The following is a 72,089-nucleotide window of genomic DNA, read 5'->3' on the forward strand; positions in this document are numbered from 1 at the left end:
TCTCCGATTTGGGTTCGAGCTTATCAAGTTGAAGCTTTTTCACATAAGCATCGCAACCCCAAACTTTCAGAAACGACAACTTTGGTTTCTTGCCAAACCATAGTTCATAAGGCGTCGTCTCAACGGATTTTGATGGTGCCCTATTTAACGTGAATGCGGCCGTCTCTAGAGCATATCCCCAAAACGATAGCGGTAAATCAGTAAGAGACATCATAGATCGTACCATATCTAGTAAATTACGATTACGACGTTCGGACACACCATTACGCTGTGGTGTTCCGGGTGGCGTGAGTTGCGAAACCATTCCACATTGCTTCAAATGTACACCAAACTCGTAACTCAAATATTCTCCTCCACGATCAGATCGTAGGAATTTTATTTTCTTGTTACGATGATTTTCAACTTCACTCTGAAATTCTTTGAACTTTTCAAATGTTTCAGACTTATGTTTCATTAAGTAGATATACCCATATCTGCTTAAGTCATCTGTGAAGGTGAGAAAATAACGATATCCGCCACGAGCCACAACATTCATCGGACCACATACATCTGTATGTATGATTTCCAACAAATCTGTTGCTCTCTCCATAGTACCGGAGAACGGTGTTTTTGTCATCTTACCCATAAGGCATGGTTCGCAAGTACCAAGTGATTCATAATCAAGTGGATCCAAAAGCCCATCAGTATGGAGTTTCTTCATGCGCTTTACACCGATATGACCCAAACGGCAGTGCCACAAATAAGTTGCACTATCATTATCAACTCTACATCTTTTGGCTTCAACATTATGAATATGTGTGTCACTACTATCGAGATTTAATAAGAATAGACCACTCCTTAAGGGTGCATGACCATAAAAGATATTACTCATATAAATAGAACAACCATTATTCTCTGATTTAAATGAATAACCGTCTCTCATCAAACAAGATTCAGATATGATGTTCATGCTTAACGCTGGTACCAAATAACAATTATTTAGGTCTAATACTAATCCTGAAGGTAGATGCAGAGGTAGCGTGCCGACTGCGATCACATCGACTTTGGAACCATTTCCCACGCGCATCGTCACCTCATCCTTAGCCAATCTTCGCTTAATCCGTAGTCCCTGTTTCAAGTTGCAAATATTAGCAACAGAACCAGTATCAAATAACCAGGTGCTACTGCGAGCATTAGTAAGGTACACATCAATAACATGCATATCACATATACCTTTGTTCACCTTGCCATCCTTCTTATCCGCCAAATACTTGGGGCAGTTCCGCTTCCAGTGACCAGTCTGCTTGCAGTAGAAGCACTCAGTTTCAGGCTTAGGTCCAGGTTTGGGTTTCTTCTCTTGAGTAGCAACTTGCTTGCTGTTCTTTTTGAAGTTCCCCTTCTTCTTCCCTTTGCCCTTTTTCTTGAAACTAGTGGTCTTGTTGACCATCAACACTTGATGCTCCTTGTAGACATGACCGAGACACGTCTCTGGCCAATAACCAATAGCGGAACCTGGATGCTCATATTGGCTCCTACATATTCTACGAAGATCTTTATCGGTCAGACCGCATAACAACATACGTTGTTCCCTTTGTCATCGTATGTTACTTGCCTGAGATTCGATCGTCGGTATCTCAATACCTAGTTCAATCTCGTTACCGGCAAGTCTCTTTACTCGTTTCGTAATACATCATCTTGCAACTAACTCATTAGTTGTAATTCTTGCAAGGCTTATGTGATGTGCATTACCGAGATGGCCCAGAGATACCTCTCCGACAATCGGAGTGACAAATCCTAATCTCGAAATACGCCAACTCAACATGTACCTTTGGAGACACCTGTAGAGCTCCTTTATAATCACCCAGTTACGTTGTGATGTTTGGTAGCACACAAAGTGTTCCTCCGGTAAACGGGAGTTGCATAATCTCATAGTCATAGGAACATGTATAAGTCATGAAGAAAGCAATAGCAACATACTAAACGGTCGGGTGCTAAGCTAATGGAATGGGTCATGTCAATCACATCATTCTCCTAATGATGTGATCCCATTAATCAAATGACAACACATGTCTATGGTTAGGAAACATAACCATCTTCGATTAACGAGCTAGTCAAGTAGAGGCATACTAGTGACGTTTGGTTTGTCTATGTATTCACACAAGTATTATGTTTCCGGATAATACAATTCTAGCATGAATAATAAACATTTATCATGATATAAGGAAATAAAATAATAACATTATTATTGCCTCTAGGGCATATTTCCTTCAAGTGTATCCATGACAGATGTGAGATTGTTAATTAAAGGTTTATCTAAGGTGGCAACCTAAACACACATCTGGGTGGATTGAGGCACCTGGGTATTCCAGCGATTGCCTGTTTTCTTTTGGACCGCCACCCAGGCTCAAAGGGATAATGAGAATATTCATACTAGAAACTTCCGTGTGCAGCCACAAGCTATTATGGGCTCTAGCATAGTTGACTAAGTCGTGCGAACTCTTACAATGGTAGACTAGCAGATGTAGGGGATGTAGGTTGGTACAGTCTACCCATTCGTAAGGTGCTAGCGCTTCTGAAAGACTATGTCTCGGTCATCCGTCTCTCAAACACCGTGTAGTGCGAGAATCCCAACGGAGGAGATCGAGTCTTGTGGGGAAAAGTGCGCAAACCTCTGCAGAGTGTATAAACTAATCATGATTAGCCGTGTCCCCGGTTATGGACATCTTGAGTATCTAGTACCTGGATTATCATTTGAATCTCATCATGTTACTCTAAAATTAATTTTGTTGGGGTTTGTTTAATGATGATACTTAATTGGGATTGAGAATGATGTCAACCATTCTCAATGTTTAACAACTACCATGATAGTTAAATAAAATTTATTCCTTTGCAGTAGGGAAAAATTGGCTTTACGCAAAACAGTAACCATAGAGCTTTCCACCAGCCATATATGCATATAGAACAGCTTATTTCATTACATTACTCTCTATGTGTTACTTTGCCAGCATATTCCATGTGCTGACCCGTTTTGGGTTGCAACGTTAATGTTGCAGACTTTTCAGATGACGATTAAGGTGCCTTTAGGTCGTGGTTCTATACTCAGTGATGCCGTTGGAGTTGATGGACTCACTTATCTTCCAAGCTTTCCGTTGTTATCGTTATTAGATGGCCATAAGCCATATTTATTGTAATAAGTTCTCTTTTGAGACACTCGATGTAATAAGTGTGTGATTGCTACTCTATTATAAATCCTTCAAGTACTGTGTGGTGTTAGCATTACTGATCCAGGGATGACACCTGAGCACAGAGATTGGACCGTTTGAGGTCTGGTCGCTACAAGATGGTATCAGAGCACACGCTGACTGTAGGACACGGCCACTAATGCTAAAGCCCTAGTACTCTTCTCCTTCTAACCTCTCATCTTTTCTACTCTTTTAGGATGGCGGATGCAAGGAACAAGTTCATGCAACCAGATGAAGATACACCCTTTGGACGTCACTTGAAGGAAGTCACTAGATACCTGAACATAGGAGTACCAAGCTTCACCGAAACCTACAACGCCACATTACCTGAAGAAGAGCGCTGGATGATTCAAGTTCAAGTCCAGTAAGGACGTTCATGCCAGTCACTGAGCCCATAAAGTTTTCTTTTGATGCACCAACTTGGAGTCTAGGAAAGAGCATGGCAGCTCACATCGCCATGGGACGTATTGGAGAAGTTTACCGCAATGATCTCAAGGATTCTATCTACCAGATTTGTGGACACCGAGATGAGCACTGGCAGATGATCAGCACCAGGAAGGATAGATCAGTTGCAGCTTTAATCCAGGAGTTAAACCAACACATTCGACGTCAGGAGAACCAGATGTGCGCCGATATGATAGATCTGAAGAAGGCGAGGACAACAATCAAGGAACTGGAGGAAGAACTCAAGGCTACACGTGAAGATTATGAAGAGGAAATCGAAGTATTAGTAGAGAAGAATGACGATCTGATCAAGAAGATCGGAATATTTATGGGAGGCCCTACACCAATAGAAGAAGATGAAGAACCCAAGGAGATTCGCCCGGAATACTACATCATCATCGACGACACCGACTCGGACCCAGATGATAGCGATGATGACTATGTTGATGAAGCTGGAGCAGATATCATGGAGTATGCAACCGAAGAGTATTTCTAGTAGACCACCTCAACAGTAGTAGTAGTAGTCCACCATGTAAATATAGTAGTCCGAGCACTTTTGCGATAGTTAGATCGATTGTATGCCCTTGTTTGATTGAATGAAGTGAATTGTTTGCTTTTACCTCATGTGCATATGGGTAGTGTTTTCTCTTTAGACCCTTCTCTATTCTTAAATCTCATCTTTTCCAAAACCTTAGATGCCTCCGAGACGTGACCCCGGATTTACCTTCCCACCGGAGCTCACTCAGTTGATCCAGCAGTAGAACACATTGATGTAGTTGCTAGTCCAGAACCAGAATCAGGGGAACAAAAACAACAACAACCCACCACCACCACCACCTGTTGATCACTTAGCCCGTTTTCTTAGGCTGAATCCCCCGGTGTTTTCCAATAGCACCGAGCCAATAGTAGCAGATGATTGGCTCTGCAAGACAGCAATAGAGTTGACCACGGCAGGATGCACAGATGCGGAAAAGGTGAAGTTTGCCGCACATCAGCTGGAAGGACCCGCAGCATCATGGTGGGAGAATTTCACAGCCACTTTCCCTATCAACACTGTCACATGGGACTAGTTTCAGCAAGCTTTCCGTACTACCCATGTTTCAGCAGGAGCTATGTCCATGAAGAAGCATGAGTTTCGCAGCTTGCGCCAAGGAGGACAGACAGTTGGCCAGTATGTGGAGGACTTTAGTAAGCTAGCACGTTATGCCCCAGATGACGTTGCTACGGATGCAGCTAAGCAGGAGAAGTTTCTGGAAGGACTGAATGATGAGTTGAGCATGTGGTTGATGGTAGCAACCTTCAACAGCTACCAGGAGTTGGTAGATCGTGCTCTCATGATTGAAGGGAAGCAGCAGCAGATCGAGAACCGCAAGAGGAAGTATGGACAAGGGAAGTACAATTATGGAGCTCAGCAGAAGCCACGTTTTATCCCTAGACCGGGAGGACATTTCCAGCATACCCATGGAGGAGGTAGCTCGCACAATCACAATGGCCCCAAGAATGGTAATGGGAATGGAGGAAGTAACGGCCAGAACCGCACCAACCCATCAACCCTAGCCAAGAAATACCTGAGCCAAGTCACTTGTTTTAAGTGCCAGAAGACCGGACATTATGCCAACGAATGTCCTAAATCCCAGAATGAAAATGGCAATGGAAGCTCTGGGAAGAAGCCGAACCCTTTCAACAGGAGACAGGTGAACCACGTTAACGTGGAAGAGGTTGAAGAGCAGCTGGATGCAGTAATCAGTAATTTTTTGGTTAAGTCATTTACTGCACTCGTTCTTTTTGATACTGGTGCATCGCATTCATACATATCAAGGGGATTTGTGGATAAGTATAAACTACCAACCCAAGCCCTTAGGTCACCCATGTTAGTAACCTCGCCTGGAGCAGAGTATATGGCTAGCCTATGGTGTGATCGGTTACCATTAAGGATTGGTAACTACGTATTTCCCTCAGACCTAATAGTGTTGGAATCTCAAGGATTGGATGTGATATTAGGCATGGATTGGTTGTCAAAGTATGAAGGGAATATTGAATGTGCCAGTAAGTCAATTTTGCTTACCACCCCAGAAGGAAGAAGGATCAAGTATGTATCACGGCATGTGCCAAAAAGGACTCAAGTAAATTGCCTAACAGGAGTTGTGAAGGAGTAAGTACCAATAGTGAAGGATTTCCCTGATGTATTTCCAGAGGAATTGCCAGGCATGCCACCGGATAGAGATATTGAGTTTTTTATTGAGCTTTTGCCAGGCAGAGGGCCAATATCAAAGAGACCATATAGGATGCCCGCAAAGGATTTGGTGGAGATTAAGAAGCAGATTAAGGAGTTACTAGATAAAGGTTATATTCGCCCAAGTTCTTTGCCTTGGGGATCGCCAGTACTTCTAGTAGAAAAGAAGGATGGATCGTTAAGGATGGTTGTTGATTATCGAGGATTGAATGAAGTAACCATCAAGAACAAGTACCCACTACCGATGATCAATGATCTGTTTGATCGATTGCAAGGAGCTAAGGTATTTTCCAAGATCGATCTGCGATCAGGATACCACCAGTTGAAGATTCGAGAACAGGATATACCTAAGACGGCACCACCAGGTATGGGCTGTACGAGTATACCGTTATGTCATTTGGTCTGACTAACGCACTTGCATATTTCATGAACATGATGAACAAGGTGTTTATGGAGTTTCTGGATAAGTTCGTGGTAGTGTTCATTGATGATATCCTGGTTTACTCAAAGAACGAAGAGGAGCATAAGGAGCATTTGCGTTTGGTTCTTGGAAAGCTCAGAGAACATCAATTATATGCCAAGTTTAGCAAATGTGAGTTTTGGTTGAAGGAAGTTGGATTTCTCGGACACGTTATATCTGGAGAAGGTATAGTAGTAGATCCCACTAAGGTTGACACCGTGACAAATTGGGAAGCCCCAACAACAGTTGGAGAGATCCGGAGTTTTCTTGGACTCGTAGGATACTACCGGAGATTCCTTGAGAATTTCTCAAAGATTGCGAAGCCTATGACGGAGTTGTTGAATAAGGATACCAAGTTCATATGGACTAAGGAATGTGAGGCCAGTTTCCAGGAGTTGAAGAAATGTTTGGTTACATCACCTGTGTTAATTTTGCCAGATCAGACCAAGGATTATGAGGTGTATTGCGACGCTTCACGTCGAGGACTTGGAGCAGTGCTTATGCAGGAAGGAAGAGTTGTTTCCTATGCCTCACGACAGCTTAAGCCTCATGAGTTGAATTATGCTACGCATGATTTGGAGTTAGCAGACGTAGTGCATGCACTAAAAACCTGGAGACACTTTCTCATTGGAAATCATTGTGAGGTGTACACGGATCACAAGAGTTTGAAGTATATTTTCACGCAGAAGGAGTTGAATCTCAGACAAAGAAGATGGTTGGAGCTCATCAAGGATTATGATATGAGACTACATTATCACCCCGGAAAGGCTAACATAGTAGCTGACGCGTTGAGCCGTAAAAGTCATGTCAACACCTTAATGACGGGAGATTTACCAAGGGAGTTAGTTGAAAATCTTCGTGAGCTATGTTTGGAGATAGTTGCGAGAGGCTATGTAGCAGCATTGGAGATTCAGTCTACCTTGATGGATAAGATTAGAGAAGCTCAAAGGACTGACAAGGAGATTGCCTCTATTAAGGAGAAAATGAGCAAAGGAAAAGCTAAGGGATTTCGTGAGGATGAGCACGATACCCTATGGTTTGAGGACTGTGTTTATGTGCCAAATGATTCGGAGATCAGGAAGTTAATTCTGCAAGAGGCACATGATTCCCCATATTCGATTCACCCAGGAAATACCAAGATGTATTTGGATTTGAAGGATACTTTCTGGTGGACCAGAATGAAGAAGGATATTGCGGAGTATGTAGCAGTTTGTGATGTATGTCAGAGAGTAAAGACAGAGCATCAGAAGCCAGCAGGATTGCTACAGCCATTGCCGATACCCGAATGGAAGTGGGATAAGTTAGGCATGGATTTTATCACAGGATTACCCAGAACTCGTTCATGCTATGACTCGATATGGGTTGTAGTCGATCGTTTGACAAAGGTAGCTCATTTCATCCCAGTGAAGACTACCTATACCAGTGCAAAGTTGGCAAAGATATACATGACCAGAATCGTATATTTGCATGGAGTCCCAAGGAGCATTGTATCAGATAGAGGAACCCAGTTTACCTCAAAGTTCTGGAATCAGCTGCATGAAACTTCGGGTACCAGACTAAAGTTCAGCACAACTTTTCATCCACAGACAGATGGACAGACCAAGAGGGTCAATCAGATTTTGGAGGATATGTTGAGAGCTTGCGGGCTAGATTACGGATCTAGTTGGGACGAGAATTTGCCATATGCAGAGTTCTCTTACAACAACAGTTATCAATCCAGTTTGAAGATGGCCCCTTTCGAAGCCTTGTACGGAAGGAGGTGCAGGACCCCATTGTCATGGGATGAAGTTGGAGACCGCCAGTTGTTTGGACCGGATTTGATTAAGGAGTCTGAACAGAAAGTGAAATTGATTCGCGATAGGCTCAAGGTAGCCTAGTACAGGCGGAAGAGCTACACAGATTCTAAACGCAAGGAGACAGTTTACGAAGTCAGAGACCGGGTTTATCTTCCAGTATCTCCACTTCGAGGAGTTAAGCGCTTTGGAGTTAAGGGAAAGTTAGCGCCACGTTTTGTAGGCCCATACAAAGTTATAGAGCGTATGGGAGAAGTAGCCTATAAGTTGGAATTGCCTGAAGGATTGTTAGGAGTTCACAACGTATTCCATGTTTCCCAGTTGAAGAAGTGCCGCGCAGATATGGTTGATATACCGCTGAGAGATATAGTGCCGCTGGAAGCGATTCAGTTGGACAGTGATTTGACCTATGAGGAGAAACTAGTCAAGATTCTTGAGTATGCCAGCCGAGTCACCCGCAGCAAGGTTATCAAGTTTTGCAAAGTTCAGTGGAGCCACCACACGAAGAATGAACCCACCTGGGAGCAAGAGGAAAAATTGCTGAAGGACCAACCTCACCTATTTTCTAGCCAACCCAAATCTCGAGGGCGAGATTCATCTTAAGGGGGGTAGGTTTGTAACATCCCAAATTTTCAATTTGGAATGTTATACATTAGATCATCTTTGCATATCATATTTTATTGCTTTTGGTGGATCCTATAAATTCTACGCAACTCAAGGACCCTCGGAGAGAGTTGGGAATTTCGTTATTTTCATATTTGAGTTTTCTCAAATTTTGAAATAGGGATCATTTGATTTTATTTATTTTTTTTTCATTTATTTCTGTTATCAAAATATGAGAGAGGGAATAAAATAACTTTCCCAAAATAAAGAAATTTGAGGATTTAATAAAAAAATCAAATAAGATTTTATTTGCTTTTATTTGCTTTTTTATTCGAATTTAGGAAAAATTGCACGTTTTCAAAATTGCATTTAGAGCCAAAAAATGTTCATCCCGTTCTAAATATTTTATTTAGACAGAGAATTTTTTTTGGTATTTTTAGATTTTTATTTATTTTTCTAGAATTTTTTTAGGCACAGCGAAATTGTTTAAAAAAAACCCGCGCCCGACTGGGCCAAGGGCCCAACCGAGCCAGGCCGGCCCAGCTGCCGCCGCCTTCCCGCCGGACTCGGGGGAGAGTCTGAGCCGGAGCCGCCTCGCCGCCGCCGACCTCCTCCCCAAGTCAGCCCCCTCCCCCTCTTTAATAGCCGCCCCGCCGCCGCCCTCTCCTCACCCCCGCCGCCCCGCACCGCCGCCGCCGCTGCCACACGCCGCCTGCCGCCGCCCCGCGCCGCCCGGAGCCGCCGCCCCGCACCGCCGCCCGCCGCCCTGCCGGAGTCCCGCCGGAGAGCCGTCGCCGCCACCGAGGTAGCCGCCGGCCGGTTTTTGAAAAAAACCGATTCGGTTTTTTTTAAAACCCTAGTTTCATTTTTTTTTAAAATAAATAGATCGTTTTTCCGGTTTATTTATTTAGCGAGCGCCCGCTCGTCCGTTCGTTTTAACGAACGCGTTTTTCGCTTAGTTTCTGTTAACGAACGTTTGTTTGTTAACCTGTTCGTCGTTTTCTTTTTCTCGGATTAAATACGCGGTTTTTCTGATCGCGATCCCTGATCTGATGTTCGTTCTAGTTTAACTTTTCGCTCGTTTATCAGAATCAGGCGATTTAAGCGCCTGGAGTTTTGTCTCGAAACCCTCTTTCCGTTTAACCAACTCAAACAAGTTTTTGCCACTATAAAAATTGCTCTAGATCCAAAATAGTAAACGAAGCTTGTTTCTTTTGCCGTTTGTCTTCGTTGCTTCGTTTGTTTTGATTCTTTTTGCCAACCGGAGTTCTTAAGTTGAACTTTCTGGTTAGATCTTTTATTCGTGTTTTACCTATGCATTAGTTGAGTACTTATTGTATACTTGTTTGTTTGCGATAGAGTACCCGGAGTGCGCCGCTTGCTACTTCGAATCGCTAGGTTTTCCGGATCATCAGCAAGGCAAGTAACACTTTGATCATACTTCCTACTACCCAGTTTTATTGCATTAGATCAATCCTCACACATTGCATGATTAGGATCTAATTAAATTATGGGTTCGGGAAGTAGATGAGGTAGTACCTATTACCTGTTTATTATCAAACCTTTGGGAGTTACTCTTACGTTTGCTTATTATGCCATGCTATGCTAGTAGACGTGGATTGGGTGAGTGTATCCATGACATATGTGAGATTGTTAATTAAAGGTTTATCTAAGGTGGCAACCTAAACACACATCTGGGTGGATTGAGGCACCTGGGTATTCCAGCGATTGCCTGTTTTCTTTTGGACCGCCACCCAGACTCAAAGGGATCATGAGATTATTCATACTAAAAACTTCCGTGTGCAGCCACAAGCTATTATGGGCTCTAGCATAGTTGACTAAGTCGTGCGAACTCTTACAGTGGTAGACTAGCAGATGTAGGGGATGTAGGTTGGTATAGTCTATCCGTTCGTAAGGTGCTAGCGCTTCTGAAAGACTATGTCTCGGTCATCCATCTCTCAAACACCGTGTAGTGCGAGAATCCCAACGGAGGAGATCGAGTCTTGTGGGGAAAAGTGCGCAAACCTCTGCAGGGTGTATAAACTAATCATGATTAGCCGTGTCCCCGGTTATGGACATCTTGAGTATCTAGTACCTGGATTATCATTTGAATCTCATCATGTTACTCTAAAATTAATTTTGTTGGGTTTTGTTTAATGATGATACTTAATTAGGATTAAGAATGTTGTCAACCATTCTCAATGTTTAACAACTACCATGATAGTTAAATAAAAATTATTCCTTTGCAGTAGGGAAAAATTGGCTTTACGCAAAGCAGTAGCCATAGAGCTTTCCACCAGCCATATATGCATATAGAACAGCTTATTTTATTCCATTACTCTCTATGTGTTACTTTGCCAGCATATTCCATGTGCTGACCCGTTTTGGGCTGCAACGTTAATGTTGCAGACTTTTCAGACGACGATTAAGGTGCCTTTAGGTCGTGGTTCTATACTCAGTGATGCCGTTGGAGTTGATGGACTCACTTATCTTCCAAGCTTTTCGTTGTTATCGTTATTAGATGGCCTTAAGCCAATAAGTTCTTTTTTGAGACACTCGATGTAATAAGTGTGTGATTGCTACTCTGTTATAAATCCTTCAAGTACTGTGTGGTGTCAGCATTACTGATCCAGGGATGACACCTGAGCACAGAGATTGGACAGTTTGAGGTCTGGTCGCTACAGAGAGAGGGAGGGAGAGGAAGAGGGAGAGGGAGAGGGAGAGAGAGACGCCTTAGGATTAACCATATTCAACACATGTTTTTTTGTTGTTTTGTGTGAACACCGAGGCCATCACCGGCGAGGGTTAGAAGGAGGATAAGCGACAACACAAATATGGTGCCTCACAAAAATAAAGGAGATGGATCTATTGTGGTCTTGAGTGATGGTTGTTGAGTTAAGAGCGTGTGTTATGTTTTCTCTCCCGTTGCAACACATGGGCTCTTTTGCTAGTCAATGTAAAAAGACATGAAAGAGGTAGTTCAAATTGATCTCGACCATTATCAACCCAATGAGCTAGATTGTTTCGACATTGAGGGCTCAACATGTTTGGCTTGCAATTAATTTATACCTAATATCAAGTTGAACATTAACCATGATCACCGGTGGAGTTGCGTTAGGGCGAAACTGTGACGCGGCCCGCCCAGTCCAAAGCATTTGCATGAGTAAAAGAGTAGTTCGGTGAGTAAAACAGTGCCTATGTACGACTCAAAGCCCAGTCTGGCCCGCCCTGGCATTTTGTTGTATCTCCGTCACTGACCATGATACCATTAACTTTGCGAAATTTAACAAAGGTTTTCTCGCGGAACTTTACCTAAGTTTATATCTCCACATTACCATTGTTTTTTTTTACAAATTTGGTTAAACTTTATAAAATTTGATTCAAAAAAAAATATGTATGCGGAGTAAATAAAAACAAAGGAAGTACGTAGTGTTGTGCAATCCAAAAGTAGTGGGATCTTTAACGGACCGCGAATCAATGAGTCTGCATACATAATTAACAATTGTGTGTCACCTTCCTCCCTGACTTTTCATTTGAGCACGTCAATGCTCTCTGCCTTGATGAACATAATTATATTGCGCATTTTTTTAAAGCTTAGATTGCTTTGTTCTGCCGTGGGAAGGTGGAATGCCACCGCCACCGCCACCGCCACCACCACCTTCCTCGTTGCTTCCCTCGCCATCAGAAAACACACCCAGAGCGATCCCATGGCTGAGCATGGATATACAAGAATCAAGGTAGCAGGCTAAAGGGCAAAATCCCGTTTCGCCGCGCGTGCCACAAACTTTGACCTTGCCAGGGAGAAACTTGGGCACCACACTGCCTGGACGCCTATTTATTTATCCATCCTTGGAACATCTGCAACACCAAAGAGGAATCCCACCAAAGAAACCAAGAACAGAGCTGAAACATGGAGACCACGGTCCCCGCGGCGACAGCCACCACCAGCTCGAGCGTCGGCCACGGAGCCGGCGGCGGTGCTGCGAGAGTCCTGCTCCTCCCGTACCCGGGGGCGCAGGGCCACACCAACCCGATGCTCCAGCTCGGCCGCCGCCTGGCGTACCACGGCCTCCGCCCCACACTCGTCGCCACCCGCTACGTGCTCTCCACCACCCCGCCCCCCGGCGCGCCCTTCGACGTGGCCGCCATCTCCGACGGCTGCGACGCCGGCGGCATGGCCTCGTGCCCGGACATGGCGGAGTACGTCTCGCGGCTGGCGGCCGTGGGCTCCGAGACGCTGCGGGAGCTCCTCCTGTCGGAGGCGCGCGCGGGGCGGCCCGTGCGCGTGCTGGTGTACGACGCTCACCTGGCGTGGGCGCGGCGGGTGGCGCAGGCGTCCGGCGTCGCGGCCGCGGCCTTCTTCTCCCAGCCGTGCGCGGTGGACGTCGTCTACGGGGAGCTGTGGGCGGGGCGGCTGGCGCTGCCGGCGACGGACGGGCGCGCGCTGCTCGCGAGAGGAGCGCTCGGCGTGGAGCTGGGACCGGAGGACATGCCGCCGTTCGCGGCGGTGCCGGAGTCGCAGCCTGTGTTCCTCAAGGTGTCAGTTGGGCAGTTCGAGGGGCTGGAGGACGCCGACGACGTGCTCGTCAACTCATTCCGCGACCTCGAGCCAAAGGTGAGCCATACTTCTCTGCTCTAGTCACTCGATGGGTTCTGTAAAGACGAAATCACGTGAGCGTCTGTAGGACGATAGACTTTCTCTGTATACAAGCTTGAAGAAATCGTCCACAACTAGCCGTGCCCGCGCGGCGGCACGCCGCGCCCCGTCGATACGTCACGTGTATATGTTGGAATTTTTCAATCAAAGAACAATAACACATTATAATTTTTGCTAACATATATTGGCCGAAAAGTTTCTACTATTCAGCTTAGTTAACTACCATCGAATTACCTATATTAATTCAATGCATTATTAAACACTATTGGTTACTGAGAAGAAAAATGAAAGAAGAACTATCCATCAACTCCCAAAAGGTGCAGCAGATCTAATCTGATTTTGTAGGAACCTCTTCTTGCGCAACATCAATTTTCTTGGATACTTGCAACAGAATATTTAGCAAGGAGCAGGCATTACACAACTCTATACATTATGAGCCAGAGGGATGATTGTACGACCCAAAAGGAGAGAAACTTCATTAATCATATTCATCATGCATGGCTGGACATGACAACTGACATATATATATATATATATATATATATATATATATATATATATATATCAGCTATTCAAAATCCAATGAATTTTCCTGGAAGAAAACTTAGGTAAATTGACTATCTATTCTTTAACCAATAGCCACAAAGCAACATATTCCATAACCACATGAAGCAGGAGCCGGCATCCTCAGCCAGAGTTGGGTGTACTTGCGGGCGACCTCACCGTCACCAGCCCATCTGCAGGTATGCTAGCTCCACCTCTTCTCTTCTTTGTTGCGAATGCAAAAAGGAGAAGCTCAGATCTGGAGAGTAGCGAATGAGATACAAAATAAATTTAGTTTTATTTTGACGATGTCAATGAGTTAATAAAACTAATTGATAAATTCATGAAGAAGAAACAATTTATAAAATTAGTTCGGCTGATATAAATATAAGCTCACGTGGCACTTAGATGCATCTCCATGGGGTAAGTTTTCTCAGACATTTACAGTTGGCACCTATATTCTTTCATTATTACTGAAAATAATATTTAGAGCACATGACATCCTACTAAAAAATCAAGACCTCAAGATAACATGCATAGTCACGGCCTAATATCATCCAAGAATTTAGGTGGCACACTGCCATTTCTGTACTACCACAACACTTCTTTGGGTTCCTCACTTAGGTGCCTAGTGCCTACGGACCAGGGCCAACTAATTTATGCACCATATAATACCCTTCTTTTTGAACTGAACTGTAAGATTTTTTAAATATAGGGAAATGGTAAAATTTATCAGATCTTATTGAAATAGTGCCCAGAAGGATCTCAGAACTGACATGTGTTGGGCGATGTCCCTCCCCGCTTGGTGTCCTTGCCCGTCTTGGCACATCTGTGAAAGAAATCATAGAATTGACTTCAAATATCAAAAAGATAGTGCCAAAACCTAAGCTATACAAACTGAATCTAGACCAGCTAAAAAGAAGTCCGATTGTTTGGCTAGTGGTCTTCACAAGGAGTCTTGCCGATTTGACCTTCCACCTCTTATTTAATGACATTCTTCATATGCAATCCAGTGGATTGTGGGGGAGGGAGGGATGAGTAGAATATGTAACAGGCCAATTCTGCATTGTATGATTGTATTCTGATATACTTATAAACTAACATGTCTATCTCTGGCATACTTCCCTCTCTGTACCATCATGAGATTCAGGTTCTGCAGAAAGGTTCAAACACGTACATTCATTCTCACCAAATCTCAAATTTGGGGTTTCCAAACAACTGGTGTAGACTGTAGTGCTCTTACAAAATAGATAAAGTAAAAAAGTTCTTGCACAGACCGAGGCAGGCAGCTCTAATCTTGGTTGCAATTTGAGGGCCAATTCTAATGGTATCAGATTGTCAGCACCTGTAACATCCCAAGGGATCAAAATACCAATTCGTGTAAATCATGTCACACCATTAAACATCAATGTTAAATTTACATATCAGTACCGTCAGTAACGAAGACATTAATGAAACAAACAGAATTTGCCCTATCTAATAAAAGTAGAAAGAGCAACATAGATCCACATTCTTCCTGCAGTATGGCCTATCTAATAGAAGTACAAAGAGCAAAATAAATTTGTGTTCTCCCTGCATTCCATGATGTGTGTTTTGCCTTGTAAGCCACCAGAAAAATATGCAGGCGACCGTGAAAGTAACGCTATGCTTGACAATCAAAATTCCAAGTTTCAAACAGGATATGAAGCAAGATCCCCAAACCTGAATTCATATAGGGTTGGCCATTCATACGAAGAACAAATAAAATATTGATTTTCTATACTAATATCAAGGTGGTGGCGATTGACACACAGAGGCCGCAGTTGTTGCGGTGTCGAGCTCAAACGGCATGAGCTCTGCCAGGGACCGCCATTGTGACGCGCATCACATCCACCGTCATTGTCACATTCTGCCGCCACCTCCTGGTTTGCCACCATTCAGCAATAGAACTCCTATGAAATAAACAATCAGAACAAAGCGGGGAAGGAGGATTTCTAGGCTGATCTCCAGGCCGGAAAAAGAATCATGGGAAAAATCTAGTGTACTCGAGGAGCAAGAATTGAATCCAAGGGGAGGTTAGCTCGAGACTGATCAAATGTCCAGACCACGACGGTGGGCGACCTGTACCTGCACTGCTGCCCCTGCCGTCGTTGCTTCCGCCTTCCAGGACAAACAACGACAACACGACATCGAGCAGTGAAAAGAAGGAAGAGTGGAAGCGGAGGAAGAGTGAGGGAAGGAGAAACCTGAGGTGAGAGCATCGTGCCGCTGCCGTCGTCTTGTGTTGCTTCTGCTCGCTACTCCTTGCGGACCCCCTTATTTGCACACGAACAACAAACACACTGCATTATCGCTGCTCGCCATGCCCGTCGTCGGCCCCACGCACCGTCGTTAGCTCTCACCATCTGAAGAGTCCTCTCCTCCTGTCTCCTCCCCTTTGGCAATCCACAGAATCTTCTGACATGGCTGCATAGCGTGGCGCCCTGCTGAGCCCGCTTCTCGCAGGACACGACTCCACTCTGCCGGGTCCGCCGTTGTTGCGCTGCTGGCATCGCTGCTCGCTGTGGCGTCGTCCGGCTGCTGCTGCTCCTGAACCCCATAGCCGATCGCCGATCGGAGCCAGAGCAGGGTGTCCCTCATCCGCGCGCGTGAAAGCAGGAGGAGTCCCATCTTGGCACGGTTGTGGCGGACGACGGGCATGGTCGAAAGATGAGAATGGCATGGGGAAGAGGGCCTTTTATAGGCGGCACGACGGTTGAGCGGCGACATGTGGGTGGGGCGGTGGATAAGCGGTAGGCGGCACAGATCGAGAAACCACGAAGCTTCTCGTGATCCTTCCATCCACAGAGAGAAGGACACGCGGAGGAAACGGAGAGAAGAGATAGCGATCTATCTGGGACACGCATGCACACTCCGATATATTTGGAAGAGTCCACAGAAACCACGCAAAACCGGCGGGCCCAGTCAAATCACATGCACGAAGCGACAACAAAACCAGAAGAATGTCCCAAATCCACGTTGAAATCGCTGCGATCATCAGGAAACCCCTCCACGTATCAAATTAATGCACGCTTCGGTCTCTGGTTGGGCAAACTTTTCAACGTGAAACCATGCTGGCCCACGTGCACCCAATAATGCTAACCGCACCCAACCGCATCCAAGAATTCAGCACACACGTTAACAAAAATTTGATCGCAAGCCTAGAGCCACCAGGCGTTTTTACCCCCCAGCCTACCAAATTAATACCACGCGTCATGTACGCAGTACATCACGGGTCTTTTTCACCCAAGTGGCTGATTCTCACGGCAAAAAGTTTGCCTGGAATAGATGTTTGGTTATTATAAATTGCACACAACACACATGCTGTTTATGGTTGCAGCGCGTGCACATTTTGGGCATAACCAAGAAATGGTAAGCGTAAAATTGCCTCCAAAATACATTCGGACAAGTTATAAACTTATAGTGTGGGAGACCATGCTAAGAGGGCTCCTTGGTTCAAAGGATTTTCATAGGACTTTTGAAGAATTAGAATCCTTAGAAAAATTTCCTAAGTTAGATTGTTTGATTCATACTTCCTTTGTCTCAAAATAAGTGTCTCAACTTTGTACTAACTTTAATACAAAGTTATACTGACGTTAAGACACTTATTTTGGGACGAAGAGAGTATGATTGAATCTTATAGGAATTTTTTCGATGGAATTTTTTGTACTACTTCCCATAGAATAGCATCCATTCTCATTTGTTTTTCTTATGATGCAATCAAACAACACAAAAACCTGTAGGATTGAGATGAGTATGACATTTTAATCCTATGTTTTTTTAGAATTAATCCTATGTTTTTTCTTATGCCCGGGTTTTAGAATCCTGCGAATCAAACACATATACAAAACACGAATTTACTTGTTAGCCAATAACTCGATATAGTACACCATTGTAGTTTTATATGAGTTTATATTTTATATTTATAGTATGAGGAGAACCCATAACATCAAATGAGGTTTGAGATTTGCGGGAGCCTCAATGCGTCTATGCTTGATTTTACTTCACAGAATGTGCATATGTTACCCTAGTGAATAAATATGGCACATCCGGTGTGAGCTGTGAATCGAGTCCATATGCTTCTTTTCCGCGGCGAAATTTATGTGGTTAGGAACAAACAAACTCGCTCCTATGAATAGGTTGTGCCTATGCTCGATTCTGCTTCGTTGGGTTCAAATAGAAATTGATCTTTGACACATTGTCATTTGAGCAGGAGGCAGAGTACATGGAATTAACATGGAGAGCGAAGATGGTTGGCCCAACCTTGCCATCATTCTACCTCGACGATGATCGCCTACCATCGAATAAATCATATGGTTTTAACTTTTTCAACGGTGATGCACTGTGCATGGATTGGCTAGAGAAGCAAAGCAATTCATCCGTTGTGCTGGTGTCCTATGGGACCGTCTCTAATTATGATGCAACCCAGCTAGAGGAGCTTGGCAATGGACTGTACAATTCTGGCAAACCTTTTCTTTGGGTTGTAAGGTCCAACGAGGAACACAAGTTATCCAAAGAACTCAGGGAAAAATGTGAGAAGATTGGATTAATTGTCTCATGGTGTCCCCAACTTGAGGTTCTTGCACATAGGGCTATTGGTATGATATCACACAACATATTTCTTTTCATTCTTTGTTGCACAAAGTTATTACAAGATATGACAAAACGATGGTGATAATTATATTTTAGTTTTTAATTCCTGACATACATGCAGGTTGCTTTGTTACCCATTGTGGATGGAACTCGACACTAGAGGCACTTGCTAATGGTGTACCTCTTGTGGGTATTCCGCATTGGGCAGACCAACCCACCATTGCAAAGTATATGGAGAGTGCATGGAGCATGGGTGTGCGTGTACGGAAGGACAATAATGGATATCTAAAGATGGAGGAGGTTGAGAGGTGCATTAGAGAGATGATGGATGTGGAGAGAAATGATAAGTACAAAAGAAATGCTGTGAAGTGGATGCAAAAGGTCAAGGAGGCAATGCGGGAAGGAGGAAGTTCAGACAAGAATATCGCTGAATTCGCTACCAAATATTCATCAATATAAAGTTTGAACAATGTTGTACTTTAATATAAGCAAGTAGACAGTGATTTTGGCCTTATAAAAGTTTAGAGTGACTGACATTTTTCATATGTAATTGTAGTGATATCTTCTTCAAATTTAAAAGTATGTTGGACTTTATACGACGCGCGGTTTTTTAACATGTTATATGTGATTCTGGTCTGGAAAGTGCACTGCATTATTTGTAGATAGCCCTCTCCCCCAATTATTACTTGGCATTTATCAAAGTAGGAGGTGAGGGTTCCTAAAGAAAATACTCTCTCATGTGTCATGCATGACAATAAATGGTACCGTCTATAATACTATGCATGATGTATATAGTATCATACACTAGTATCATATACATGATACTAGTATATGATACTCTTCACTATGGCCAGCCTAACACAATAAGGCTGGTCGTAATGGTAGTATCATAACTAGTATCATGCATGCCAACTAGGCAATTTTGATGAGGTGTCATAGTATTAAATGAAGAAAGAGAGGGTGGAGTATCATATCATGATACCGTATTATAATAAATGCTATGCTACTTTGTGTCATGCATGGCAATAAATAAAGTACTACATGATACTAATATGTGATACTATGCATTAGGGAGGTAGTATCATACACTAGTATCATATGCATGATACTAGTATATGATATTCCCCATTACAACCAGCCTGATGGATCTAAAATAAAAAATAAATATAAACATAGTTATGCAATAAATAGTGCTTCGAAATAAGTGTGCAACATGTCAAAACGGCGGACAAGACTTGCCTGCTCCCCCGGCGTGCACCCATCCGTACTCCCGCATACGTGGCATGATTTGATTGGAATAAAATAAGACCCGGCCCCACCCTCTTAAAATCAGGGAGGAGATGATTAGATTAGAAAAAAAAGACAGCCGTAAGATGAAGTGGGTGCACGGATGGGAGTATGAGGAAGGAACAAGCAAGCCGGATCCCAAAATGGCACCCTTGTCGACGACAACCGAGGAATGAAAGGATACCTTGTCTAACCTGCCACCTCACACTAAGCCCATATAAGGCGCGAACTAGCCGAGACCAGCACATTAGTAATTTCGTCGAGTTTAGAAAAAGGTACATGTCATTCTTTTTAAGAGAATTAAATGGAAAAAATATATAAAAAACTAAACATCTTTTTTTAGAAAAGAAAGATGACCCCCGTCTCTGCATCTAACAGATGCATACAATCATTTTATTAATTACTCTTAAGGACTTTACAAAGTAGTACAACAATATGTCTGAATCCGTTATCTTATAAACATTTGTCGTTACTTTAATCCATATGATGAAAAGGTGCAAACTGGGCCAAATATTCAGACCTCTCACATAAGCCTAACATCTAAAGCTGGAGGCCCCGACCGAGCCATATACCGGGTCCGGGGCACAAACTGGTCCGACGCACTCACATGTGTCGTCGCCGCCATCTTTCACTAGTCCATCTTAAAAGCAAATTGAGGTTCCAACCTTGACAGGTCCCTTTGTCATCGACGCCATCATGACAAATTTCACCTACGCGAGTCCATCTCCAAGCAATGGACGCAGATCCATGCTAGGATAGTCCCCGTCGTCGCCCACCACCCGTAAGCGTCACTCAACACCAAAGTTTCCAAAGCGGCGCCTTCAAGAAGGGGATGGCGCCGTGAGCGCCGTCACCGTCCAACAAAGTTAGGGCTTCCGTGTTAGAATAAATCCGAGGCATACCGTCGATCATCCGAGGACCAAGCAATCACACAAGCACGACACCGAGATTTGTTAACGAGGTTCACCGATATGGCTACATCCCCGGCGCCTGACTACGGGCGCTCTTCCCCGTGACACCGTCACAATAGCGCACCCTGGCCACCCGGGCGTCGGCACACGTCGCCTGCTCCCCCCTTGCGCGCCTGTGCTATTATGTTGCCATAGGTTACATCGTGTGTCTAGCCCCGCTATATATGAGAGGCCTAGGATACAAGTGTCCTATTAGGACACGACTCCACATCCTATCTAAACACAATACTACTACAAGTCCAACTGTAACCTACCTTGTACACTATATTCGACACAACTCTAACAAACTCCACCTTGACGAATATTTTTCACTACCTTGAATTCTTCAATGCGTCAAACTTCCATGTACATTGGACTTGAGCTTATCCCATGAGTACCGCTGCTACTTCAAAGACTCCATATGATTCCACCCGCAACTTGTAGTCCCTTCTTTTCATGACCACAGTCAACACTCGAGCAAAATCAAGTTCCTTGTTACTCTAGTTTGTGCTCCCAACTTTCAGAGTATCCGTCAACGCCATCACACACCGATCACTAATCTGCGTGAAAGTGAACAACTTACATATTGGGTGTCACACATAAGAGTTACCTGAACTCAACATCACCGCTCCTTTCTTGACAGCCTGTCTGAAACTTGAAGAAATTTCACCATTGCTTGTAGTCATCCCGAGTCAAATTGGCAGTTGTCTCACCACATGTATGACCACCAGAGCCATGGTCCGTCTCCATGCACCATGCATACCGCACGCCTCGCCGCTATTATCGCGTCGAGCCTTCGCTGTCCCGGTCGAGTCTCAAGGGTTGCGAACCCACACCACTCAACCCTCACTGCAGAGTACCACCGATCATCGCCGACCGATGACGAATTTCACACTTCCATCAGACCACTGGGCTCCAGTCCGAACTGCATGTCACTCACTTTTTTCCCCTTGCTGAATAGGCTTCGACTCTGTGTGCACTTACGTCGTAGCCCCTCAATTAGCACCGAGTGAAGTCCTCCAGACTCCAGCTCCACCTTCAACATGACTCCATGATAGATGATCAATCCACCCCCGCGCCTCGTCGACTTCAAGCTCTCATGTGCACCGTCTTGAATCAACCCCGCGCCATAGTCTTGTGGAAGCCACACAAGTCCTCAGACCTGCGCCACGTGTTTCCACGCCCCAGAAGTCGGTCACCATCAGCATCACGCTCCTATGTCGCTGTCGCCAATCTCACCATCGTCTTCTGTACCAACCGACTCACGTCGATCCGTCAGACTATCTAGTCCAACCAAGCCGAACTTCTCCGATTGCATGACACGCTCGGGGCTCCCAAATCGTCCACCACGAATTTCCATCCATCACATGATAATTTCATCTTAGCTGACATGACTTCCCGCAACACCCTCAAGCATCCATGTTGTGCCCCTTGATTCCACCACCGGAAACTAAACGCCTATACATTAGTTCATGCATCCCTTCACACACGAATGACTTTATTCCAGTTATCTGTGCATTCCCCCGAGGCACTTGCTCCAATCATCCTTGCATTGGCAGGATGCTCCCGCTTTGCATCCACCCCACCCCACGCGCCACGCCACGCCACAGCGCACAGCACTGTTGTTGCTTTGGATGCGCTAGCCCAGATTGGCTGTGCTGTGCGTCTCCGAGGGACCCCATGCCCACCCGAGTCCCAACCACCATGACAGTTGACAGGCACGGGTCTCGCCTCTCCCTCGGCCCCGGGGAAGAAATCTTTCGATCAAGTCCAGAACGGCAGCTGAAACCACACCATTGAAATTTTCTCAATTGTACGATGCTACAACAGTTCAGTTCTGGAAAGTTAATCGTTCAGAATTGACTAGCCAACGTTCCTTCCTTCCAGTTCCAGGTGAACTGGAGCAGCACCCAACTCTGACCGTCCGACGGCAGCAGGCCAGCAGCCGGGGTTGATGGATTCCGCTCCCCAAAACCGCCACGTTTACTCCAAATCCAAACTTAAAACAACTTTTAACCATCCACTGCTACTACTACATACGAGTACTCCACTGGGATCGTGCTGTCCGCAGTTGCCGGCGGCGCTCCGTCCGCGAAGTGCAATGCTTCTTCCTCGTGACAGCAATGGCGACGCCGCCGCCGCGCGCGCCCCGTTACTCGCCAGCTACCGCGTCCCACAACCCGACCCCCTCCTAGACAAGCCTCGTCGGTCAGAATGGCTCGGTTTCTGGCGCGGCGGCCCGGCGTCGGAGGTGGATTGGGGCTCCGTGCGCGCGACGTGCAGGGAGTGGGTCAAGCACCCCATGAACATCGCGCTGCTGCTCTGGCTCCTCTGCGTGGGCGCCTCCGGCGGCATGCTCGCGCTCCTCCTCCTCGGGCTCCTCGACCGGGCGTTCCCGGCGCCGGCGGCGAGGGCGCACTGGGTCGAGGTCAACAACCAGGTGCTCAACGCGCTCTTCACGCTCATGAGCCTCTACCAGCACCCGGCACTTTTCCACCACGCCTTCCTGCTCTGCCGCTGGCGCCTGCCCGGCGACGCCGCCGAGCTCCGCGCCGCCTACTGCGGCAAGCAGGGCGGTGGCCCACCGCGCCGCGGCGAGCGCGCGCACATGGCCGTCGTCGTCGCGCTGCTCCACCTCACCGTCGTCTGCCAGTACGCGCTGTGCTGGCTCTACTGGGGCTTCACCGAGAGGTCCCGCCCCGAGCTCGCGGAGGACGGCTTCTTCGCGCTCGGCGTCGGTGCGCCGGTCGCCGCCGTCGTGTACACCGTGTGCAGCCCGCTGGGAAAAGACCCGTGCGGCGACCTCGCCGCGTGCTCCGACGCCGCCTCGCTGAGGCAGCAATGCCCCACCAAGGCGGCGCACGCCGTGGCGGTGGTCGAGCCGGAGTGGGCGGGCGGCATGTTCGACTGCGGCGGGGGCGCGGCGGCGGGGTGCTGCCTCTCCCTCTCCTGCACCTTCTGCGTTTTCGGGTGGAACGCGGAGAGGCTCGGCTTCGGCAACGCGTGCGTGCACGCCACCACGTTCGCGCTCCTATGCTTCGCGCCGCTGTGGGTGTTGGGCGTCACGGCGCTCCACGTCCACGACGTGGCCGTCGGCGACGTACTCGGTAGCGCCGGCGTGCTGCTCTGCGCCGGCGGCCTCCTCTATGGCGGGTACTGGAGGATCCAGATGAGGAGAAAGTTCCGGCTCCCGGGGAGCGCCGCCTGCTGCGGCTCCAAGTCGGCCACGGACTACGCACGGTGGCTGTTCTGCTGGCCGTGCGCGCTGGCGCAGGAGGTGCGCACGGCGAGCCGCTACCACATCGAAGACGAGAGCTTCTTCCACAGGAAGGCCGTCGCCGCCGCCACGAACGACGAGCCAGTGCTCACCGCGCCGCACAGGATTGCGATTGCGGCGTCGGATCACGAGGGGTCATCAAAATCAGACGGGCACTTGGTGGTGGTTGTTCATGACGAAATGGTTCCACCGGCTGTGGTTCAGGTTGCGGTGGCGGGGGACGATGGCACATGCGAGCAATGCAATGTCGTTCGTGTTGAGAAGAAGATGGAGGCGATCGACGTGGTAGAGGAGGATGGATCGTCTTTGTTGGCTTCCAATGGAGAAATGGTGGACCATGGATTGTCTGGTGGAAGGTGGAGGGTGGAGAAGGTGAGGAGGATGATCAATGTGGTCACCATGGTGTCCTTGCTCGTCCTTTTGTACACAAGGGGATTTATTCTTTAGGGGGGCATTGAATTTAAAGATGATTTTTTGCGGAAAAAAGAATTTAAAGATTATTATGTAAATAGTTTTAGGATTTTACTGTTTGCATAGAGCAACAAGATTCACAATCAACTGTACATAACTCTGTAATTCGCGACGGCAGTTGCAGTTTGCAAAGTATAGCATGTATTCCCTCCGTTCTGAATTACTTGTCACAAGTATGAATGTATCTAGATGTATTTTAGTTCTAGATACATCCGTTTCTGTGACGAGTAATTTGAAACGAAGGGAATATCAGATTACAAAGTATAACCTTTGATTTTTTTTTGCAGGGCTGTGATTTTTTTTTATCGTAGGTATACATACACCAACAAGAAAACCTTAGTCTACTCCCTCACGGATCTACGCAGCCCTGCCACTCCCACACCGGCTTGTTTCCAAGCCTTGATCTCCTCTAGAATTTGTTGCGCTTGGAGTTCTGATATGTTCCACGAGATTGAACACCCTCGCGTTCCTTTGTTTCCACATATGCCAGGCGGTGGCGAACACCATTGAGTCGAAACCCCATTTGTCCGGCTGTCCAAAACTGTCCCGTGTCCGAGCTCACCATTCTATGAAAGAATCATTCACCTCCAGAATGACCACGTTCACCTGCAGCGTGTTGAAACAATCATCCTACAAACATGTGTAGCACGCCGAGGGTGCTGAAGGAAATATGTGCTAGAAGCAATAATAAAGTTGTTATTTTATATTTTCTTATATCATGATAAATATTTATTATTCATGCTAGAATTGTATTAACCGGAAATTTGATACATGTGTGGATACATAGACAAAACACCGTGTCCCTAGTAAGCCTCTACTAGACTAGCTCGTTAATCAAAGATGGTTAAGTTTCCTAACCATAGACATGTGTTGTCATTTGATAAACGGGATCACATCATTAGGAGAATGATGTGATGGACAAGACCCATCCGTTAGCTTAGCATATTGATCGTTCAGTTTTATTGCTATTGCTTTCTTCATGTCAAATACATATTCGTTCGACTATGAGATTATGCAACTCCCGGATACCGGAGGAATGCCTTGTGTGCTATCAAACATTACAACGTAACTGGGTGATTATAAAGATGCACTACAGGTATCTCCGAAGGTGTTTGTTGGGTTAGCATAGATCAAGATTAGGATTTGTCACTCTGAGTATCGGAGAGGTATCTCTGGGCCCTCTCGGTAATGCGCATTATAAGAAGCCTTGCAAACAAAGTGACTAATGAGTTAGTTACAAGATGATGTATTACAGAACGGGTAAAGAGACTTGCCGGTAACGAGGTTGAACTAGGTATATGGATACCGACGATCGAATCTTGGGCAAGTAACATACCAATGGACAAAGAGAATTACGTATGTTGTCATAACGGTTCAACCGATAAAGATCTTCGTAGAATATGTAGGAGTTGATACGTCTCCAACGTATCTATAATGTTTGATTGTTCCATGCTATTATATTATCTATCTTGGATGTTCCATATGCATTTATATACTATTTTATATGATTTTTGGGACTAAACTATTCACCTAGAGCCAGTACCCGTTTCTGTATTTTCCTTATTTTTGAGTTTCGCAGAAAAGGAATATCAAATGGAGTCCAATTGACCTGAAACTTTACGATGATTTTTTATGGACCAAAAAAAGCCCACGGAGTACCGGAGATGCACCACAGGAGTCCCGAGGGCACTACAAGGGTGGGCAGCGCCCCCCCCTAGGGCGCCCCTGACCTTGTGGGCCCCTGATGGACTCCCCTGACTTGTTCTCGACGCCAACACCTTTTATATATCCCCAAACCTCCAGAACAGAACCTAGATCGGGAGTTCCGCCGCCGCAAGCCTCTGTAGCCACAAAAAACCAATTGAGACCTTGTTCCGGCACCCTGTCGGAGGGGGAAATCATCACCGGTGGCCATCTTCATCATCCCGACGCTCTCCACAATGAGGAGGGAATAGTTCACCCTCGGGGCTGAGGGTATGTACCAGTAACTATGTGTTTGATCTCTCTCTCTCTCTCGTGTTCTTGATTTGGCACGATCTTGATGTACCGCGAGCTTTGCTATTATAGTTGGATCTTATGATGTTTTTCCCCCTCTACCTTCTTGTAATGGATTGAGTTTTTCCTTTGAAGTTATCTTATTGGATTGAGTCTTTAAGGATTTGAGAACACTTGATGTATGTCTTGCATGTGCTTATCTATGGTGACAATGGGATATTCACGTGATCTACTTGATGTATGTTTTGGTGATCAATTTGCGGGTTCTGTGATCTTGTGAATTTATGCATAGGGGTTGGCACACGTTTTCGTCTTGACTCTCCGGTAGAAACTTTGGGGCACTCTTTGAAGTTCTTTGTGTTGGTTTGAATAGATGAATCTGAGATTGTGTGATGCATATCGTATAATCAAACCCGCGGATACTTGTGGTGACATTGGAGTATCTAGGTGACATCAGGGTTTTGGTTGATGTATGTCTTAAGGTGTTATTTTAGTATGAACTCTAGGGCTATTTGTGACACTTATAGGAATAACCCAATAGATCGATCAGAAAGAATAACTTTGAGGCGGTTTCGTACCCTACAGTAATCTCTTCGTTTATTCTCCACTATTAGTGACTTTGGAGTGACTCTTTGTTGCACGTCTGATACGTCTCCGTCGTATCTACTTTTCCAAACACTTTTGCCCTTATTTTGGACTCTAACTTGCATGATTTGAATGGAACTAACCCGGACTGACGCTGTTTTCAGCAGAATTACCATGGTGTTATTTATGTGCAGAAACAAACGTTCTCGGAATGACCTGAAACTTCACGGAGCAACTTTTTGGAAAATATAAAAAATACCTGCAAAATATGAAGGCCAGGGGGCCCACCACCTGTCCATGAGGGTGGGGGCGCGCCTGCCCCCCTAGGGTGCGCCCCCTACCTCGTGGCCCCCCTGGAGCTCCTCCGACTCCAACTCCAACTCTATATATTGTGTTTCGGTCAGATCCGCCACCAAGCCCTAAAACCTCTCGGGAGGGCTGATCTGGAGTCCGTTCGGGGCTCCAGAGAGGGGAATCCGTCGCCATCGTCATCATCAACCATCCTCCATCACCAATTTCATGATGCTCACCGCCGTGCGTGAGTAATTCCATCGTAGGCTTGCTGGACGACGATGGGTTGGATGCGATCTATCATGTAATCGAGTTAGTTTTGTTAGGGTTTGATCCCTAGTATCCACTATGTTCTGAGATTGATGTTGCTATGATTTTTCTATGCTTAATGCTTGTCACTAGGGCCCGAGTGCCATGATTTCAGATGTGAACCTATTATGTTTTCATCAATATATGAGAGTTCTAGATCCTATCTTGCAAGTCTATAGTCACCTATATGTGTTATGATCCGTTAACCCCGAAGTGACAATAATCAGGATACTTATCGGTGATGACCGTAGTTTGAGGAGTTCATGTATTCACTATGTGTTAATGCTTTGTTCCGGTACTCTATTAAAAGGAGGCCTTAATATCCCTTAGTTTCCGTAAGGACCCCGCTGCCACGGGAGGGTAGGACAAAAGCTGTCATGCAAGTTCTTTTCCATAAGCACGCATGACTATATTCGGAATATATGCCTACATTACATTGATGAACTGGAGCTAGTTCTGTGTCACCCTAGGTTATGACTGTTACATGATGAACCGCATCCGGCATAATTCTCTATCACCGATCCATTTCCTATGAGCTTTCCATATATTGTTCTTTGCTTATTTACTTTTCCGTTGCTGTTGCTATCATCACTACAAAATACCAAAAACATTACTTTTACTACTGTTACCTTTTGCTACCGTTACCACTACTATCATATTACTTTGCTACTAAATACTTTGCTGCGGATACTAAGTTTCCAGTTGTGGTTGAATTGACAACTTAGCTGCTAATACTTGAGAATATTCTTTGGCTCCCCTTGTGTTGAATCAATAAATTTGGGTTGAATACTTTACCCTCGAAAACTGTTGCGATCCCCTATACTTGTGGGTTATCAAGACTATTTTCTGGCGCCGTTGCCGGGGAGCATAACTCTATTCTTTGAGTCACTTGGGATATATATCTTCTTATCATTATGAAGAACTTGAAAGATCCAAGAACCAAGATTTATCCCTCAACTACGAGGGGAGGTAAGGAACTGCCATCTAGCTCCGCACTTGATTCACCTTCTGTTTTGAGTAAGCTTGCGACACCTAAACCTACTTCTGCTATTCGTTCTGATATGTCGCATGTTATTGATGATGCCACTTCTGCTATACATGATACTTATGATGAAACTACTTCTATGCTTGATACTACTGTGCCACTTGGTGAATTTCTTGATGAACAACTTGCTAGGGCTAGAGAGATTGAAAATATTGAATCTGATAATACTGATGAAATTGATGATGAAGACTTGCCTGTTATTCCTGAGGGTTATGTTTTTGATAAAGAAGCTTCTTTAGCTATTTTAGCTTGCAAAGATAGATACGAACTCAAGAGGTTATTAGCTAAATGGAATAAGCAATCTAAATATGCTAGAATGAAACCTGACCCTGCTTTTGCTACTTCACCTATCTGTGTTACTGATAAGGATTATGAATTCTCTGTTGATCCTGATATAATTACTTTGGTTGAATCTGATACTTTCCATGGCTATGAATCTGAAACTGTTGTGGCACATCCTACTAAATTAAATGATATAGCCACCCTGTTCACTACTGATGAGAGAACTCTCTACTTTTATATCCTTAAAATATTTCCGTTCTCATTAAAGGGTGATGCTAAGATATGGTTTAATTCTCTTGATCCTGGTTGTGTGCGTAGTCCCCAAGATATGATTTATTACTTCTCTGCTAAATATTTCTCTGCTCATAAGAAACAAGCTGCCTTAAGGGATATATATAATTTTGTGCAAATTGAAGAAAAGAGTGATACGTCTCCAACATATCTATAATTTTTGATTGCTTCATGCTATATTATCTATTGTTTTGGACATTATTGGGCTTTATTATCCACTTTTATATTATTTTGGGACTAACCTATTAACCGGAGGCCCAGCCCAGAATTGCTGTTTTTTTGCCTGTTTTAGGGTTCGAAGAAAAGGAATATCAAATGGAGTCCAAACGGAATGAAACCTTCGGGAACGTGATTTTCTCAACGAACAAGACACGGGAGACTTGAACCCTACGTCAAGAAAGAAAAGAGGAGGCCACGAGGTAGGGGGGCGCGCCTACCCCCCCAGGCGCGCCCTCCACCCTCGTGGCCCCCCCTATTGCTCCACCGACGTACTCCTTCCTCGTATATATACCTACGTACCCCCAAACGATCAGATACGGAGCCAAAACCCTAATTCCACCGCTGTAACTTTCTGTATCCACGAGATCCCATCTTGGGGCCTGTTCCGGAGCTCCGCCGGAGGGGGCATTGATCACGGAGGGCTTCTACATCAACACCATAGCCCCTCCGATGAAGTGTGAGTAGTTTACCTCAGACCTACGGGTCCATAGTTATTAGCTAGATGGCTTCTTCTCTCTTTTTGGATCTCAATACAATGTTCTCCCCCTCTCTTGTGGAGAACTATTCGATGTAATCTTCTTTTTTGTGGTGTGTTTGTTGAGATCGATGAATTGTGGGTTTATGATCAAGTCTATCTATGAACAATATTTGAATCTTCTGTGAATTCTTTTATGTATGATTGGTTATCTTTGCAAGTCTCTTCGAATTATCAGTTTGGTTTGGCCTACTAGATTGATCTTTCTTACAATGGGAGAAGTGCTTAGCTTTGGGTTCAATCTTGCCGTGTCCTTTCCTAGTGACAGTAGGGGCAGCAAGGCACGTATTGTATTATTGCCATCGAGGATAACAAGATGGGGTTTTCTTCATATTGCATGAGTCTATCCCTCTACATCATGTCATCTTTCTTAAGGCGTTACTCTGTTTTTAACTTAATACTCTAGATGCATGCTGGATAGCGATCGATGAGTGGAGTAATAGTAGTAGATGCAGGCAGGAGTCGGTCTACTTGTCTCGGACGTGATGCCTATATACATGATCATACCTAGATATTCTCATAACTATGCTCAATTCTGTCAATTGCTCAACAGTAATTTGTTCACCCACCGTAGAATACTTATGCTCTCGAGAGAAGCCACTAGTGAAACCTATGGCCCCGGGTCTATCTTTATCATATTAATCTCCTATTACTTAGTTATTTCCTTTTGCTTTTACTTTGCCTTTATTTTACTTTCCATCTTCATCACAAAAATACCAAAAATATTATCTTATCATATCTATCAGATCTCACTCTCGTAAGTGGCCTTATAGGGATTAACAACCCCTATTTGCGTTGGTTGCGAGGATTTATTTGTTTTGTGCAGGTACGAGGGACTCGCGCGTAGCCTCCTACTGGATTGATACCTTGGTTCTAAAAAACTGAGGGAAATACTTACGTTACTTTGCTGCATCATCCCTTCCTCTTCGGGGAAAACCAACGCAGTGCTCAAGAGGTAGCAAGAAGGATTTCGGGCGCTGTTGCCGGGGAGGTCTACGCAAAAGTCAACATACCAAGTACCCATCACATACCCTTATCTCCCGCATTACATTATTTTCCATTTGCCTCTCGTTTTCCTCTCCCCCACTTCACCCTTGCCGTTTTATTTGCCCTCTCTCTCTCTATCCTCCCTCTCTTTCGCCATTTGCCTCTTTTTGCTTGCTTGCTTTTTGTTTGCTTGTGTGTTAGTTTGCTTGCTTGTCACGATGGCCCAAGATAATACTAAATTGTGTGACTTCACCAATACCAACAACAATGATTTTATTAGCACTCCGATTGCTCCTCTTACCGATGCTGAATTAATACTGCTTTGCTGAATCTTGTCATGAAAAATCCGTTTTCCCGCCTTCCTAGTGAAGATGTCGTTAGCCATCTAAATAGCTTCGTTGATTTGTGTGACATGCAAAAGAATAAATATGTGGATAATGATATTGTTAAATTGAAGCTATTTCCTTTTCCGCTTAGAGATCGTGCTAAAGCTTGGTTTTCGTCTTTTCCTAAAAATAGTATTGATTCATGGAATAAGTGCAAAGATGCTTTTATCTCTAAGTATTTTCCTCCCACTAAGATCATCTCTCTTAGAAACGATATTATGAATTTTAAGCAACTTGATCATGAACATGTTGCACAAGCTTGGGAGAGTATGAAATTAATGATACATAATTGCCCTACTCATGGTTTAAATTTGTGGATGATTGTTCAGAATTTTTATGCCGGATTGAATTTTGCTTCTAGAAATCTTTTAGATTCGGCCGCGGGAGGCACTTTTATGGAAATCACTTTAGGAGAAGCTACTAAACTCCTAGATAATATTATGGTTAATTATTCTCAATGGCATACTGAAAGATCTACTAATAAAAAGGTGCATGCGATAGAAGAAATTAATGTTTTGAGTGGAAAGATGGATGAACTTATGAAATTATTTGCTAATAAGAGTGTTTCTTCTGATCCTAATGATATGCCCTTGTCTACTTTGATTGAGAATAATAATGAATCTATGGATGTGAATTTTGTTGGTAGGAACAATTTTGGTAACAACGCGTATAGAGGAAATTTCAACCCTAGGCCTTATCCTAGTAATCCCTCTAATAATTATGGTAATTCCTACAACAATTCTTATGGAAATTATAATAAGATGCCCTCTGATTTTGAATCTAATATTAAAGAATTTATTACTTTGCAAAAGAATTTTAATGCTATGATTGAAGAAAAATTGCTTAAGATTGATGATTTGACTAGGAACGTTGATAGAATTTCTCTTGATGTTGATTCTTTGAAACTTAGATCTATTCCACCTAAGCATGATATCAATGAGTCTCTCAAAGCCATGAGAATTTCCATTGATGAGTGCAAAGGAAGAACTGCTAGGATGCGTGCTAAGAAAGATGCCTTTATAAGAGCGTGTTCTTCTAGTTCCTATGAAAATAAAGATGAAGATCTAAAAGTTATTAATGTGTCCCCCATTAAATATTTGTTTTGCAATATGAATCTTGATAATGATGGGACTGAATATGATCCACCTTTACCTAGAAGGCGTTCTAAGAATTCGGAATTTATTGGTCTTGATGCTAAATTTGATAAAAGTGGGATTGAAGAAATTGAAACTTTAGATGTTGCTAAACCCACTATTATGGATTTCAAGGAATTTAACTATGAAAATTGCTATTTGATTGATTGTATTTCCTTGTTGCAATCCGTGCTAAATTCTCCTCACGCTTATAGTCAAAATAAAGCGTTTACTAAACATATCGTTGATGCCTTGATGCAATCTTATAAAGAAAAACTTGAATTGGAAGTTTCTATCCCTAGAAAACTTTATGATGAGTGGGAACCAACTATTAAAATTAAAATTAAAGATCATGGATTCTATGCTTTATGTGATTTGGGTGCTAGTGTTTCCACGATTCCAAACACTTTGTGTGATTTGTTAGGTTTCCGTGATTTTGATGATTGCTCTCTAAACTTGCACCTTGCAGATTCCACTATTAAAAAACCTATGGGAAGAATTTTTGATGTTCTTAGTGTTGCAAATAGCAATTATGTGCCCGTAGATTTTATTGTTCTTGACATAGATTGCAATCCTTCATGTCCTATTATTCTTGGTAGACCTTTCCTTAGAACGATTGGTGCAATTATTGATATGAAGGAAGGAAATATTAGATTCCAATTTCCATTAAGGAAAGGCATGGACCACTTTCCTAGAAATAAAATTAAATTACCTTATGAATCTATTATGAGAGCCACTTATGTATTGCCTACCAAAGATGGCAATACCTAGATCTATCCTTGCTTGTTATGCCTAGCTAGGGGCGTTAAACGATAGCGCTTGTTGGGAGGCAACCCAATTTTATTTTTATTCCTTGCTTTTTGCTCCTGTTTAGTAATAAATAATTTATCTAGCCTCTGTTTTGGTTGTGTTTTTGTGTTTAATTAGTGTTTGTGCCAAGTAGAACCGTTGGGAAGACTTGGGGAAAGTCTTGTTGAACTTGCTGTAGAAAACAGAAACTTTAGCGCTCACGAGAAATGCTGTAATTCTTATTTGGAAAGTGATATTTAGTTAATTATTTTTGCATATGATTAATAGATAAATTCCTCACTTCCAGAAATTTATTTTAGAATTTTTGGGGTTCCAGATCTTGCTCTAGCTACAGATTACTACAGACTGTTCTGTTTTTGAAGATTCTGTTTTTCGTGTGTTGTTTGCTTATTTTGATGAATCTATGACTAGTAAAATAGTTTATAAACCATAGAGAAGTTGGAATACAGTAGGTATAACACCAATATAAATAAAGAATGAGTTCATTACAGTACCTTGAAGTGGTCTTTTGTTTTCTTTCGCTAACGGAGCTCACGAGATTTTCTACTTTAAGTTTTGTGTTGTGAAGTTTTCAAGTTTTGGGTAAAGATTTGATGGATTATGGAACAAGGAGTGGCAAGAGCCTAAGATTTGGGATGACCATGGCACCCACAAGATAATCTAAGGACACCTAAAAGCCAAAGCTTGGGGATGCCCCGGAAGACATCCCCTCTTTCGTCTACTTCTATCGGTAACTTTACTTGGAGCTATATTTTTATTCGCCACATGATATGTGTTTTGCTTGGAGCATCTTGTATGATTTGAGTCTTTGCTTGTTAGTTTACCACAATCATCCTTGCTGTACACAACTTTTGAGAGAGCCATACATGATTTGGAATTTGTTAGAATACTCTATGTGCTTCGCTTATATCTTTTGAGTTATATAATTTTTGCTCTAGTACTTCACTTATATCTTTTAGAGCACGGTGTGGATTTGTTTTATAGAAACTATTGATCTCTCATGCTTCACTTAGATTATTTTGAGAGTCTTAATAGCATGGTAATTTTCTTAAAATCCTAATATGCTAGGTATTCAAAGTTAGTAAAATTTTCTTAGGAGTGTTTTGAATACTTAGAGAAGTTTGATGCTTGATGATTGTTTTGAGATATGGAGGTAATAATATCAAAGTCGTGCTAGTTGAGTAGTTGTGAAATTGAGAAATGCTTGTGTTAAAGTTTGCAAGTCCCGTAGCATGCACGTATGGTAAACGTTATGCAACAAATTTGAAACATGAGGTGTTATTTGATTGTCTTCCTTATGAGTGGCGGTCGGGGACGAGCGATGGTCTTTTCCTACCAATCTACCCCCTAGGAGCATGCGCGTAGTACCAAGGTTTTTGATGACTTGTAGATTTTTGCAATAAGTATGTGAGTTCTTTATGACTAATGTTGAGTCCATGGATTATACGCACTCTCACCCTTCCATCCTTGCTAGCCTCTTCTGTACCATGCATTGCCCTTTCTCACATTGAGAGTTGGGGCAAACTTCGCCGGTGCATCCAAACCCCGTGATATGATACGCTCTTTCACACATAAACCTCCTTATATCTTCCTCAAAACAGACACCATACCTACCTATTATGGCATTTCCATAGTCATTCCGAGATATATTGCCATGCAACTTTCCATCATTCCGCTCATCATGACAGATTCATTATTGTCATATTGCTTAGCATGATCATGTAGTTGACATAGTATTTGTGGCAAAGCCACCGTTTATAATTCTTTCATACATGTCACTCTTGATCCATTGCATATCCCGGTACACCGCCGGAGGCATTCATATAGAGTCATCTTTTGTTCTAGTATCGAGTTGTAATCATTGAGTTGTAAATAAATAGAAGCGTGATGATCATCATTTTCTAGAGCATTGTCCCAAGTGAGGAATTATAAAAAATAGAAAGGCCATAAAAAAGAGAAAGGCCATAAAAAAAGGAGAAGGCCCAAAAAATGAGAGAAAAAGAGAGAAGGGACAATGTTATTATCCTTTGCCACACTTGTGCTTCAAAGTAGCACCATAATCTTCATGATAGAGAGTCTCTTGTTTTGTCACTTTCATATACTAGTGGGAATTTTCATTATAGAACTAGGCTTGTATATTCCAACAATGGGCCTCCTCAAGTGCCCTAGGTCTTCGTGAGCAAGCAAGTTGGATGCACACCCACAAGTTTCTTTTGTTGAGCTTTCATACATTTATAGCTCTAGTGCATCCGTTGCATGGCAATCCCTACTCCTTGCATTGACATCAATCGGTGGGCATCTCCATAGCCCATTGATTAGCCTCGTTGATGTGAGACTTTCTCCTTTTTTGTCTTCTCCACATAACCCCCCTCATTATATTCTATTCCACCCATAGTGCTATGTCCATGGCTCGCGCTCATATATTGCGTGAAAGTTTATAGGTTTGAGATTACTAAAGTATGAAACAATTGCTTGGCTTGTCATCGGGGTTGTGCATGATGAGAGCATTATTGTGTGACGAAAATGAAACATGACTAAACTATATGATTTTGTAGGGATGAGCTTTCTTTGGCCATGTTATTTTGAGAAGACATAATTGCTTAGTTAGTATGCTTGAAGTATTATTATTTTTATGTCAATATGAACTTTTGTCTTGAATCTTTCGGATCTGAATATTCATACCAAAATTAAGAAGAATTACATTAAAATTATGCCAAGTAGCACTCCGCAATCAAAAATTCTGTTTTTATCATTTACCTACTCGAGGACGAGCATGAATTAAGCTTGGGGATGCTTGATACGTCTCCAACGTATCTATAATTTTTGATTGCTCCATGCTATATTATCTACTGTTTTGGACATTATTGGGCTTTATTATCCACTTTTATATTATTTTTGGGACTAACCTATAACCGGAGGCCCAACCCAGAATTGCTGTTTTTTGCCTGTTTTAGGGTTTCGAAGAAAAGGAATATCAAACGGAGCCCAAACGGAATGAAACCTTCAGGAACGTGATTTTCTCAACGAACAAGACCCGGGAGACTTGGACCCTATGTCAAGAAAGAAAAGAGGAGGCCACGAGGTAGGGGGGCGCGCCTACCCCCCCAGGCGCGCCCTCCACCCTCGTGGGCCCCCTGTTGCTCCACCGACGTACTCCTTCCTCCTATATATACCTACGTACCCCCAAACGATCAGATACGGAGCCAAAACCCTAATTCCACCACTGTAACTTTCTATATCCACGAGATCCCATCTTGGGGCCTGTTTCGGAGCTCCGCCGGAGGGGGCATCGATCACGGAGGGCTTCTACATCAACACCATAGCCCCTCTGATGAAGTGTGAGTAGTTTACCTCAGACCTACAGGTCCATAGTTATTACCTAGATGGCTTCTTCTCTCTTTTTGGATCTCAATACAATGTTCTCCCCCTCTCTTGTGGAGAACTATTCGATGTAATCTTCCTTTTTGTGGTGTGTTTGTTGAGATCGATGAATTGTGGGTTTATGATCAAGTCTATCTATGAACAATATTTGAATCTTCTCTGAATTCTTTTATTTATGAATGGTTATCTTTGCAAGTCTCTTTGAATTATCAGTTTGGTTTGGCCTACTAGATTGATCTTTCTTGCAATGGGAGAAGTGCTTAGCTTTGGGTTCAATCTTGCATTGTCCTTTCCCAGTGACAGTAGGGGCAGCAAGGCACGTATTGTATTGTTTCCATCAAGGATAACAAGATGGGGTTTTCTTCATATTGCATGAGTCTATCCCTCTACATCATGTCATCTTGCTTAAGGCGTTACTCTATTTTTAACTTAATACTCTAGATGCATGCTGGATAGCGGTCGATGAGTGGAGTAATAGTAGTAGATGCAGGCAGGAGTCGGTCTACTTGTCTCGGACGTGATGCCTATATACATGATCATACCTAGATATTCTCATAACTATGCTCAATTCTGTCAGAGAGTCTCCCACAAGCTTGGGGGAGGCTTCTCCAATTACTTAATGCTTTGCCAGATCATCATTTTAAGAAAAATGAAATACTTGATATCTTTTATAATGGACTAACCGATGCTTCCAGAGATTACCTGGACAGTTGTGCTGGTTCTGTTTTCAGGGAAAGAACACCAGATGAAGCTGAAATTCTATTGAATAATATGTTGACAAATGAAAATAATTGGACACCTCCGGAACCAATTCCCGAGCCTATTCCTAAACCAACTCCGAAGAAGAGGGGTATTCTATTTCTCAGTCCTGAAGATATGCAAGAGGCAAAGAAATCAATGAAAGAAAAAGGTATTAAAGCTGAAGATGTTAAGAATTTACCTCCTATTGAAGAAATACATGGTCTTAATTTACCGCCTGTTGAAGAAACATATGATCTTAATCCCTTACCTATTGAAGAAACTCATGGTCTTGATAACCCGACACAGGTAGTAAAGGTAAATTCTCTCTATAGATATGATAAAGCTGAAATCCCATTTACTATGTTTGCTAGCCCATGCTTAGATGAGTTTGATAAATTTATGGTTAAGCAAGAATATTTTAATGCTTATTTTGGTAGACAATTGAAATACAATTCAAATATGCTTGAACACTTGGGTGATTATATGGCTAATGTCAAAGGTGAACTTAAACTTATTAGTAAACATGGTTCTATGGTTACCACTCAAGTAGAACAAGTACTTAAAGCTCAAAATGATTTGCTCAATGAATTGAATAGTAAGAATAATGATAATGCTGTTAGAGTTATGACTAGAGGTGGTAGAATGACTCAGGAACCTTTGTATCCTGAAGTCCACCCTAAGAGAATTGAGCAAGATTCTCAGAGAAATAATATAGATGCACCCAGTCCTTCTAAAAAGAAGAAAAAGAAAAATGATAGGACCTTGCATGCTTCTAGTGAACCTGTTATTGAACCACCTGAGAATCCAAATGATACTTCTATTTCTGATGCTGAAACTCAATCTGGTAATGAACCTGAAACTAGTGATAATGTTAATGATAATGTTCATGATAATGCTCAACCTAGTAATGATAATGATATAGAAATTGAACCCACTGTTGATCTTGATAACCCACAATCAAAGAATCAACGTTATGATAAGAAAGATTTTGTTGCTAGGAAACATGGTAAAGAAAGAGAACCATGGGTTCAGAAACCCATGCCTTTAGAGTTATGACTAGAGGTGGTAAAATGACCCAAGAACCTTTGTATCCTGAAGGCTATACTAAGAGAATTGAGCAAGATTCTCAGAGAAATAATATAGATGCACCTAGTTCTTCTAGAAAGAAGAAAAAGAAAAATGATAGGACTTTGCATGCTTCTAGTGATCCTATTGTTGAAACACCTGAGAACCCAAATGATATTTATATTTCTGATGCTGAAACTCAATCTGGTAATGAACCTGAAACTAGTGGTAATGTTAATGATAATGTTCATAATGATGCTCAACCTAGTAATGATAATGATATAGAAATTGAACCTGCTGTTGATCTTGATAACCCACAATGAAAGAATCAACGTTATGATAAGAAAGACTCTGTTGCTAGGAAACATGGTAAAGAAAGAGAGCCTTGGGTTCAGAAACCCATGCCTTTTCCTCCCAAACCATCCAAGAAAAAGGATGATGAGGATTTTGAGCGCTTTGCTAAAATGATTAGACCTATCTTTTTGCGTATGCGATTAACTGATATGCTCAAAATGAATCCTTATGCTAAGTATATGAAAGATATTGTTACAAATAAAAGAAAGATACCGAAAGCTGAAATTTCCACCATGCTTGCTAATTATACTTTTAAGGGTGGAATACCCAAGAAACTTGGAGATCCCGGTGTACCAACTATACCATGCTCCATTAAAAGAAACTATGTTAAAACTGCTTTATGTGATCTTGGAGCCGGTGTTAGTGTTATGCCTCTCTCTTTATATCGTATACTTGATTTGAATAAGTTGACACCTACTAAAATATCTTTGCAAATGGCTGATAAATCAACTTCTATACCTGTCGGTATTTGTGAGGATGTGCCTGTTGTAGTTGCAAACGTTACTATTTTAACGGACTTTGTTATTCTTGATATTCCCGAGGACGATAGTATGTCTATCATTCTTGGAAGACCCTTTTTGAATACTGCAGGGGCTGTTATTGATTGCACTAAAGGAAATGTCACTTTTCATGTTAATGGTAATGAGCATACAGTACACTTTCCGAGGAAACAACCTCAAGTTCATAGTATCAACTCTATTGGAAAAATTCCATCGATTATATTTGGAGGTTTTGAATTTCCTCTTCCCACTGTCAAGAAGAAATATGATATTCTTATTATTGGGGATGTGCATATCCCCGTTGAGATAACATAGTGTTATTCGAAATTTCTCCGATTCCATGTTATTCGGAATGAGTTCGTTAACAAGACTTGATCAACCTTGTTAGTGGATTCCTTTTGATGGATGAAACTAGAAGGCACAACCTTTCTGTACCCTCCTTTTACTTTCTGATATTTATATTAAATAAAATAAAAATAGTATTTTTTCTGTGTGTTATCTGATTATCCATGCAATATAAAAATACCCTGAAAATAAAAGTTCTCCAAATGCCCTGAAATTTAAATATGATTTTTTCTGGAATATTTGAGAATATTTGGCACTGAGAACACAGCAGGGGGTTCAACCACCTACCCACGAGGGTGGAGGGCGCGCCCTACCCCCTGGGCGCGCCCCTGCCTCGTGGGCCCATGGTGGCCCTCCTCCACTTATCCTTTCACCCACACACTCCTTCTTCCTCCCCCAAACACGAATAACTAGCTCAAACCCGAGCCCAAACTCGTTTTGCTGCCATTTTCGATCTCCTTGCTCAAAGCACCTCTCACAAAACTGCTTGGGGAGATTGTTCCTTGGTATGTGACTCCTCCATTGGTTCAATTAGTTTTTGTTCTAGTGCTTTATTCATTGCAAATTTTTGCTGCTTAGGTGACCCTGTTCTTGAGCTTACATGTCAAATTTATATGGTCAAAAGTAGTTTTGATGCACGATATAGGCCCTAGGCACTTGTAGGAGTAGTTGCTATCAATATTATTGAGTTTGGTTTACTTTTATTTTGAAGTTACTAAAAATTTCAGAATTTTTCAGAAAATGATGAAGAGACTTTTGAGGTGCTCATCGAGACGAAGCTCGAAGGAAAAGGCATCGAAGCGTAAGTATAATCTGCCTCGCACCGCGGAGGTTCGGTCATGTGAATGGCCTTCCGATGATTTCTTGAGAGCAGCCGGGATCTATGAAGATTTTCATGAATTGGCTAAGAATGTAGGCCTCACCGTTTTCCTCCACGACCAACGCGATTAGTATCTCTTACTCACAAATATTTTTGTGCAAAACTTTCATTTCCATTCTAGGAGCTCACCACCTACGGTGGAGTTTCATTTTTATGATGAGCATAAGGAGATGTCACTTTATGATTTTTGTCGGGTTTGTTTAGTCCCTTTCGAGGGCAAGACAGAGGAACCACATCGCGAGGATGTGGATGGGTTTATTGATACTATCACTGTAGGGGAAACAAGGAAGGTTTCCGATGCACGAATCACTAGTATACATTTTCCTGTTTTATGTTATTTTGCATTATTAGCTAGTCGTTGTTTAATTGGTCGAGGAAACTGTGGAAACCTTAGTGTCCCTGATATTATTATTTTGCTCCACGGTTTATACGGTGATAACTCTGTCAGTATGGGCGGCATTATTGCTAAACGGTTAAGTCTGAACCGTACCAAGGGCCCCATCTTTGGAGGCATCTATGCTTCACGCCTAGCTGCACATTTTAACATACCTATTAGGCATTATGAGAAGGAAGAAAAAGTGCTGCCTCGTGTTTATTTAGATTATAAAAGTGTTGTGGCACATGATTTTATTGTTAAGAATAGGGAAGGAGAGCTTAAATACAAATTGTTCTTTGATAAACATCATCCTGAAACTATTACCCTGTCTGCTCCTTCTTTGTTTGATTTATCTGCAGGCCAGTACCTTGTTCCGTTAGAGGCTATTCACGCCTACCGGAACCCAGCACCAGCCATGGAGCCAGAGCCGGAACCACAAGTTGATCCTTCACGACAGTCTAATTACTAGTGGGATCCGGAGATGATCGTCAGCCAGTGGCAATCAGAGTCTTCTTCATCGCAGTACGACCCCAACTATTATTATGGATATCCGCCAGGCCAGCCATGGCCACAGACCAACTTAGGCCAAAAGCCTAAGCTTGGGGGAGTACGTATTTCTCACCGACATTACATTTATGTTCACACACTCATTGCTAGATGTCGGTGCTCTGTAGCGACCAGACCTCAAACGGTCCAATCTCTATGCTCAGGTGTCATCCCTGGATCAGTAATGCTGACACCACACAATACTTGAAGGATTTATAATAGAGTAGCAATCACACACTTATTACATCGAGTGTCTCAAAAGAGAACTTATTACAATAAATATGGCTTAAGGCCATCTAATAACGATAACAGCGGAAGGCTTGGAAGATAAGTGAGTCCATCAACTCCAACGGCATCACTGAGTATAGAACCACGACCTAAAGGCACTTTAATCGTCGTCTGAAAAGTCTGCAACATGAACGTTGCAGCCCGAAATGGGTCAGCACATGGGATATGCTGGCAATGTAACACATAGAGAGCAATGAAAAATATAGGCTATACTATATGCATATTTGGCTGGTGGAAAGCTCTATGATTACAGTTTTGTGTAAAGCCAATTTTTCCCTACTACAAAGGAATAAATTTTATTTAACTATCATGGTAGTTGTTAAACATTGAGAATGGTTGACAGCATTCTCAATCCCAATTAAGCATCATCATTAAACAAAACCCAACAAAATTAATTAGAGTAACATGATGAGATTCACATGATAATCCAGGTACTAGATACTCAAGATGTCCATAACTGGGGACACGACTAAGCATGATTAGTTTATACACTCTGCAGAGGTTTGCGCACTTTTCCCCACAAGACTCGATCTCCTCCATTGGGATTCTCGCACTACATGGTGTTTGAGAAATGGATGACCGAGACATAGTCTTTCAGAAGCGCTAGCACCTTACGATCGGGTAGACCGTTACACCTACTTTCCCCTACATCTGCTAGTCTACCAATGTAAGAGTTTGCACAACTTAGTCAAATATGCTAGAGCCCATAGTAGCTTGTGGCTGCACACGGAAGTTTCTAGCATGAATAATCTCATGATCCCTTTTAGCCTGGGTGGCGGTCTAAAAGGAAAACAGGCAATCATTGGAATACCCAGGTGCCTCAATCCACCCAGATGTGTATTTAAGTTGCCACCTTAGATAAGACCATTAATTTAACAAACTCACATCTGTCATGGATACACTCACCCAATCCACGTCTACTAGCATAGCATGGCATAATAAGCAAACGTAGAAGTAACTCCCAAAGGTTTGCTAATAAACAGGTAATAGGTACTACCTCATCTACTTCCCAGAACCCACAATTTAATTAGATCCTAAACATGCAATGGTGTGAGGATTGATCTAATGCAATAAAAACTGGGTAGTAGGAGGTATGATCAAACTGGGTAGCAAGCGGCGCACTCCGGGTACTCTATCGCAAACAAACAAGCATACAATAAGTACTTATCTAATGCACAGGTAAAACTCGAATAAGAGATCTAACCAGAAAGTTCAACTTAAGAACTCCGTTTGCCAAAAAGAATCAAAACGAACGAAGCAACGAAAGACAAACGACAAAAGAAATAGGCTTCGTTTACTATTTTGGATCTAGGGCAATTTTTACCGTGGCAAAAACTTGTTTGAGTTGGTTAAACAGAAAGAGGGTTTCGAGACGAACCTCCAGGCGCTTGAATCGCCTGATTCCGATAAACGAGCGAAAAGTTAAACTAAAACGAAAATCGGATCAGGAATCGTGATCAGAAAAATCATGGATTTAATCCGAGAATAAAAACGATGAACAAATTAACGAACGAACGTTCGTTATCTGGATCTAAACGATGAACGCGTTCGTTTAAATTGAACGAACGAGCGAACGCTCGCTAAAAAAAATAAACCGGAAAAATCGATCTATTTAAAAAAAACGAAACTAAAAAAAACCGTAAAAAAAACCGACGAAAAACCGAACGGTTTTTCAAGAAAATCCGGAGGCGGCGAGGTCTACCTCCGGCGAGGCGGCGGCGTGGCTCCGGCGGGCGGCGGTGGCAGAGGCGGCGGGGCGGCGCGGCTAGGGTTTGGGGGTCTCGGCTGGGCCTTCCCCCGGCTTATAAAGCCGGCCGAGCCAAGTGTCCGGGTCGGACACGGCCCGATAGGTCGGTTTCTCATTTTTTTTTAAATAGTTATGCTGAGAAAAAAAACAAAAGGAATACTAAACGGACTCCAAAAATTCCGTAATAAATTTTCCCTGGCTTCTAAAATCAAGCCGCATAGGATGAACATTTATTTGGGGCCTAAATGCAATTTTGAAAAACACACATTTTTCCTAAATTCAAATAAAATAGCAAATAAAACCAAAATAAATCTTATTTGATTTTATCATTAAATCCCCAATATTTCTTTATTTTGGGAAAGTCATTTTATTCCCTCTCTCATATTTTGATAATAGAAATAATTGAAGATAAAATAAATAAAATCAAATGATCCTATTTTCAAAATTTGAGAAAACTCAAATATGAAAATAACGAAATCCCCAACTCTCTCCGAGGGTCCTTGAGTTGCGTAGAATTTTCTAGGATCAACCAAAATGCAATAAAATATGATATGCAATGATTATCTAGTGTATAACATTCCAAATTGAAAATTTGGGATGTTACAAACCTACCCCCTTAAGATGAATCTCGCCCTCGAGATTCGGGTTGGCTAGGAAATAGGTGAGGGTGGTCCTTCAGCAAATCTTCCTCTCGCTCCCAGGTGGCTTCATCCTCCATGTGGTGGCTCCACTGAACCTTGCAAAACTTGATAACCTTGCTGCAGGTGACTCGACTGGCATATTCTAGAATCTTGACTGGTTTCTCCTCATAGGTCAAATCACTGTCCAACTGAATCGGTTCCAGCGGGACTGTGTCTCGCATCGGTATATCAGCCATCTCTGCGTGGCACTTCTTCAACTGGGAAACGTAGAACACGTCGTGAACTCCTGACAATCCTTCGGGCAACTCCAACTTGTAGGCTACTTCTCCCATACGCTCCAAAACTTTGTATGGGCCTACAAAACGTGGTGCTAACTTTCCCTTAACTCCAAAGCGCTTAACTCCTCGAAGTGGAGATACTCGTAGATAAACTCGGTCTCCGACTTCGTAAACTGTCTCCTTGCGTTTAGAATCTGCATAGCTTTTCTGCCTGGACTGGGCTACCTTGAGCCTATCGCGAATCAATTTCACTTTCTGTTCAGACTCCTTATTCAGATCCGGTCCAAACAACTGGCGGTCTCCAACTTCATCCCATGACAGTGGGGTCCTGCACCTCCTTCCGTACAAGGCTTCGAAAGGGGCCATCTTCAAACTGGATTGATAACTGTTGTTATGGGAGAACTCTGCATATGGCAAATTCTCGTCCCAACTAGATCCGTAATCTAGCGCACAAGCTCTCAGCATATCCTCCAAAATTTGATTGACTCTCTCGGTGTGTCCATCTGTCTGCAGATGGAAAGCTGTACTGAAATCTAGCCTGGTACCCAAAGTTTCATGCAACTGATTCTAGAACTTTGAGGTAAATTGGGTTCCTCTATCTGATACAATGCTCCTTGGAACTCCATGCAGACATACGATTCTGGTCATGTATATCTTTGCCAACTTTGCACTGGTATAGGTAGTCTTCACTGGAATGAAATGAGCTACCTTTGTCAAACGATCGACTACAGCCCAAATCGAGTCATAGCCTGAACGTGTTCTGGGTAATCCTATGATAAAATCCATGCCTAACTTATCCCACTTCCATTCAGGTATCGGAAATGGCTATAGCAATCCTGATGGTTTCTGATGCTCTGCCTTCACTCTCTAACATACATCACAAACTGCTACATACTCCGCAATATCCTTCTTCAACAATTCTGTCATAGGCTTCACAATCTTCGAGAAATTTTCAATAAATCTCTGGTAGTATCCTGCGAGTCCAAGAAAACTCCGGATCTCTCCAACTGTTGTTGGTGCTTCCCAATTTGTCACAGTGTCAACCTTGGTGGGATCTACTGCTATACCTTCTCCGGATATAACGTGTCCGAGAAATCCAACTTCCTTCAACCAAAACTCACATTTGATAAACTTGGCATATAGCTGATGTTCTCTGAGCTTACCAAGTACCAAACGCAAATGCTCCTTATGCTCCTCTTCGTTCTTCGAGTAAACCAGAATATCGTTAATGAACACTACGACGAACTTATCCAAAAACTCCATAAAGACTTTGTTCATCATGTTCATAAAATATGCAGCTGCGTTAGTCAGACCAAATGACATAACGGTATACTCGTACAGCCCATACCTGGTGGTAAAAGCCGTCTTAGGTATATCCTGTTCTCGAATCTTCAACTGATGGTATCCTGATCGTAAATCGATCTTGGAAAATACCTTAGCTCCTTGCAATTGGTCAAACAGATCATTGATCATCGGTAGTGGGTACTTGTTCTTGATGGTTACTCCATTCAATCCTCGATAATCAACAACCATCCTTAGCGATCCATCCTTCTTCTCCACTAGAAGTACTGGCGATCCCCAAGGCGAAGAACTTGGGAGAATATACCCTTTATCTAGTAACTCCTTAATCTACTTCTTAATCTCCACCAAATCCTTTGCGGGCATCCTATATGGTCTCTTAGATATTGGCCCTGTGCCTGGCAAAAGCTCAATCAAAAACTCAATATCTCTATCCGGTGGCATGCCTGGCAACTCCTCTGGAAATACATCAGGGAAATCCTTCACCACTAGTACTTCCTCCTGCACAACTCCTGTTAGGCAGTTTACTTGAGTCCTCTTCGGCACATGCCGGGATACATACTTGATCCTTCTCCCTTCTGGGGTGGTAAGCAAAATTGACTTACTGGCGCAATCGATGTTTCCTCCATACATCAACAACCAGTCCATACCCAGAATTACATCCAATCCTTGTGATTCCAAAATGATCAAATCCGAGGGAAACACATGCCTACCTATACTCAATGGCACTTGAAAACATCCTTGGCTAGCCATATACTTCGCTCCTGGTGAGCTTACTAACATAGGGGTTCTAAGAACCTTGGTGGGAAGGTTATACTTATCCACAAATCCCCTTGATATGTATGGATGCGATGCACCAGTATCAAAAAGAACGAGTGCAGTAAATGACTTAACCAAAAACTTACCGATTACTGCATCCGGCTGCTCTTCAACCTCCTCCACGTTAACGTGGTTCACCTGTCCCCTGTTGAAAGGGTTCAGCTTCTTCCCAGAGCTTCCATTGCCATTTCCATTCTGGGATTCAGGACATTCATTAGCATAATGTCCGGTCTTCTGGCACTTAAAACAAGTGACTTGGCTCAGGTCTCTCTTGGCTGGGTTTGATGGGTTGGTGCGGTTCTGGCCATTGCTTCCTCCATTCCCATTACCATTCTTGGTGCCATTGTGATTGTGCGAGCTACCTCCTCCATGGGTATGCTAAAAATGTCCTCCTGGCCTAGGGGTAAAACGTGGCTTCTGCTGAGCTCCTGAATTGTACTTCCCTCGCCCATACTTCCTCTTGCGGTTCTCAATCTGCTGCTGCTTCCCTTCAATCATGAGGGCACGATCTACCAACTCCTGGTAGTTGTTGAAGGTTGCTATCATCAACTGCATGCTCAACTCATCATTCAGTCCTTCCAGAAACTTCTCCTGCTTAGCTGCATCCGTAGCAACGCCATTTGGGGCATAACGTGCTAGCTTACTAAAGTCCTCCACATACTGGCCAACTGTCCGTCCTCCTTGGCGCAAGTTGCGAAACTCTCACTTCTTCATGGCCACAGCTCCTGCTGAAACATGGGCAGTACGGAAAGCCTGTTGGAACCGGTCCCATGTGATACTGTCAATAGGGAAAGTGCCGGTGAAATTCTCCCACCATGATGCTGCGGGTCCTTCAAGCTGATGTGCGGCAAACTTCACCTTTTCCGCATCTGTGCATCCTGCCGTGGTCAACTCCCTTGCTGTCTTGCGGAGCCAATCATCTGCTACTATCGGCTCGGTGCTACTGGAAAACACCGGCGGATTCAGCCTAAGAAAATGGGCTAAGTGATCAACAGGTGGTGGTGGTGGTGGGTTGTTGTTGTTGTTCCCCTGATTCTGATTCTAGACTAGCAACTGCATCAATGTGTTCTGCTGCTGGATCAACTGAGTGAGCTCCGGTGGGAAGGTAAATCCGGGGTCACGTCTCGGAGGTACCTGAGGGTTTAGAAAAGATGAGATTTAAGAATAGAGAGGGGTCTAGAGATAAAACACTACCCATATGCACATGAGGAAAAAGCAAACAATTCACTTCATTCAATCAAACAAGGGCATACAATCGATCTAACTATCACATAAGTGCTTGGACTACTATATTTACATGGTGGACTACTACTACTGATGGGGTGGTCTACTAGAAATATTCTTCGGTTGCACACTCCATGATATCTGCTCCAGCTTCATCAACATAGTCATCATCACTGTCGTCTGGATCCGAGTCGGTGTCGTCGATGATGATATAGTCTTCCGGGCGAATCTCCTTGGGTTCTTCGTATTCTTCTACTGGTGTAGGGCCTCCCATGAATATTCCGATCTTCTTGATCAGATCGTCATTCTTCTCCACTAATACTTCGATTTCCTCTTCATAATTTTCACGTGTGGCCTTGAGTTCTTCCTCCAGTTCCTTGATTCTTGTCCTTGCCGTCTTCAGATCTATCATGTCGGCGCACATCTGGTTTTCCTGACATCGAATGTGCTGGTTTAACTCCTGGATAAAAGCTGCAATTGATCTATCCTTCCTGGTGGTGATCATCTCCCAGTGCTCATTTCAGCGCCCACAAATCTGGTAGATAGTATCCTTGAGATCATTGCGGTAAACTTCTCCAATGCGTCCCATGGCGATGTGAGTTGCCATGCTCTTTCCTAGACTCCAGGTTGGTGCATCAAAAGAAAACTCTATGGGTTCAGTGACTGGCATGAACGTCCTTCCTAGATCTTGAACTTGAATCATCCAGCGCTCCTCTTCAGGTAAAGTGGCGTTGTAGGTCCCGGTGAAGCTTGGTAGTCCTATGTTCAGATATCTAGTGACTTCCTTCAAGTGATGTCCAAAGGGTGTATCTTCATCCGGTTGCGTGAACTTGTTCCTTGCATCCGCCATCCTAAAGAGTAGAAAAGATGAGAGGTCAGAAAGAGAAGAGAGTGAGTAGTGATCTAGGTCTTTAGCTTAGTGGTCGTGTCCTACAGTCAGCGTGTGCTCTGATACCATCTTGTAGCGACCAGACCTCAAACGGTCCAATCTCTGTGCTTAGGTGTCATCCATGGATCAGTAATGCTGACACCACATAGTACTTGAAGGATTTATAACAGAGTAGCAATCACACACTTATTACATCGAGTGTCTCAAAAGAGAACTTATTACAATAAATATGGCTTAAGGCCATCTAATAACGATAACAGCGGAAGGCTTGGAAGATAAGTGAGTCCATCAACTCCAACGACATCACTGAGTATAGAACCACAACCTAAAGGCACCTTAATCGTCGTCTGAAAAGTCTGCAACATGAACGTTGCAGCCCGAAACGGGTCAGCACATGGAATATGCTGGCAATGTAACACATAGAGAGCAATGAAAAATATAGGCTATACTATATGCATATTTGGCTGGTGGAAAGCTCTATGGTTACTGTCGGTGTCAAAACCGGCGGATCTCGGGTAGGGGGTCCCGAACTGTGCGCCTAAGGCGGATGGTAACATGAGGCAGGGGATACGATGTTTTACCCAGGTTCGGGCCCTCTTGATGGAGGTAAACCCTACGTCCTGCTTGATTTATTCTTGATGATATGGGTAGTACAAGAGTAGATCTACCGCGAGATCAGAGAGGCTAAACCCTAGAAGCTAGCCTATGGTATGATTTTATGTTTTCCTACGGACTAAAACCCTCCGGTTTATATAGACACCAGAGGGGGCTAGGGTTACACAAGGTCGGTTACAAGGGAGGAGATATACATATCCGTATTGCCTAAGCTTGCCTTCCACGCCAAGTAGAGTCCCATCCGGACACGAGACGAAGTCTTTAATCTTGTATCTTCATAGTCCAACAGTCCAGCCAAAGGATATAATCCGGCTGTCCGGAGACCCCCTAATCCAGGACTCCCTCAGTAGCCCCCGAACCAGGCTTCAATGACGATGAGTCCAACGCGTAGTGTTGTATTCGGCATTGCAAGGTGGGTTCTTCTCTGATCTTCAAGTGTTCGTAAGCAGTGTCCGGTTCCATAAATGTTGAACCTCTTGGCTTCTGTGCCCAATAAGGGCTATCGCCCACGCGTCGAATGAATACAAGGCGCCAGGGCGGTTTTACATTCGCCCCCCTAGCCAGATAAATAAATTGTCTATTAAAGGGATGGGGATTCTTAGATCCGATCCATACCATCCTCCCCCAGCGAGAATCCATTAGAGAGTGTTTAGGAAAGTTCCATTCCAGCATGGCCGACCTTCGCAGCTCCTCCTCCCGCCCCCGTAGCCCTAAGCCCGGTGATTGGGAGAGGTGTTCAGTCCCGCACAGTCGATTAGTCGAACTGCAGACTAAGGGATTTCTCCCTCCGGCGTATATGGTGCCCGTTCGAGCCGGGCTTGCCACGTACAATGGCAGGGAGCAAGCGGAGAGCTTTCCCTGTCCCTCCATGGGGGAACGGGTCTGCCTTGTTCCTTATCTACTAAGGGGACTCGGATTCCAATTCATCCGTTCCTCCGCGGGCTCCTGGAGTTCTACGACCTCCAATTACACAATCTCACCCCTGCCTCCATTCTACACATCGCCGGCTATGTTGCTCTCTGCGAGTTGTTCCTGGGCTGCGAGGCTCACTTCGAGCTGTGGAAAAGGCTATTCTGCCTCATGCCTCGCATACAGGGGAGATCACTTTATCAAGTGGGCGGAGCCGAAATATGGCGCATTGCCGATACCGGATACCCGTCCGGTACCCCGAAGAAGTCGTCCGAAGACTGGCCTTCAGAATGGTTTTATATGGAGGATGTTCCCCTTTCAGACCCCGTTCGGCGGGGTCTTCCTGAGTTCGACAATGCTCCACTGAAGAAGCGCCGAAGTTGGTGCCCACGGAGCCCCCAGGCAAAAGACAACAGAGAAGTCCTCTATCTGATGAACCGGATCAAAGCAATGGCTCAATCAGGATTGACAATGATCGAAGTTATGTCGATTTGCATAATGCGGGGAGTGCAACCACTTCAATACCGAGGTCACCCCTTGTGGTGTTATAACGGGGCGGATGACGCCACCCGCTGCGGGCGTAAGGGTCTGGACAATGCTGCCGCTTTAGCACAAATTTTGTCCAAATTGTTCAAGGGTGAGGAAGAGGATTTCACCCGCATCAAGCCATGGGACGGATTCTCCATGTACAATCCTCCAAGCTGGGTAAGTTATATCTCCCTGCTCCCATTTTTCCCGCACTCTTTGTCGTAAGTATTCACCTTGCCACTTTGTGGCAGGAACTGCGAAAAGCCATAAAGAAGGTCAGCAGCCCTTCTCCACAACCAGAGGACCCTGACTGGGCCCTCGACTCCGGACTTGAAGAAGATTCGGTTATATTTGTGGAGCTGATAGACCGGCAGTTCTATCAGTTAAGCTGCGATGATGCCATGGTGGCCATTACGGCCGACTATCCCGGACTGCTCCCTGCATCGCAAGTAAGGAAAACCAAAAATCCCAACTCCAAAGCTAGGATCCCCTTTTAGGCACTTCACCAACCATACACACATGGCATCTTTACAGGGAAGGCATTCGAGACGCCCTGCCGAACCCGCAGCAATGCGCCAACAGGAGGCACCGAGGCCGGGTAGGCCAAAAAGGAAGGCGGTCAGGACGGAGACGCCGGTGCAAAGGTATAACAAACCCCACTCTGTGGTTGTCGTCTTTCTCGAAATGTAATGACGCCCGTGTTTCTTTAACAGAAAAAACGCTCGCCGGAATATGTTCGGCGATGTTGCCGATCACGCTTCCACCAGTCGGGCGCCAGGACCGGACATGGAGGCAGAAGCCGATATGGGGCAGGCGCCGGATAATCCCCCTACAGAGGATGCAGATAGATTATCCGCTACAAACTCAGAAGTGGAAAGCGCCATGAATCATAGGCGCCGCCGGGCCGTACTCCGTGACGCTTGTTTCTCACCCGAGGCGTTTGATGCCTTCAATTCTGGAGAGGCGTACCTCCGTGCCGTTCAAGATGGTCTAGCCAGAGCCACGGATCAGTATGTAAAGGATGTACGGGTGAGTGAATCTGACGATTTATATGTATCAGTAGCCCCTCAGACTTGAAACAGTTAGCAGAACTGATTTAAGGATCATCTTTACTGTGCAGGTTCTTACAGAGAAGAATACTAGGCTGTCCCAGGCGTTGGAGGAATGCAAGACCCAACTGCGGGCCGCTGTTGCCGCATTGCAGGAACAGAAAAAGCCTCCCGTTGGTAACATTTTAAAGAATGATGGTTACCATATAGTGTGCGGCGTGGCTGCAGATCTAACAATAGATTTTGCAGATGAATCCGGAGAAAATCCGGGGGACCAGCATGTTATGCGGCAGCTAGAGGCTGGCAAACGCGTGCTGACTGAGGTTAGGTGGGAGAAAAAAAATCTCCAAGAAGCCAATATAAAGCTGAACGTGGAACTAAAAGACGTTCGGGGCCAGCTTGCAGACTCCGAGAAGGAGAATAAGAGGCTTCGGCGTGGCATTTTCAGTAAGTGCTTGAACGAATCCTTTTAAAGGTATTCGGCGAAGAAGCCGACTAAGAACATTATGTCTGTAGGTATGCTGACGGGTCGTCCCGCGGAGGAAATGCCCGGGTCTGCGGGTGATCTTCTGTTCGAGCTGTCACATCTGCACGAACAAGTTCAGCAGGTGATGCAGGGTGTTGCCCAGGCCTTATGGCCGTCCGTCTCCCTGCCAGAGGGCGTTGCAGAGCTTGCGGAGAAGCTTAAAGGAGCATGGCGGCGCTTCCAATTATGGAAGATATCAGCCTACCGACAAGGTGCCAGAGAAGCCTGGGCCATGGTGAAGACACGGTATACCAAAGCAGACCCAAATCACATGGCCGAGGTCGGACCTGTGGGGCCCGACGGAAAAGAGATCCCCGTTAGCTTAGTTTATGGGCAAGTAGAATTAGCCGCAAAGTATTCCCAACAGGATTGTAAGCTAGACCGCCTGTTGGATGGTATAGAAGAAGAATTTAGTCAGTCTGCATGACTATGTAATTAAAGTGACATGTATAATGCCTTCTAGCCGGATTGTAGATCATTTCGTTGCGGACCTTTTCGCTTCAGCCTCCGGGCCCAATAGTCTGGAGTGTATCCGAATACCCACTCAGTTATATAAGAACCGGGGTATGCGTGGAGACCAGGCGTAGGGGTCATTAGTGCTTTATCAGACAAGTGCCCAACTTGTTATGTTATATTACATGGGTAGTAAGAAACATCTTCCAGGGAGAATAGTTCCGTTAAGGGTTCCTTTCCCTGGGTAAGCATGCCCTAAAGTGCATGTCCGGACTGCAATAGGAAACGCAGGAAAAACATCTGGGGACAGATATGAAAAATAAAAATCATCTTTTGTTCACCGACCGAATATTCCCTTAAGAACGCTAGCTTTTGGCTTCACCCAGTCTGAGGTACACGTCCGGCTGACCCGGCAGTAACAATCGCAGAGGTTCTCCCCTTATGCCCTAGCCGAATTAACGGGAACGTAGGGCATAAATACAAGAGCCAGGCAACTCAGCTTGGCCAAAACTTAAGTCATATCGATGCATATAATGGTGAAAAAAGGTACATGTGGAAGTATAACACATGTGTTGGGCATGAAGCCCGGATAAATAATTTAAGCTTTTGTGAAAGAATCCCCCATGTATGAAGAGTGCGGCTAGCGCATCTGTAATGTGCAAGCGAGGCACAAGGTGACCCTTGAAGGCCTAAAGAAGAAAGAAAGGAAAACAAGACAGATAATGTATATGCGAAAAATGGACAAAGGGAGGGGACTAACATAGAGTCCGGTGCTAGGCGTAGAATCTTCGGAGCCTGGCCGCGTTCCATGGGTTCGGCTCGAGTCGACTAGTCGATGCATCTCACAGTCTGTATGCTCCACCAGTCAGAACTTGGTCAATAATGAAGGGACCTTCCCATTTGGGCTCGAGCTTGTTCTTTTTCTTATCCGGCAGGCGTAGAACTAGTTCGCCAATGTTATAAGTTTTGGCCCGTACTTCTCTGCTTTGGTATCTGCGAGCCTGTTGCTGATAAAATGCGGAACGGGCTTTGGCTACGTCGCGATCCTCCTCCAAGGTGTCCAGACTGTCCTGCCGATCGAGCTCGGCTTCTCTTTCTTCATACATGCACACTCTAGGTGAGTCATGAATTATGTCATAGGGCAAGACTGCCTGTGCGCCGTACACCATAAAGAAGGGTGTATATCCGATACTATGATTCGGCGTGGTCCGCAGCCCCCAGAGTACGGAGTCGAGCTCCTCTACCCAGTGTGTGTTAGACTCCGTTAAGGAACGCACTAATCTGGGTTTAATGCCGCTCATTATAAGACCGTTTACTCGCTCGACTTGACCATTGGTTTGTGGGTGATAGACTGAGGCATAATCGAGCTTGATGCCCATTTTGCTGCACCAGAGTTTTACCTCGTCAACCGTGAATTTCGTGCCATTATCAGTGATGATGCTGTGGGGGACGCCATAACGGTGTACAACCCCGGATATGAAATCTATCACCGGTCCGGATTCGGCTATTTTAACCAGTTTGGCCTCTATCCATTTGGTGAATTTATCCACCATGACCAATATGTATTTTTTCTTGTGGGTTCCACCTTTAAGGGGTCCAACCATGTCAAGCCCCCAGACCGCAAAGGGCCATGTAATGGGGATTGTTTGGAGGGCAGTGGGTGGCATGTGGCTTTGATTTGCAAAGAGCTGGCAACCGACGCAACGTTGGACCAAGTCCTGTGCATCTGCCCGGGCCGTTGGCCAATAGAATCCTGTACGGAGGGCCTTGCTTACAAGAGTCCGGGCTACTGCGTGATGACCGCCGAGTCCGGCGTGAATTTCTGCCAAAAGATTCCGCCCTTCCTCTTCGGAGATGCACCTTTGAAGGACTCCACTAGTGCTTTTTTTTGTACAATTCTTCCTCATGGATCCTGTAGGCCTTGGATCGCCGCACTATGCAGCGCGCCTCATTTTGGTCCTTCGAAAGTTCCTATCTAGTTAGGTAGGTCAGGAATGGTTCTGTCCACGGGGCAATAATGGCCATTATTTCGTGGGCTGAAGGTGTTATTTCGGTGGCAGAGCCTCCGATTGTGTCAGAGAGTTCGGTATCGGGTATTTTGGCCGGGTCCGGACTGTTGTTACCGGTGTCCCCTTCCCATACTACGGATGGCTTGAACAGCCTTTCCAAAAATATGTTGGGGGGACCGCATCGCGTTTTGCGCCGATGCGGGCGAGGATATCCGCCGCCTGATTGTTTTCCCGAGCCACATGGTGAGATTCGAGCCCCTCGAACCGAGCTGACATTTTTAGGACGGCGTTTCGATAGGCCGCCATTTTCGGATCCTTGGCGTCAAAGTCTCCGTTTATTTAGGATATTGCGAGGTTTGAATCCCCACGCACCTCCAGGCGTTGAATTCCCATGGAGACTGCCATCCAAAGACCATGCAACAGAGTTTCGTATTCGGCTGCATTGTTGGAGTCTGTATACAATATTTGCAGTACGTACCGAACGGTATCTTCGGTTGGGGACGTCAGGACGACGCCAGCCCTGAGACCAGCTAGCATTTTAGAACCGTTGAAGTGCATGATCCAATTGGAGTATGCACCGTACTCTTTAGGGAGTTCCGCCTCCGTCCATTCGGCGACGAAGTCGACCAATACTTGTGATTTAATGGCCTGTCGAGGTTTGTATGTTATGTCGAATGGGAGGACCTCAATGGCCCATTTGGCAATCCGGCCCGTAGCGTCGCGGTTGTTTATAATATCATTAAGTGGCACTTCCGAGGCTACTGTAATCGAACACTCTTGAAAGTAGTGTCACAGTTTCCGCGATGCCATGAATACCGCATATGCTATCTTTTGGTAATGCGGGTACCGTGATTTGCATGGAGTGAGGACAGTGGATACATAGTATACCGGCTTTTGAAGAGGAAATTTGTGTCCGTCCGCTTCCCGTTCGACAACGAGCACCGCGCTTACAACTTGATGAGTTGCCGCAATGTACAACAACATTGGTTTGCCGATGTTTGGCGCGGCCAGGATTGGGTTGGTTGCCAAAATGGCCTTTATTTCTTCCAATCCGGCTGTGGCCGCGTCCGTCCACTCGAAGTGTTCGGTGCGCCGAAGGAGGCGATAAAGGGGTAAAGCCTTTTCTCCTAAGCGGGAGATAAAGCGGCTTAGAGCCGCCACGCATCCAGTTAACTTCTGGATTTGTTTGAGGTCTGTTGGGGTAGCCAACTGTGACAAAGCTCAGATTTTGGCCGGATTAGCTTCGATACCTCTACTGGAGACAATGAATCCCAGGAGCTTTCTGGCTGGTACGCCGAAAACGCATTTTTCCGGATTGAGCTTGATGTCATATGTTCGGAGGTTGTCGAACGTGAGCCTCAAGTCGTCTATCAAAGAGTCGACGTGTTTGGTTTTGACGACCACATCGTCTATGTATGTATCTACTGTTTTGCCGATTTGTTTCTCCAGACATGTCTGAATCATGCGCTGAGATGTTGTGCCGGCGTTTTTGAGCCCAAAAGGCATTGTGTTGAAACAGAAGGGACCGTATGGTGTGATGAATGTCGTTGCGGCTTGGTCGGACTCCGCCATCTTGATTTGGTGGTAACCAGAGTATGCGTCGAGGAAACACAATGACTCGTGTCCTGCGGTAGCATCAATGATTTGATCGATGCATGGGAGGGGGAAGGGATCCTTTGGGCAAGCTTTATTGAGGTCTTTGAAATCGACACAAAGGCGCCAGGATTTGTCCTTCTTCGGTACCATCACCAGGTTTGCTAGCCAGTCCGGATGTTTTATTTCTCTGATGAATCCGGCCTCCAATAACTTGGCTAGTTCTTCTCCCATGGCCTGTCTCTTAGGTTCGGAGAAACGCCGAAGAGCTTGCTTGACCGGCTTGAATCCCTTTAGGATATTGAGGTTATGCTCGGCCAGCCTGCATGGGATTCCTGGCATGTCTGAGGGATGCCAGACGAATATGTCCCAATTCTCGCGCAGGAACTCTCGTAGTGCGGCGTCCACAACGGGGTTTAACTGTGCCCCGATGGAGGCTGTTTTTGTAGGGTCCGTTGGGTGGACTTGGAATTTGACTATTTCATCCGCTGGTTTAAAAGAGGTGGACTTGGATCTCTTGTCGAGTATCACGTCTTCCCTGTCCACTGTGGAGCGTAGCGTGGTTAATTCCTCGGCCGAGAGGGCTTCGGATAATGCCTCAAGGGCCAATGCGGCTGTTTTGTTTTCGGCACGGAGTGCTGTGTCCAGATCACTGGCGAGAGTGATGATTCCGTTGGGCCCGGGCATTTTAAGCTTCATGTACCCGTAATGGGGTACGGCTTGGAAGCTTATAAACGCCTCCCGTCCTAAAAGAGCGTGATAGCCACTGCTGAACGGGGCCACTTGGAATGTAATTTCTTCGGACCTGTAATTGTCCGGCGTGCCGAATACCACATCCAGTGTGATTTTCCCAGTGCAACGTGCTTCCCGACTGGGGATAATTCCTCTAAAGGTTGTGCTACTTTGCTCGATGCGGTTCCAGTCTATTTCCATCTTTTGAAGAGTTTCCTCATAGATGAGGTTTAGTCCGCTGCCGCCGTCCATGAGTACTTTAGTGAGTCGAAAGCCGTCCACGATTGAACTGAGGACCAGTGTGGCTGGTTCTCGGGCTGTTCGGACTTTAGGTTCATCACTGGCTGTAACGCCCTCGATGCGACTATATCTCCTATGTGTCGAAGCACGACTTAGAGGCATAACCGCATTGAAAGCAATGTCACAAGTAAGGTAATCTTCACAACAACCCATGTAAATAGATAAAAGGGGTAAAGGTACATAGTTGGCTTACAGTCGCCACATCACACAAATACATGAATAACATTACAATCATCCAATACACTCATGGTCCGACTACGGTACCAAAATAAAAGATCAACCCCAACATGCGACACGGTCCCCGATCGCCCCAACTGGGCATCACTACTGATCATCTGGGAAAGACACATAGTAACGGTGAGAGTCTTCGTCGAACTCCCACTTGAGCTTAAGCGCATCGTCTGGAACGGTATCATCGGTCCCTGCATCTGGTTTGGAAGTAAACTATGAGTCACGGGGACTCAGCAATCTCGCACCCTCGCGATCAAGACTATTTAAGCTTATAGGTAAGGCAAGGTAATATGTGGAGCTGTAGCAAGCGACTAGCATATATGGTGGCTAACCTGTTCGCAAAAGAGAGCGAGAAGAGAAGTCAAAGCACGAATGAAGAACTATGATCAAGAAGTGATCCTAGAACAACCTACGTCAAGCATTACTCCAACACCGTGTTCACTTCCCGGACTCCGCCGAGAAGAGACCATCACGGTAACACACGCAGTTGATTCATTTTAATTAAGTTAAGTTTCATGTTATCTACAACCGGACATTAACAAATTCCCATCTGCCCATAACCGCGGGCACGGCTTTCGAAAGTTCAAATCCCTGCAGGCGAGTCCCAACTTAGCCCATCACAAGCTCTCACAGTCATCGAAGGATATTCCTTCTCCTGAGACATTCCGATCAGACTCGGCATCCCGGTTTTACAAGACATCCTAGACAATGGTAAAACAAGTCCAGCAACACCGCCCGAATGTGCCGACAAATCCCGATAGGAGCTGCACATATCTCGTTCTCAGGGCACACTCGGATAAGCAATCCGTACAACTAAAACCAGCCCTCGAGTTTCCCCGAGGTGGCGCTGCAAGGGGCTCTTGTTTGGACCAACACTCAGAGGAGCACTGGCCCAGGGGGGGTTTAAATAAAGATGACCCTCGGGATCCGGAAACCCAAGGGAAAAATAGGCTAGGTGGCAAATGGTAAAACCAAGGTTGGGCATTGCTGGAGGAGTTTTATTCAAGGCGAACTGTCAAGGGGTTCCCATTATAACCCAACCGCGTAAGGAACGCAAAATCCGGGAACATAACACCGATATGACGGAAACTAGGGCGGCAAGAGTGGAACAAAACACTAGGCAAAAGGCCGAGCCTTCCACCCTTTACCAAGTATGTAGGTGCATTAAGATAACAAGATAATATAGTGATATCCCAACAATAAACAATGTTCCAACAAGGAACGATCTCCAATCTTCACCTGCAACTAGCAACGCTATAAGAGGGGCTGAGCAAAGCGGTAACATAGCCAATCAACGGTTTGCTAGGACATGGTGGGTTAGAGGTTTGACATGGCAATTTTGGAGGCATGATAAGCAAGTGGTAGGCATCATAGCATAGGCATAGCAAAAGAGCGAGCATCTAGCAAGCAAAGATAGAAGTGATTTCGAGGGTATGATCATCTTGCCTGCAAAGTTGTCAGAGTTGACTTGATCCTCGTAAGCAAACTCAACGGGCTCCTCGTTAGCGAACTTGTCTCCCGGCTCTACCCAAACAAGACAAACAAGCAAAAGGAACACAATCAACCACGTGCAATGCTCGAACAACATGATGCAAACATGGTATGCTATGCGGGATGCGATATGTGATGCATATGCAAGATTTGACAAGGAATGATTGAACCTGGCCTCAAATAGGAAATCCAAGAGTGCCACTGGAAAGGTGAGGTGATTTCGGTTTAAATTGATATAAAGATCACTGGAATCGAATGCACGGTTTGGAAATGGCAAGCAAAATAAATATGGCACCGGTCTGTGATAATCAGCAAGTAGCCATCTAAATGCATCAAGATAAATATGCTACAACACTCAAACATGACAACACAATATATGGTAGGGATCCACTCATGATGCTTGACAAAAGATGAACACTGAGCTACGGCTAATTCATCCATTAACAGGTTCAAACAAGCATGTCAAAAGTGCAAATGATAACAGGTTTCAGACTTAGTGAAATTAACACAAGTCTGGAATTTAACATCAGGTAGCACATTTTGGAGCATGAAAACTATAAGCTACAGGAACTTAACATGGCAAAGCAAGGCATGGCATGAAGCTACTCAAAGCACTTAACAAAAGTCCCTTAGTGACCTTGAGCCAAAAGGGATCAGAAAATACAATTGCAAGCATGTGAACATGGCAAAAACATAATCAGATTACAGACTTAGTGAAAAACTGGAGCACAGAGCATGGCATGACAAACTAAGCATACACCCATCAAGAATACATGGCATAGAATCTAGACATGGCAAGAACAACAACATAGCATGCACGGATCAATAGCAACATCCTCGGCAAAATCGCTAACAAGTCAACAATCTGCTAGGATTCACGAAATAGCAAAAGTAGAGCTCGATTGACTCAAGCTAGGGTGCTCCATAAATGCAAACAAAGACATGGATGGATGGAGCACCACAATGTTAACAAATCATCCTTATTGATCATCCTCAAAAGAGGCACGTATCACTAGGAAACAACACGAACATATGGCATACCGACAAAATCAGGACAAGGACTTCGAGAAATTCTAAGTCCCTGAAATCAGCATTACCGAATACGCTACTTTGCAAGCTTGTGCTAGTCACCACACATATCACAAAAATACATGGTAAGCACCTCTGTAAAATGGCATGGCATATAACAAAACTCATGTAGAGCTCAGGAGCATATCATGCACACGTTAAACATGGCAAAAATGACAAATATCTATTTGATGAAACAGATCTGACAAGTTTATCACATAGCCCTCTTCCAACAGCATTTCACGCATCAAGATGAGCTCAAATGAAAATGATGCAATGAGATGAAATGATGTACTCTTTGAGACGAACATTTTGATATGCTAGACGCGCAAATCGGAGCTACGGATGCGGAGATACGACATGCCAAAGTTTGCAAAATAATTAGGGTTTCGGGGATAAAAAGTGAACTGTCCCAAATAGATCTCAGATCCGGCCCGGGAGCACTGTAGCGGCACGGCTGCCGAGGTTCGCCGGGGAGATGGGTTCGCCAGAGCGAGGGAGTCGCCGGAGTCGGACTTGCCGGGCAGCGCGGACGACGAGGAGGGCGGCGAGGCGGCGCCGGAGTAGGACTTGCCGGTGGTGGCGCGGTGGAGCTCCGTGCGGCGGCGGTCGCCGGCGCGGGGCGGCGGCCGGAGCGGGGGCTCGCCGGCCGGGCGATGCCGTGGAGGAGAAGAGGCGGCGCGGTCGGGCGATGCCCCTTGGGCGCGGCGGCGACGGGATCGGGCCGCGGGGGCCCAGATCGGGCTCCGCGGGCCTCGGCGGCGTCGGGTGGCGGGCGCCATGTGGCAGGCGCGGGTTGGCACGGAGGAGCTGGCGGACGCTTCCGGTCCGCTCCGGACGTGTCCGGCGGCGTGGGGAGCGGAAATTTAGGGTTTGGGGAAGAAGAGACCTGGGATTTGGAATGAGGGGTCTATATATAGGTGTAGAGGGAGCTAGGAAGCTCCAAATGGAGTGCGGTTTTCGGCCACGCGATCGTGATCGAACGCTCTAGATGATGGAGAGGGTTTAGGTGGGTTTTGGGCCAAAATGGAAGGGTGTTGGGCTGCAACACACACGAGGCCTTTTCGGTCCCTCGGTTAACCATTGGAGTATCAAACGAAGTCCAAATGGCACGAAACTTGACAGGCGGTCTACCGGTAGTAAACCAAGGCCGCATGACAAGTCTCGGTCCAATCCGGAAATGTTTAACCCCCACACACGAAAAGAGGTAGAAAGGACCACCGGAGGAGATAGGAGCGCCGGAATGCAAAACGGACAACGGAGAAAATGCTCGGATGCATGAGATGAACACGTATGGAAATGCAATGCACATGATGACATGATATGAGATGCATGACAAAGGCAACAACACACGGAGACAAAAAACCCGAACCCGAGGAAATAAAATAACTTAGGCCGGAAACGGCAAGAGTTGGAGAACAGATAAGGTAAATTACATCCGGGGTGTTACAACACTCCACCACTACAAAAGGATCTCTTCCCGAGATCTAGGACTAGAAAAACGCCAGGTACTCAGAATGGAGGTGATCCTCGCGTTCCCAGGTGGCTTCACGGCCGAAATGGTGTGACCACTTGACTTTGAGGAATTTGATTGACTTATTGTGAGTCTTGCGTTCAGTCTCTTCAAGAATAGCAACTGGGTGCTCACGATATGAGAGGTCTTCTTGGAGATCAATGTCTTCGAAGTTGATGGTGCGGTCAGGGGTGTTGAAGCACTTGCGAAGCTGAGAGACATGGAACACGTCGTGCACATTTGCAAAGTTGGAGGGAAACTCGAGTTGATAGGCGAGGTCGCCTCTCTTGCTGACTAACTTGAAAGGACCCACGTATCTAGGGGCAAGCTTCCCTTTGATACCGAAGCGACGAGTACCTTTCATTGGAGAGACGCGGAGGTAAACATGGTCTCCGATCTCGAAAGCCAAATCATGATGCTTACTATCATAGTAGCTCTTCTGGCGCGATTGCGCTGCTTTGAGGTTATCATGAATGACTTTGCACATCTCCTCTGCCTCTGTGATCAAGTCCTTTCCAAGAAGTTGACGTTCACCGGTCTCTGACCAGTTAAGAGGAGTACAACACTTCCTGCCATGGAGAATTTCAAATGGGGCCTTGCCCGAACTTGCTTGAAAGCTGTTGTTGTAGGAGAACTCGGCATATGGAAGACAATCTTCCCACTTCATACCGAAGGAGATAACGCAAGCCCTGAGCATATCTTCAAGAATCTGATTGACACGCTCGACTTGCCCGCTAGTTTGAGGATGAAAAGCTGTGCTGAAACGGATGTTGGTGCCCATGGCCTTCTGAAAAGAATCCCAAAACTTGGAGGTAAAGATGCTGCCACGGTCTGAAGAGATCAACTGTGGAATGCCATGCAGAGAGACAATCCGAGAGGTATACAGCTCCGCCAATTGAGCTGCAGTGATAGACTCTTTGATAGGCAGAAAGTGAGCCACTTTAGTGAGTTTGTCGATGACAACGAATATAGCATCATTGCCACGCTTGGACTTTGGAAAACCCGTCAGGAAGTCCATCTCAATGTGGTCAAACTTCCATTCGGGAATGGCAAGAGGTTGGAGGAGACCAGCTGGTCGTTGGTGTTCTGCCTTCACTCTTTTGCAGACATCACATTCATTCACGAACTGAGCAATCTCGCGCTTCATTCGAGTCCACCAATAAGCCTGCTTGAGGTCCTGGTACATTTTCGTACTCCCAGGGTGGATGGAGAGGAGTGAATTGTGAGCCTCGTTCATAATGACTTTACGAAGGTCACCTTTAGGCATAACAATGCGATCCTCGAAGAAGAGAGTATCCTTGTCATAGGTGATAGCACTTGTACTTGGGTTGACTCTTGGCAATCCCCATCTTCACCTTCTTCACCATGGCATCAAGAAGTTGAGCCTCGCGAATTTGATCTTCCAAAGTAGGAGAGACTTGAAGGTTGGCGAGGAAACCTTGAGGAACAACTTGCAAGTTGAGTTTGCGAAAAGCTTCACAAAGCTCGGTTGGTAGGGCTTGAGAATCAGACTGTTGCAGTAAGCCTTCCTGCTCAATGCGTCAGGAATCACATTGGCCTTGCCTGGAGTATATTCGATACTCGGATTGTACTCTTGAATCATTTCGATCCAACGAGTCTTCCTGAGGTTGAGATTAGGCTGAGTGAAGATGTACTTGAGACTCTTGTGATCAGTGAAGATGTCCACTTTTCTTCCCAATAAGAGATGTCTCCAAGTCAAAAGAGCATGCACAACTGCCGCCAACTCGAGGTCATGAGTGGGGTAGTTCTTCTCGTTGGGCTTCAACTGGCAAGAGGTATAAGCCACAAATTTCTTCTCTTGCATCAACACTGCACCAAGACCTTGAAGAGAGGCATCGCAGAAGACCTCGAACGGTTTGGATTCATCAGGAGGAGTCAGAACTGGAGCAGTGACTAATTTCTCTTTCAGTGTGTTGAAAGCGATGTCACATTCAGGAGACCAAACGTACTTCACGTGCTTCTGGAGAAGGTTTGAAAGAGGCTTCGCGATCTTTGAAAAGTTCTCAACGAACCTTCGACAGTAGCTTGCGAGACCAAGGAAGCTGCGGAGTTGCTTCACGTTCTGAGGTGGTTCCCAATTCACAATTGCAGACACCTTCTCAGGATTCACCGCTATGCCCTTGGCAGAGATGATATGCCCAAGATAGAGAACCTCATCGAGCCAAAACTCGCACTTTGAGAACTTGGCATAGAACTGATGTTCTCTGAGCTTATCGAGCACCAAATGCAAGTGCTTGGCATGATCTTCCTTGTTCTTCGAAAAGACTAGAATGTCATCGAGGTAGACCAAGACGAAGTCATTTGTATAGGCGTTGAAGATGAAGTTCATCATGCGAGAGAAAGTCGGCGGAGCGTTGACGAGACCAAAAGACATGACAGTGTATTCATATGAACCATAGCTTGTTCTGAACGCCGTCTTGGGGATATCTTGCTCACGGATTCGAATCTGGTGATAGCCCATACGGAGATCAAGCTTGGAGAATACTTGAGCAACTTTGAGTTGTTCGAACAGCTCATTGATGTTGGGAAGTGGGTACTTATTCTTTATAGTCTTCTTGTTCAATGAACGGTAGTCAACACAAAGTCGGTCCGTTCCATCCTTCTTCTTCACAAAAAGAACTCCACAACCCCACGGAGAAGAACTAGGTCGGATGAGACCTATTCGCTCTTGAATATCGAGTTGCTTCTTCAGCTCCTTCAACTCTTCAGGTCCAAGCTTGTAAGGACGTTTGCAAACAGGTTCCGTGCAGGCTCAAGATCGATGATGAATTCAACTGGCCGGTCCGGAGGCATTCCTGGAAGCTCTTCTGGAAAGACGTCTTGATATTCGCAAATGACTGGAATTTGAGAGATGGCATCCAGTTCACCCTTCTCATTGAGAGAAAACAGACGGATGGTATCATCACGAGCGGCAAAGACAATTACATCTTAGACGAATGAGTCAATTGAATCTGCCTGGCTGCACAATCAAGCTGAGCCTTGTGCTTAGAAAGCCAATCCATTCCGAGAATAAGATCAATATCCAAGTCACCAAGAACATTTGGAGAAGACAAGAACTTATAGTCACCCAATGTGATTGAAACATCCGGAACGCATACTCGAGAAGTCATTTGACGGGCCGGAGAGACAATAGCCAATGCTTTCGGCAACACTTGAGTAACAAAATCATGCTTAGATGCAAAAGGTCTCGAGATGAAACAATGCGATGCACCAGTGTCAAAAAGAACTCTAGCAGGAATATCGTTAACAGGAAGGTTACCCATGATGACATCTGACGAGTCCTCTACCTGAGCTGCATTCACCATGTTGACCTTGGCGTACTTGGGGTTATGCTTGACCACAGCTGTACTTGCCGATCTCACAGGAGGAGGAGGAGGGAGACGCCTCTGATTGAAGCATTTGTTGGCATAGTGACCCTTCTGTTGGCACTTGTTGCACGTGACCTCTGAAAGCGGACGGTGATATGGAGCACTTGAGCTTGGAGCTTGAGACGAAGTCTTGTTCTAAAAGCCAGGGTTGGGTGGGTGGGAAGATCCATTGCCACCTTTGCTCTTCTGCTGATAAGGCCGACGAAACGGAGGATGAGGAAGCCAATACTTTTGCTGCTTAACCACTTGAGTTGAAAGAGAAGAAGGAGTTGCATCTCTGACTCGCTTCTTGGAAGCATCGCACTTCAGTTGAGCAGTCTCTTGCTTCATTGCCATGTTGTAAAACTCATCGTACCTCTTGGGCTCAAAGAGAACGAGAGCTAGCTGCATTTCTTCTCTGAGACCACCCCTGAACTGGTATATCATGCTCTTCTCGTCAGGGACGTCTTGCTTAGCAAAACGGGCGAGCTTCTGAAACATCTTGTTGTACTCGTAAACAGACATCGAGCCTTGCTTCAGGTTGCGGAATTCCTCACGCTTGCTTTCAACCACGCTCTGAGGAATATGATGAGCTTTGAAGTCTTGACGGAATTCATCCCAGGTAATCACACGACCTCCTCTGGAATCTTTGTACTGCTGAAACCATTCTGCAGCTTGGTCTTTGAGTTGGAAGGAAGCGAACTTGACAAAGTCCTCAGGCCTGACGTTACTGCACTCGAAATGCTTGCATATGTCCACGAGCCAATCATCAGCATCTATTGCCTCAACACAATTGCTGAAGTTCTTTGGCTGGTTAGCAAGGAACTGGTTGAGTGTAGCAAAGTGATTCTGATTGTTGCCTTGGCCCTGGTTCCCTTGGTTGCGCTCTTGAAGAAGTTGCATGATCAGCTGCGTGTTTGCATTGGTAGCGGCCATCACATCTTGCCATGCCTCCGGAGGTGGAGGTGGTGGTGGTGGATCAGGATTCGGAGTCGTGCGCGTTGGAGGAGCCATCCTGAAGAGGTTGACATCCATTAGCACATTGACAGACAAATATCGAAGCTGAATCAGACGGGTTGAAATTGCAACATATAGTCTTCACATCCGAACAGATTGAACGAATGCATTCCAATAGAAATGGTCACATATCCATAAATTGAGAAGCCACTTAGAATTGAGGTAGAAGAAAAACAACAAGGTACGGACCAAGAACGAATACTCGGTAAGGATCACCCAATCTCAAACCAAATATCCGTGGAAGAAGAACTAGAGCTACAAGAATTCCCACCTATGAAACTCCCGAACCTTTCCGGTTATGCAATCAGGTGTTGGGGATACAGGGGAAGCATAATATCTCACCCAAATCTAGCAAATCCTACATCCAGCTGTATCCATCCTTCAACACATAACCGAGAAAAACTTCGGAAATCGTCTACCTCAACCTTCGAAAAGCATCCGTTATACAAGTTATGGCAATACTCCCGAACTCCCGCCCCAGTACTGGGTGGCGTCGAGGTTACCTCACCAACAACTGCATAAAAGAGATTTTCGATGTCGGCGAAACTCAGGTATCCAGAATCTCAATGATAAAATTGTGATGACAACAACTCGGAGCTCAACTTCCGGGGACACTGCCACAACCCCTAAATGACAGGAGGCACCAAGAACAATGTTCTCGTCACAAATCGATCGGAACGATTCCAAGATACCCGCGTGATCCTAATTTTTTTTAGTGAAATTTGAGAAGAGAAGAGTGAAAACTCTACGTCAGGATGCCTTACCAGAGCGATGAAGGGACTGGGGAGTAAAAAGAATTCCTAACTCTCCGATATATAATTCCTAAATGACTCAAAACATTTTTTCTAGACTCAACAACGCCAACGATTCGATCTAGCAGGGGGCTCCTAAGGTCGGGGAAGGCTCTGATTACCAACTTGTAACACCCTCGATGCGGCTATATCTCCTACGTGTCGAAGCACGATTTAGAGGCATAACCGCATTGAAAGCAATGTCGCAAGTAAGGTAATCTTCACAACAACCGATGTAAATAGATAATAGGGGAAAAGGTACATAGTTGGCTTACACTCGCCATGTCACACAAAGTACATGAATAACATTACAATCATCCAATACACTCATGGTCCGACTACGGTACCAAAATAAAAGATCAACCACAACACAATACATATATGGTGATTTTGGTCCGACTACAAATCCAAGAGTGCCACTGGAAAGGTGAGGTGATTTCGGTTTAAATCGATATAAAGATCACTGGAATGAGATGCACGGTTTGGAAATGGCAAGCAAAACAAATATGGCACCGATCTGCGATAATCAGCAAGTAGCCATCTAAATGCATCAAGATAAATATGCTACAACACTCAAACATGACAACACAATACATGGCAGGGATCCACTCATGATGCTTGACAAAAGATGAACACTGAGCTACGGCTAATTCATCCATTAACAGGTTCAAACAAGCATGTCAAAAGTGCAAATGATAACAGGTTTCAGACTAAGTGAAATTAACACAAGTCTGGAATTTAACATCAGGTAGCACATTTTGGAGCATGAAAACTATATGCTACAGGAACTTAACATGGCAAAGCAAGGCATGGCATGAAGCTACTCAAAGCACTTAACAAAAGTCCCTTAGTGACCTTGAGCCAAAAGGGATCAGAAAATACAAATGCAAGCATGTGAACATGGCAAAAACATAATCAGATTACAGACAGTGACAAACTGGACCATGCAGTTAGCGAGTAGGCATGTTCACGAGCTCGATGCACTCACTACAGAGCATGGCATGACAAACTAAGAATGCACCCATCAAGAATACATGGCATAGAATCTAGACATGGCAAGAACAACAACATAGCATGCACGGATCAATAGCAATATCCTCGGCAAAATCGCTAACAAGTCAACAATCTGCCAGGATTCACGAAATAGCAAAAGTAGAGCTCGATTGACTCAAGCTAGGGTGCTCCATAAATGCAAACAAAGACATGGATGGATGGAGCAACACAATGTTAACAAATCATCCTTATTGATCATCCTCAAAAGAGGCACGTATCACTAGGAAACAACACGAACATATGGCATACCGACAAAATCAGGACAAGGACTTGGAGAAATTCTAAGTCCCTGAAATCAGCATTACCGAATACGCTACTTTGCAAGCTTGTGCTAGTCACCACACATATCACAAAAATACATGGTAAGCACCTCTGTAAAATGGCATGGCATATAACAAAACTCATGTAGAGCTCAGGAGCATATCATGCACACATTAAACATGGCAAAAATGACAAATATCTATTTGATGAAACAGATCTGACAAGTTTATCACATAGCCCTCTTCCAACAGCATTTCGGGCATCAAAATGAGCTCAAATGAAAATGATGCAATGAGATGAAATGATGTACTCTTTGAGACGAACATTTTGATATGCTAGACGCGCAAATCGGAGCTACGGATGCGGAGATACGACATGCCAAAGTTTGCAAAATAATTAGGGTTTCGGGGATAAAAAGTGAACTGTCCCAAATAGATCTCAGATCCGGACCGAGAGCACTGTAGTGGCACGGCTGCCGAGGTTCATCGGGGAGATGGGTTCGCCAGAGTAAGGGAGTCCCCGGAGTCAGACTTGCCGGGCGGCGCGGACAACGAGGAGGGCGGCGAGGCGGCGCCGGAGTAGGACTTGCCGGTGGTGGCGCGGCGGAGCACCGTGCGGTGGCGGGGCGGACGTGGCGGCGGTCGCCGGCGCGGGGCGGCGGCCAGAGCGGGTGCTCGCCGGTCGGGCAATGCGGTGGAGGAGAAGAGGCGGCGCGGTCGGGCGATGCCCCTTGGGCGCGGCGGCGACGGGATCGGGCCGCGGGGGCCCAGATCGGGCTCCGCGGGCCTCGGCGGCGGCGGGCGGCGGGCGCCACGTGGCAGGCATGGGTTGGCACGGAGGCGGCAGCGGACGCGTCCGGTCCGCTCCGGACGTGTCCGGCGGCGTGGGGAGCGGAAATTTAGGGTTTGGGGAAGAAGAGACCCGGGATTTGGAATGAGGGGTCTATATAGAGGCGTAGAGGGAGCTAGGAAGCTCCAAATGGAGTGCGGTTTTCGGCCACGCGATCGTGATCGAACGCTCTAGATGATGGAGAGGGTTTAGGTGGGTTTTGGGCCAAAATGGAAGGGTGTTGGGCTGCAACACACACGAGGCCTTTTCGGTCCCTCGGTTAACCGTTGGAGTATCAATCGAAGTCCAAATGGGACGAAACTTGACAGGCGGTCTACCGGTAGTAAACCAAGGCCGCATGACAAGTCTCGGTCCAATCCAGAAATGTTTAACCCCCACACACGAAAAGAGGTAGAACGGACCACCAGAGGAGATAGGAGCGCCGGAATGCAAAACGGACAACGGGGAAAATGCTCGGATGCATGAGACGAACACGTATGCAAATGCAATGCACATGATGACATGATATGAGATGCATGACAAAGGCAACAACACACGGAGACAAAAAACCCGAACCTGAGGAAATAAAATAACTTAGGCCGGAAACGGCAAGAGTTGGAGAACAGATGAGGTAAATTACATCCGGGGTGTTACACTGGCATTGAAGGTAATAGCCGTGTCACTCCATGGATTTATTGCTGCTACGTGGCAGATTTCGGCCATGCCGCGGAGTGTTCTCTTGCGCCTATTATTTGACGCAAAGGTCTCGAACACAGTTAACACCGTATTGTTATCCACGGGATGGTGCTCTGTGGTATTTGGGATAAGAAGATCCTCACCACTTTTGGCCACCTGCCGGAGTATCCAACATGCTCTAAGGCTGCGCGTTGGTATTATATCCGCTGTGCTATGAATTTTGCAGGGTCCGTTGAGCCATCCCTCCAGTACGGTTCCATGCCCTGTAGAGGGTTTTTGCTTTTTGGTAGTTGACCCGGGTGTATTGTGATAATGCACCCTTTTATTTCGGACTGGGTTTGTATTCAGGGCCGGATTATCCCAAAAGTTTGTTTCAGTTTTCCAAGCACTTTCCATCGCACAGTACTTTCGTACTATGGACGCCAAGTCAGCGAAGCATGTTATCTCATGGTGATTTATGGCGTTAAGGATTCCCTTGTCCATGCAATTATTGCAGAAAAATGAGATTGCGTCTTCCTCGCGACAGTCCTTAACCTTGTTCATCGCAAGGAGGAATCTAGCCCAATAGTGATGTACTGTTTCCTGGGGCTCTTGCCTGATGTGGAAAAGATCGCTTATGTTTGGGTGGGTGGGTGGAATTGAATCCGAACCATTACCCGATCTGGGATCCAGGGGCTGAGGAGTTTCCAATTTTGGAAGTTCCGGTTCCAGGGTGTTACCCGATAATCCTGGTCCGCTGCCTGACTCTAAGTTCAAGGATTGGATGTTGTCCCCCCGCGAACGGGCGTCCGGCTCGAAGAGCTCGGGAATCCGGACATAGTTGGTCCTCAAGATAGAGGAAAGGTCGCCGCATTGTTCCTCCACCACTACAATATGATGGGTGACCGGTGGAGAGTTAATCTCCCTTTGGTCGGGTTTAAACCCAATCCGATCATAGTCCGTAGCGACTCCCAAGGCGGCGATGCGATCCAAGAGCTCGTTTAAGGAGGCGAGCTCCATTGGATCCATCTGTTCGGCGAGTGCCGATTTGACGTGGAGGCTGTTTTCGATGACCCGAGAAGTCATCGTCGGCACGGCGGCCGAACAGGTAGTCATGATGAACCCGCCTAGCCGGAGAGTTTCGCCGACAACCAAAGCTCCCCCGACAGTAGTACCGTCTTTAAAGACAAGACGAGACATCCTTCCTTCTAGCGACGACACAGAGGAACTCTCAATGAAAGCAGCAATGTCGATGTCAAAACTGGTGGATCTCGGGTAGGGGGTCTCGAACTGTGCGTCTAAGGCGGATGGTAACAGGAGGCAGGGGATACGATGTTTTACCCAGGTTCGGGCCCTCTTGATGGGGGTAAAACCCTACGTCCTACTTGATTAATATTGATGATATGGGTAGTACAAGAGTAGATCTATCGCGAGATCAGAGCGGCTAAACCCTAGAAGCTAGCCTATGGTATGATTGTATGTTGTCCTACGGACTAAAACCCTCCGGTTTATATAGACACCAGAGGGGGCTAGGGTTACACAAGGTCGGTTACAAGGGAGGAGATATACATATCCGTATTGCCTAAGCTTTCCTTCTACGCCAAGTAGAGTCCCATCCGGACACGAGACGAAGTCTTCAATCTTGTATCTTCATAGTCCAACAGTCTGGCCAAAGGATATAATCCGGCTGTCCGGAGACCCCCTAATCCAGGACTCCCTCAGTTACAGTTTTGCGCAAAGCCAATTTTCCCTACTGCAAAGGAATAAATTTTATTTAACTATCATGGTAGTTGTTAAACATTGAGAATGGTTGACAGCATTCTCAATCCCAATTAAGCATCATCATTAAAAAAACCAACAAAATTAATTAGAGTAACATGATGAGATTCACATGATAATCCAGGTACTAGATACTCAAGATGTCCATAACCGGGGACACGGCTAAGCATGATTAGTTTATACACTCTGCAGAGGTTTGCGCACTTTTTCCCACAAGACTCGATCTCCTCCGTTGGGATTCTCGCACTACATGGTGTTTGAGAAACGGATGACCGAGACACAGTCTTTCAGAAGCGCTAGCACCTTACAATCGGGTAGACCGTTACACCTACTTTCCCCGACATCTGCTAGTCTACCATTGTAAATCCCCAATATTTCTTTATTTTGGGAAAGTCATTTTATTCCCTCCTCATATTTTGATAATAGAAATAATTGAAGATAAAATAAATAAAATCAAATGATCCTATTTTCAAAATTTGAGAAAACTCAATAAAATAACGAAATCCCCA

The 72,089-nt window shown here is 45.0% G+C and overlaps 2 protein-coding genes and 1 long non-coding RNA gene across 5 annotated transcripts; 2 read left to right on the plus strand and 1 right to left on the minus strand.

Annotated features, from left to right (window-relative positions):
• Window positions 1-12,246: 12,246 nt before the first annotated feature.
• LOC125508683 (UDP-glucosyltransferase UGT13248) lies at window positions 12,247-19,159 on the plus strand. 2 transcript variants are annotated; one of them, XM_087525961.1, is made up of 4 exons: window positions 12,247-13,373; window positions 14,084-14,154; window positions 18,186-18,570; window positions 18,687-19,159. In XM_087525961.1, exons 1-4 carry the CDS (start codon window positions 12,665-12,667, stop codon window positions 19,022-19,024), a joined length of 1,503 nt encoding a protein of 500 aa, XP_087382087.1. In that variant the 5' UTR covers window positions 12,247-12,664; the 3' UTR covers window positions 19,025-19,159. The 2 variants fall into 2 exon arrangements, with proteins under 2 accessions (XP_087382087.1, XP_048529409.1); XM_048673452.2 differs by lacking the exon at window positions 14,084-14,154 and having other exon boundaries at window positions 12,251-13,369.
• On the minus strand, window positions 13,986-16,316 carry LOC147971244 (uncharacterized). 2 transcript variants are annotated; one of them, XR_015604596.1, is made up of 3 exons: window positions 16,180-16,316; window positions 14,731-15,885; window positions 13,986-14,213 (listed from the first exon to the last, which is right to left on the minus strand). It is a non-coding gene; the product is annotated as an uncharacterized LOC147971244 (long non-coding RNA). The 2 variants fall into 2 exon arrangements; XR_015604597.1 differs by having other exon boundaries at window positions 16,061-16,199.
• Window positions 19,160-20,763: 1,604 nt separating the features above from the next.
• On the plus strand, window positions 20,764-24,694 carry LOC125531462 (uncharacterized). Its single transcript, XM_048695852.2, has one exon. The coding sequence runs from the start codon at window positions 22,757-22,759 to the stop codon at window positions 24,524-24,526; it is 1,770 nt and encodes a 589-aa protein (XP_048551809.1). The 5' UTR covers window positions 20,764-22,756; the 3' UTR covers window positions 24,527-24,694.
• The last annotated feature ends 47,395 nt before the right edge of the window (window positions 24,695-72,089 follow it).

The sequence above is a fragment of the Triticum urartu genome, chromosome 5A (assembly GCF_056163025.1).
Source record: "Triticum urartu cultivar PI428250 chromosome 5A, HENAU_Tu73, whole genome shotgun sequence".
Taxonomy (NCBI): Eukaryota; Viridiplantae; Streptophyta; class Magnoliopsida; order Poales; family Poaceae; genus Triticum; species Triticum urartu.

Coding starts and splice junctions, on each gene's coding strand:
- LOC125531462 (XM_048695852.2), top strand. CDS start 22,757: ATGGATTCCGCTCCCCAAAACCGCCACGTTTACTCCAAATCCAAACTT.
- LOC125508683 (XM_087525961.1), top strand. CDS start 12,665: ATGGAGACCACGGTCCCCGCGGCGACAGCCACCACCAGCTCGAGCGTC. Junction 14,155..18,185: donor CGTCACCAGCCCATCTGCAG/GTATGCTAGCTC, acceptor TCATTTGAGCAG/GAGGCAGAGTACATGGAATT. Junction 18,571..18,686: donor TCTTGCACATAGGGCTATTG/GTATGATATCAC, acceptor ACATACATGCAG/GTTGCTTTGTTACCCATTGT.